General features: G+C 43.2%; 2 protein-coding genes across 5 annotated transcripts; one reads left to right on the top strand and one right to left on the bottom strand.

Moving 5' to 3' along the window:
* Positions 1 to 16,272: 16,272 nt before the first annotated feature.
* On the top strand, positions 16,273 to 16,959 carry LOC118933201 (cytochrome c oxidase subunit 6A2, mitochondrial). The gene is made up of 3 exons (XM_036927231.2): positions 16,273 to 16,431; positions 16,596 to 16,732; positions 16,831 to 16,959. Exons 1-3 carry the CDS (start codon positions 16,359 to 16,361, stop codon positions 16,912 to 16,914), a joined length of 294 nt encoding a protein of 97 aa, XP_036783126.1. The 5' UTR covers positions 16,273 to 16,358; the 3' UTR covers positions 16,915 to 16,959.
* A 133-nt stretch (positions 16,960 to 17,092) lies between these two features.
* Positions 17,093 to 48,261, bottom strand: ITGAD (integrin subunit alpha D). 4 transcript variants are annotated; one of them, XM_036927224.2, is made up of 30 exons: positions 47,657 to 48,261; positions 40,363 to 40,468; positions 38,004 to 38,107; positions 37,803 to 37,873; positions 37,570 to 37,684; positions 34,138 to 34,268; positions 33,318 to 33,463; positions 30,752 to 30,905; positions 30,504 to 30,654; positions 30,246 to 30,319; positions 28,839 to 28,968; positions 28,587 to 28,729; positions 28,276 to 28,416; positions 27,968 to 28,177; positions 27,171 to 27,301; positions 26,898 to 27,055; positions 25,810 to 25,964; positions 25,433 to 25,564; positions 24,530 to 24,603; positions 24,152 to 24,293; positions 22,650 to 22,763; positions 22,459 to 22,538; positions 22,267 to 22,350; positions 20,009 to 20,087; positions 19,738 to 19,845; positions 19,550 to 19,627; positions 19,246 to 19,359; positions 19,007 to 19,108; positions 18,649 to 18,759; positions 17,093 to 18,167 (listed from the first exon to the last, which is right to left on the bottom strand). In XM_036927224.2, exons 1-30 carry the CDS (start codon positions 47,700 to 47,702, stop codon positions 18,087 to 18,089), a joined length of 3,465 nt encoding a protein of 1,154 aa, XP_036783119.2. In that variant the 5' UTR covers positions 47,703 to 48,261; the 3' UTR covers positions 17,093 to 18,086. The 4 variants fall into 4 exon arrangements, with proteins under 4 accessions (XP_036783119.2, XP_057343149.1, XP_057343151.1 ...); XM_057487166.1 differs by lacking the exons at positions 40,363 to 40,468; positions 47,657 to 48,261 and adding an exon at positions 47,451 to 47,608; XM_057487168.1 differs by lacking the exons at positions 37,570 to 37,684; positions 37,803 to 37,873; positions 40,363 to 40,468; positions 47,657 to 48,261 and adding an exon at positions 47,451 to 47,608.
* Between the last annotated feature and the right edge of the window lie 23,393 nt (positions 48,262 to 71,654).

Below are 71,654 nucleotides of genomic sequence, written 5' to 3'. Positions count from 1 at the left end.
AGCTGTCTGAGTGAGAAGCAGGACCTAAGATAGCAGAGAGTGATAAGCTCTTCTCAGGGGTTTTTGTGAGAACTGAGGACTTCATTGCATAGTCATGATTAACTAAATCATTGGTCATTGATTGATTCAGCCTCCAGCCCCCTTTTCTTGGGTGGGGCCCAAAAGTCTCTCATTAACATGACAAAATGAACAAATACATATCTTACTTTTGGAGAGCTGAAATCTTTTGCTTGGAGTAGCTTCTTCTTGTTCAGTATCTAAACTATGATTATAAAGTAGTTATAATATTTAGGCATTTTGGCAAAGCCTGTAAAAACATACAAACATGAAAAAAATTTTTAGAGGAGGTAGAATTATTGAGGAAAAGGGGTTTCTTTTTCAAAATTGTCCTAATGAGAAGTATTGTAGCATAGAAATTAGGAGGAAGCTCTCTCAAGCCAGACTGTTTGGGTGCGCTGGTTCTGCCATTTCAGATGACCTATGGATGCCATAGGGATGAATTTTGGCAAAGACTTTTTAGTGCCTCAGTTTCTTCATCTGTAAAGTGGGGTAATAATCCTTATTCTAGAGAGTTGTTATGAGGTTTAATCAATATGTGGAAACTCTTAGCAATATTACCAACAGTTCCTGGCACATAGTAAGTACTCTCTAAGTGTCTGTTTAAACTGTTCTTTTATTCATTTACAATTTAATAAAATCTTTTAAAAATAACTGCCCAATCATCACTGATACTCTTGTGCACCTTCTACATCTCAGAAAAAGCTTAGCATATCTGTGCAGTTTCATTGAAGTTAGATAATAAAGTGCACCCATTTTAAGTGTACAGTCTTAAGATTTTTGATAAATGTATACACTAGTGTAATCGCTATCAAAACCAAGATATAGAATTTCCATCACCGCTCAAAATTCTTTCATGCCCCTTTGCAGTCGGCTGCTCCCTACCTCACCCAGCCCCAGACAACCACTGATCTGCTTTCCGTCCCTGTCAATTAGTTCTGCCTGTTGTAGAATTTCATACAAATTCAGTCATACAATATGTACTCTTTTATGTCTGGCTTCTCTGGTCTAACATAATTTTGAGATTCTTCAGTTTGTTGCATGTAACAATAGTTGTTCCTTATTCTTGCTGAGTAGTATGCCATTATATAGGTATCCCACAATTTTTTTTATCCCTTTACCCATTGATGGACACTGGATTGTTTCCAGCTTCTGCCTATTATGAATAAAGTTGCTATGCAGATTTGTAAAAAAGTCCTTGCATGGACATGTTTTCATTTTTCTTGGGTAAATACCTAAATACAGAATTGTTGGGTCCTTTGGTGAGTGTACATGTAATTTACTGTTAACAAATTGTCAAACTGTTTTCCAAAGTGGCTGGACCATTTTGCATTTCACCACCAATGCAACTTTGGCAATACTTCATGTCAGTCTGTTTAATTTTAGCCATTCAAGTGGAAGTGTAGTGGTACTCATCATGGTTTTAAATTGCATTTCCCTGGTAACTGATGAGAGGACATCACTTTTAAATGGTAGCCCATTCCTGGGGAACAGAAGAGAGACATGGGCCAAAAGAAGTTCTACCATTTCAAGCTTAGATATCCAAGAGAATGAAAACTACTGTCACTGACAAAGAAGAGTGAAATTGGGAGTCAGTGATTATTTGGCATAGGGATTTATATTTGAAGTTATGGCAGGCATTAAGGGGGAAATCTGCATGAGTTACAGGTTTGGAGCCCATGTGAGAGGTCAGAGTCAGGTATCAGTAGAGCTGTGAGGTGAAGCATAAGCAGAGGCAGCCTAGAGAGTGAGCTGAGGGCCAACAATTGAGTATTGGGGTTCAGAGGAAGGGCCAGTATTAAGAGAACATCAAGAGGTAGTCCCAAGAATAATGTCATCTACTTCTGGACTCAAAGAGTCTCAAGAAATACCTTCAGAAGACATTGTCCTTAATCTTAAATTAGTAAAATCTGAGGACTGGGAGGTGGGTACAATTCCTAGGCTGTGAGCTCATTGACCGCAGGACATCTGTGCTTGGTGAGGGATCCTACAGCTGCACTGACTGTGGCAAGAGCTTCTGGCATAGTTACTCTCTGCCATCATCTTTGAAGTCATGCTGGTGAGAAGCCCTACTCCTGTCCTGACTACAGAAAATGTTTCAGCCAGAGTTCCAATCTACTTCAGCACCATGAGGTTCACCAGGGAGATAAGCTCTGTAAGTGTGGGGGCCTGTGGGAAAGGTTTGCTCAGAGGGCATCCCTCAACTAGCTCAGAAAGGTCCATACTTGCCACAGTCCTTACATAGGGAAAATGGATCTATTTGCCCATTGTGCACATGCAATGCTCACAGGCGCATGCTTGCATGCCTGTTGGCGGTGAGCCACAGCTGTCTTTATTGCTAAAGCACAGGGAGCTCCACCCAGTGCTTTCCCCTGGGGTTGTGCAGAGGCAGAGAAGTCCAGAGGCAGAGCTGAGACCAGAGGGGTAGCAAATCACCAGAAGCAGACGTGATTCTAGTACTCAACCTGCCATCACAAGAATAAAGCTTGGTATAAACCCTTTTACCCCCAACATTTCCATTATTGTTATTCGTTTCGGTCTCAGGAAATCCAGAGTGAATTTGCCCAGGGTTGAAATTCCCCTCAGGCTAGACACCCTATCATTGTGTCTGTGGAAGCTCCAGCCTCATTAAGCACAAGAGGACTCATAATGCAGACCAGTTCTACAAATGTGGCCAGCATGGGCATGGCTTTGGAAAGAGCACCAAATTCCTTTGCCATCATCAATCATTCACTGGAGAGAAGCCCTACCAGTATCTCCAGTGTGGGAAAGCTTTTAGCCAGAGGTCTAACCTTGCCAGACACCAAAGAAACAATGTGATGCAGCCCAACTGTGCCCTGTAGTAGCCTTGCAGGAAGACCTGGGGATCAGTGACACATTTCTTCCCCTCTACCTGTACTATCTTATGAAGAAGGCAGAGGGTTTTGCTTTTGTTTTATTTTGTTTTTTGCTGAATCCCACTCCTCTCTCATTTCCATCAAACCTCACAGCTTACAGGATTTAAGGAAGTAGTAGGCAGAGGTATGTTACTGAACTATGGATATTCTTGATATAAGGATAATATTAAGTGATATCTTAGTATCAGTGATTAATAAATTATTTCTCTTATTCTTTTTAAAAATTATTTGGTGTTTTTCACAGCAGTATGTTATTAGAGTGGGAAAAAAACGAGTTACACTATGAAAATTCAAACTGCACAGAAGTCTTCAGCAGCACCACCCATCCAGTTTCCAAGCTTGCTGCCCCAGTCCTTGATCCCTTTTCCTCCCACAGCACTGCACCTCCAACTCAAGTCCCATCAGGCACCACATACTATTCTACTTCAGGAGGTTTTCTCAACTCTGTCTTCTCCTTTCTGCTGCCAGTGATACTGCCTTAAGTGCAAATCCTTGCCGTTATTTGCCTGGATTATTGCAAAAGACTCCTACTAATCAGTGTGTCCATCTTCCAATGTCTGCACTCAGTTCATCACCCATACACTTCACCAGGTACATTCAGCCCTTTCTCCCCACCACCAGCCTGGCCTACAGCATTGAGCACAGCATGGCCTACGTGGCTTCTCAGTTTGGCTTTGCCCTACATCTTAGCTTACTGACCACAGCCTCTCGTACTTTTGTGCCTTGCACTTGTTTTATTTTCCTCAATTGCCCAGAATGCCCTTCTTTTCTGTCACCTAAACTTGTCCTACTTACCATTGGAGCCCCAATGCCATTGAAAACTTTCCCAAACTCATTATCACACTTGGTGTGAAAACTGCTGCAGTGGCATTGTGAACCTTCATGAATGTTTGGTCACATGTCTCTCTCTTCCAGCAGATTGAGCTCATGAAAGCAGAAACTGGCACAGTGCCTGACCCACAGCAGGCACTCAGTAAATATTAATTGAAACAGGGAACCAATTCCAGTTGCTCAAGTTTTTTATCTAAGACTGGGGTCTCTTTTATCCTTGTTGTCCTCCCAAGACACAATATGGACACACTTGGAAAGTTAACAAAAGTGACTGCACCCAGTCTATGGCCTCCTGGTCCCTTTGCCTGCCATTCAATGGTTTCATGGTTATTTCTATAGTGGTATCAGAGAAGAGTGCCCGGAAACAATGGTGTTTGCTTGGGTTCAGGGCATTTCATCTGCACATTTGTAATAATGAGGTTACCACAAATTGCAAATACTTTACATTTGATGATGGTCTCATCAAATTTTCAGCAGCATCAGTTACAGTATAGAAAGGTCTTCAAGTGTATCTTCAATAATCAGCATTTATGGTCATAAAATACCTGATATTAATAAGTCACCATTTTAGGGCCTCTTTACATACCAACTGGCCTAGAGAGCACAGCATATAGGACATTAGGTGACAGAAAAGAAGGGCATTCTGGGCAATTGAGGGAAATAAAACAAGTGCAAGGCACAAAAGTACGAGAGGCTGTGGTCAGTAAGCTAAGATGTAGGGCAAAGCCAAACTGAGAAGCCACGTAGGCCATGCTGTGCTCAATGCTGTAGGCCAGGCTGGTGGTGGGGAGAAAGGGCTGAATGTACCTGGTGAAGTGTATGGGTGATGAACTGAGTGCAGACATTGGAAGATGGACACACTGATTAGTAGGAGTCTTTTGCAATAATCCAGGCAAATAATGGCAATGAAGGTCCCATGTGGGAGCAGCAACTTCTGGCCCATGATATAACTGCAGTCTGGGCTTGAGTTATATCAGTCATAAGGCTAACTGAACACGAATGTGCCTGGCTAAGCTAAAACCCTCATGTCCCCAGCATTAGATAGATTTCAGAGAAATCAGGTCAGAGGTCTAGATTTAGTTTGATGTATGACATTACACTGTTATGAAATGTAAGAAAATATAAGTACAAAGTCTCAACCATTAAACCTAGCCAGACTACATCTCAATGTATAATTTATGTGACTACATTTTAACCAATATTAGACCCCATCAAGCACTCATTAAGTTGAATTCATTAAAGCCATACATACTTCAGAATGTTTATTAAGAACATTTATATCTATCTTCTACAAAAGAAGGAAAAAATTTTCAATGAAACATGTATCATAGTATAGGGGAACAGAAATCAGAAATTCACTGGTAGAAGTTTGAAGATATACTGTAGTTTCACAGAAAACATTTAGCAATTAGTGAAGACTTACAACACCATCTTTTTGTTATTTCATACAACTGAAAAGTGTCTTAAGGGTACAGATCTTTCTCAATTCTGGCACATCTTGATCCACGGGTTCAAAAAATATTAATGAGGCTAGCTCACTCCCCATCTTTCAAGTTTGCTCCAAAGAATGGCTTCAATATTGGCTTCAGTCTAAGGCTCCAGCCTGAGGCTCCTGCAACTCCAAGTCCAGTTGAACTACTGTGTCTTAATAGTTCAAGAAAAAAGTCCCAAAATTGAGACTCATAGACATTTATCCAAGCCAAATTAATCACTATAGCTAAGAGAACAGAATAATCTGATGGGCTATGTCGGGATCATTTGGACCCCCTTGGAGCTGGAATCAACACCACCTGAACTGTTAACTGAAAAAAGGTTGGGGGTGGGTGTTTCACAAAGAAAACGCAGATTGTTATCAGAAGAAGAAGGCATGGGTATGTTGGGCAGACCACAAAACAATAGATGTCCACTATGATAAGCTTCTAGCCCTTTCCAAGGGCAGAGGGGTCAAAAAGCCCCTTTTCAGGTGCTACTATCCTATGGTCATTAGCCTATTTTACTCCAACTTCCTTTACCGTTCACCTTAGCAAACCCATGTCCTGCATCATCATTGTATCGTCTTTTGGGGGCAACCCCAATTTCAAACTTCTGTCCTACACACCCCCATAAACACATTTATAGTAATGGATCACATGTTGGATTAATCTTTGCTTTGGAAAATATGGTCATGGTGTGTAACATACCAGGAAAGAGGAATAAGAGAAATTGACACAGAGTTGTCCAGCACAGCCTTCACCACCAACAGCTGAGGAATGTCTGAAAAGTGGCTGGGATGCTGCCCCCTGGGGTTTACTTAACAGCTGGTAAGTTTGTTCTTCCCTTTGCCTAAGGAACAGAAAAACCTAACCCTCTACAAACTGGAAGGTTTGGTGGCAGTGCACTTAATTGATTGTGTGAGAGAGAACTTGTGCAGCAGTGTGTATATGAAGACACCAGGAACTGGCTCTCCACTTCCTCTGCACATAGGCAGCAAAGACAAAACGGTGATCAGCCTAGAAAAGTGCCAGCTACCTAGATAGAAGTCTGAATAGAAGTGCACCACACAAGAGCAACAGCAACAGAGGGTGGTGGCAGCCTCAGGGCACTCAACTACCAGAAAGAAGAGCTCTTCTCTTCATGGGAACTTCCAAACTGAGATAAAGGGATGGAAATCCCCAGGCAATTGTTCGGCAATGACCAGCAATATCTGAGTGGAGAGAGGAGAGCTGGAATCTTTTCAAGTAGAAACACCCTCTTTGTTTTTTCCAAGAGTCATTTCCAAGTGAGTAGGGAGGGGCTTGTGTGGAGAGAAATGCCAAGTAACTTTAACTGGAATAAGGCCCCCTTGTCTTAGCAGCAATTTCAAAGTCCAACTGAGAAAAAACAACTGTAGGAAAAATTCCCTTATAACTCAGTGAGGGCTCAGGAATAAATAAGCAACATTACATAACATTTGTTCATCTGTAGAACCTGAAGAATTAAAAGTTAGCATAAGCACAGCTATCTTAAAGGCTTAAACACTATTTTCTAACTTAGAAAGAGAAAAATTACTTGAACTTTGAAAAACAAGTTAGTCAGCTAGTGTTAATTGTAGTGACTTTTCGTTAGCTAACTTTAATCAGTTAAGCTTATCTTGCTAGAACTACTCTAAACATACTGAAAGTGATTTTATCTAACCAGACCCCCAGGATGTGGCCTCAGCCGAAAATTTATGTGTCTATGGAAAAACACTGTATTGTGACTGTAGAAAATACTGCCCCTTTGAAAATGCTATAAAAACTTCTGGCTTTGTGTGTTCGGGGTCCTTGTTGAGACCCGCTGCGTCGGGCTAACACATGGACCCCAGCTAGCTGGCTTCTGAATAAATTCCTCTTGCTTGTTGCATCAAGAGACGCCTTCCGTGAGTGATTTGGGGCGGCGTCCTCCTCTGGGAGAATCCAACATTTGGGGGCTCGTCCGGGATCGTGTGCTCACCCCGCTTCACTCCCGAAGCCGTTCTTGGAGGAAGAGGTAAGATTAGTGGCGCCTTGAGTTGTCTGTGTTCTGTGTTCTGCTTTTCAGTGAGACCGGTCGGAGTTCTGAAAAGGGTACCCTCTGTCTGGCAGCCGTCCCGGTCCCGTAAGGGGTAGCGACTGCGGTCGGTAGACGTACTTGGAGCACCGCAGGCTGCAACCCTGGGGGACGCCCCGGGGAGTTTGGAGGGCCAGGGACGCCTGGTGGCCTCCCACCTGTTTTTCCGAAAAAGTGAACCGGATGAGATAGGGTTGGTTTTTGGGCGCCGAGAGTATCAGCCCACTGATTCCTTCCGGTTCTTGGTCAGAAATCTGAGGAAGACAAAAAGCGGCCGCTGTCTGTCTAATCTCTGTGTGTCTTTGTTTTTTGTGTCCTTTACGTGTCTAATAATTGTTATACTGGCAATGGGACAGACAGTGACGACCCCCCTTAGCCTGACGTTAGGTCATTGGACAGAAGTGAGAGCAAGGGCGCATGACTTGTCGGTAGAAGTTAAAAAAGGGCTGTGGCAGACTTTCTGTACCTCCAAGTGGCCCACTTTTAACGTTGGATGGCCCCCGGAGGGGACTTTTGACCTCTCCACTCTGCTTGCAGTAAAAGCTGTTGTTTTCCAGAATTCAACTCAGGGACATCCGGATCAGCAGCCCTACATTGTGGTCTGGCAAGAATTGGTGGAAAATCCACCGCCCTGGGTAAAGCCCTGGGTGCGAAAGAAAGTGAACTCTCGAGTCTTATTAGCTCAGGCTCAACCTCGGGGAAAAGGGAAAGAGAACACCAAAATACACCCTGACACTCAAGACTTGCTCATGGTTGATGATCCCCCTCCTTACACTCCTGCCTCTGCCCCGGCGCCCGAGGCCCCGGCGGCCGAAGCCCCAGTGCCTCCGGCCCCGGCACCTCCGATGCCTCTAGCCTCTGGTACCGAGGCATCAGGGCCAGCCCCGGAACAGGCCCAGGGAACTCGGTGGTGCCGAGGGGCCGCATTGGACCCATCAGGTATTTTTCCCCTCAGGTCTTATGGGGCCCCCATTCTCGGGGAGGAAGGAGACCCGCCTTTCCAACCTCTGCAATACTGGCCATTCTCCTCTGCCGATTTATATAATTAGAAAGCTAACCACCCTCCTTTTTCAGAGGAACCGCAGAGACTAATGGGACTGATAGAGTCCCTGATGTTCTCTCACCAGCCCACTTGGGATGATTGTCAGCAGCTCTTACAGGTACTCTTCACCACAGAAGAAAGAGAAAGGATCCTCCTGGAAGCGCGAAAGAACGTGCCTGGAGCTGACGGACGACCGTCGCAACTCCCTCACGATATAGAAAGGGGGTTCCCACTGACCAGACCCAACTGGGACTTTAATTCTCCAGAAGGTAGGGAGCGACTAACCATCTATTGCCAGGCTCTGGTGGCAGGTCTTCGCGGGGCTGCAAGGCGCCCCACCAATTTGGCCAAGGTAAGAGAGGTTAGTCAGGGAGCCGCTGAGGCACCCGCAGTGTTCTTAGAATGCCTGATGGAAGCCTTCAGGCGGTATACTCCTTTTGACCCCACTTCTGAGGAACACAGTGCTTCAGTGGCTCTTGCCTTTATTGGGCAATCAGCGCCTGATATTAGAAAGAAGCTTCAGAGACTAGAAGGCTTACAAGATTTGTCATTGAGAGATTTGGTGAAAGAAGCTGAGAAAGTTTATCATAAGAGAGAGACTGAGGAGGAGAAGGAATTAAAGAAAGAAAAGGAAAGAGAAAGTAAAGAGGAAAAGAGGGATAGGAAGCATGAGAGAAATTTAACAAAAATCTTGGCCGCAGTAGTAGAAGATAAGGGACGCCCGCCCTCTAGTGGTAGAACTAGTAAGGCAGGGCACCTCGGCAACCGGCCTCCTTTAGATAAAGATCAATGTGCATACTGCAAAGAGAAAGGACATTGGGTGAAAAAATGCCCTAAAAAGCCACTGCAGAAGCCTCCAAAAAAGGTGTTGTCTCTGCTGGAAGACGAAGATTAGGGAGGACGGGGCTCAGAACCCCTCCCCGAGCCCAGGGTAACTCTGAAAGTGGAGGGGCAACCCGTTGAGTTCCTAGTAGACACCGGTGCTCAACATTCTGTATTAACTAAAGACAAGGGCCCTCTCTCTGGCAAAAAGTCTTGGGTGATTGGAGCTACAGGCCAGAAACAATATGCATGGACCACCCGAAGGGCAGTAGACTTAGGAGTAGGACGAGTAAGTCACTCGTTCCTCATTATACCAGAATGCCCTACGCCCCTGTTAGGAAGGGACATCTTAACCAAAGTAGGAGCCCAAATATCTTTTCAAGCTGAGAAACCTCTGGTGACTAATCAGGAAAATAAGCCTTTGGACTTGAGTATTCTGACCATAAGATTGGAAGACGAATACTGTCTTTTTATAGAACCAGAACCCTCCCGAATTAGTCAGGAGTGGCTCGACCGATTCCCAGGAGCCTGGGCGGAGACGGCGGGCATGGGGCTCGCCAAGAACCAGCCCCCTGTAATCATAGAACTAAAAGCTTCAGCCTTGCCAGTGACTGTGAGGCAATATCCAATGAGTAAAGAAGCCAGGGATCGAATTAGGCCACATATCCAGAAGCTTATGGAACAGGGAATATTAGTAAAATGTCAATCCCCATGGAACACCCCCTTGCTGCCTGTAAAAAAGGCAGGAACGGGAGATTACCGACCAGTACAAGATTTCAGAGAAGTTAACAAAAAGACACAAGACATTCACCCCACCGTGCCAAATCCCTATAACCTACTAAGCTCCCTGGCCCCAAAAAACATCTGGTATTCAGTTTTAGATCTAAAAGATGCTTTCTTTTGTCTGCGCTTGCACCAGAACAGCCAACCGCTGTTTGCCTTTGAGTGGAAAGATCCCACCACAGGAACTACTGGGCAATTGACCTGGACTCGTTTGCCACAAGGATTCAAGAACTCGCCCACCCTCTTCGATGAGGCTTTACATCAGGACTTGGCTTTCTACCGAGCTTCAAACCCACAGGTAACTTTGCTGCAATATGTTGATGACTTATTGATAGCCACTCCCACCCGGGAGACCTGCCAAGAGGCCACTGAAGCCCTTTTGACTGAACTTGCCAAATTAAGGTATAGAGCATCTGCTAAGAAGGCACAGATCTGCCAACAACAAGTGATTTATTTGGGATATTCCCTGTGAAAAGGGAAAAGGTGGCTTACTGAAGCCCGGAAGCAGACTGTGACGCAGATTCCGGTCCCCACTACAGCACGCCAGGTTCGCAAGTTTCTGGGGACAGCAGGGTTTTGTAGATTGTGGATACCCGGATATGCTTCCTTGGCCGCCCCTCTGTACCCCCTTACCAAGGTTACAGCCCCATTTGTTTGGGGATCTGAGCAACAACAGGCCTTTGATGATATCAAGAAAGCCCTCCTCTCAGCACCCGCTCTAGCATTGCCAGACGTAACTAAGCCATTTGTCCTTTTCGTGGACGAACGTAGCGGAGTAGCTCGAGGAGTGTTGACCCAACAATGGGGACCTTGGAAGAGACCTGTCGCCTATCTGTCAAAAAAATTAGACCCCGTGAGTAGTGGGTGGCCTGTCTGCCTGAGAGTAGTAGCAGCTGTGGCCCTCCTAGTTAAAGATTCTGACAAACTAACAGTGGGACAAAAACTCACTGTGGTTGCTTCACATGCGTTGGAGAGCATAATCCGGCAACCACCCGAAAGATAGATGTCAAATGCCAGAATGACTCACTATCAGACCTTACTCCTGAATTGTGATCGTGTGAAATTTTCCCCACCCGCCATCCTAAACCCAGTTACTCTGCTCCCCGATTTGAGAAAAGAAGTACTTCATACCTGCCAGGAAATCCTGGCTGAGGAGACGGGGACCCACCAGGACTTACAAGATCAGCCTTTAGAAGGACCAGGACTCCTGACTTGGTATACAGACGGGAGCAGTTACATTATAGATAGTAAGAGAATGGCGGGAGCTGCAGTAGTGGATGATAACCGAATCGTGTGGGCCAGTGGACTTCCAACGGGCACTTCTGCACAGCGAGCAGAGCTCGTCGCTCTGACTCAGGCTCTAAAGATGGTAGAAGGTAAGAGACTTAACGTCTATACCGACAGCCGATACGCTTTTGCCACCGCTCACATACACGGGGCTATTTATAGACAGAGAGAGTTATTGACTTCTGCCGGGAGAGATGTTAAAAACAAACAAGAAATTTTAAATTTGTTAGAAGCCATCCATAGACCTAGAGAAGTGGCAATAATACATTGCCCTGGGCATCAAAAAAGCGACTCTCTAATAGCTCAAGGAAACAGAAGGGCGGACCAAGCTGCAAAATAAGCAGCCCAAAGAATGAATATCTTACCCCTCCAAGTGTACCCGGAGGCCACTTGTATTAAGAGCTTCCAGTATACACCCGAAGACCTCGCTTGTATAAACAAATTGAGGTTTAAAAATTCCTCACCCCATGAGATATACAAGTCTGAAAAAGGGAGAGTTGTCCTGCCCCAGAGAGAGGCAGAAGAATACTTAAGGCAATTGCATCAATTGACACATTTAAGAGCAAAAAACCTAAAGACCTTGTTTCAAGACTCCCCTTATCATGTTATTAGATTAAGAAAACTGGCTGACGAGGTTGTAAGAAATTGTGTTCCTTGCCAATTAGTAAATGTGAGTAAAAATCCAGTAACATCCGGGAAAAGACTTCGAGGAGATCGCCCAGGAGCTTACTGGGAAGTTGACTTCACTGAGATCAAGCCTGCTAAGTATAGATATAAGTACCTTCTAGTTTTCCTAGACACATTTTCAGGATAGACAGAGGCGTTCCCCACCAAAACTGAGACAGCTCAGACGGTGTCTAAAAAGATCCTTGAAGAAATATTTCCCAGGTTTGGAATCCCAAAAGTAATCGGCTCCGACAATGGCCCTGCCTTTGTTGCCCAGGTTACGGGCTCTAAAAGTTGTGCAGAAAGAAGTGTGGGCCTCTATCCAAGAAGCCTATCGGCCAGAGGACATTTCAGTACCTCACCCGTTCCAAGTGGGAGACTCTGTCTACGTAAGGCGACATCGAACGGAAAATCTTGAGCCTCGGTAGAAAAGACCCTTCATCATCCTTTTGACCACACCTACAGCTGTGAAAGTAGATAGCATCTCTTCCTAGATACACGCTTCACATCTGAAGAAAGCGCCTCAACCAGACCCGGACTGGCGAGTAATTCGAACTGATAACCCACTTAGGCTTCGCTTGTGTAGAAAGAACCATGCTATTAGTGATTCTGATGCTCTTGCTTCTTCCAACCCTCCAGAACCCCAGCCCCCATGAACCCAGGTTGCTGACATGGCAGGTTTTCTCTCAGACAGGAGAGGCAGTGTGGTCTGTTTCTAAGACTGCCCCCCTTAAGACCTGGTGGCCGTCCCTGCACCCTGATGTTTGCGCCCTAGTTGCTAGATTAGATACCTGAGACATACCTAATATACCTTGGAGACAGGCCCACCTAATTCGACCACCAGACCACGATTATTCTGCAGCCCAGAGCCAGGTTTCCTATGGAGACAGCAGGTGTAGTTATCCCCAAGCACACAATAGGGTAAAAACCACTACCTTCTATGTCTGCCCCCGTGACGGACGAACCCACCAACAAGCCCGACAGTGTGGGGGCTTAGAATCCTTTTATTGTAGCTCTTGGGGCTGTGAAACTACGGGTAATGTTTATTAGAACCCCGTGTCCAGTTGAGACCTCCTTAAAGTAGTCCTGAACCACACATCCCCCAACTGTGAGCAGACAGGGCTATGCAACCCCTTAAATATCACGTTCAGTGATAAGGGGCGCCAGTATGATAGATAAGTCACTGGACGACAGTGAGGGCTCAGATACTATAAATCTAGATATGATAAAAGCCTCATATTTACTATCAGGCTCAAAGTTGAGACCCTTCCAGCTGCCCCAGTAGGACCCAATGCTGTCTTGTGGGATCAACCGTGTCTCCCAGCCCCAGCCCCAAAACAGGCCCTAGCCCCACCTATGGACTCTGCCACCACTCCCTCCACCTCCACTCTTGGCCGAGTCACCTCCTTTCCTAGCACCGGACAACGCCTTCTCAACCTCCTTGAAGGGGCTTTTCAAGTCTTAAATACCACCAACCCTAACACTACTGAATCCTGCTGGTTGTGTTTCTCTTCTGGGCCGCCTTATTATGAAAGATTGAGATTGTTAGGCAGTTTTAACAGGACAACCCGTCATGAGATCTGTAGCTGGAGAAGCCACAAGAAGCTAACTCTGACTGAAGTAACTAGAAGAGGAAAATGTTTAAGTTCAGTCCCCCCCCACCCATAAAGCTTTGTGTAATGAAACCATAGCTGTGACCTCCTCAGGTGAAAATGAGTATCTGGTCCCTCCTCCCGAAGGGTGGTGGGCTTGTAACACTGGAGTGACCCCATGTGTCTCTACTTCTGCCTTCAACTCCTCCCGCGATTTCTGTATCACAGTTCAGCTGGTGCCAAGGTTGATGTATCATGATGACCTCTCATTCATAGCTGAATTTGAACCTAGGCATAGATATAGGAGGGAGCCGGTCTCGCTGACCTTAGCTGTGTTGTTAAAGATAAGAGTCGCAGCCGGAGTAAGAACAGGGACAGCCGCTATTATCCAAGGGAACCAACATTATGAGGGACTAAGGACAGCTATTGATGAAGACCTAAAAACCATAGAGCAATCCACTACTAAACTTGAAGAATCTCTGACTTCCCTCTCTGAAGTAGTCTTGCAGAACAGATGAGGGCTGGATCTGCTGTTTCTAAAAGAAGGAGGATTGTGTGCTGCTTTAAAAGAAGAATGCTGCTTTTATGCAGACCATTCCGGAATAGTAAGAGATTCAATGTCAAAGCTTAGGGAAAGGCTAGACCAGAGAAAGAGAGAACGAGAAGCCGGCCAAGGGCTATTTGAATCTTGGTTCACTAGGTCCCCATAGTTTACGACCTTGATATCCACTCTGGCTGGGCCCTTACTCATCTTTGTGTTGCTCCTCACTTTGAGACCCTGCATATTAAATCGGCTGATAACTTTTGTTAGAGAAAGAGTGAGTGCCGTTCATGTACTAATGTTGCAGCAACAATATCATTCACTCACCCAACAGGAAGATACAAACATTCCATGATTAGAATGCCCTTAAAGAGAAGTGGGGAAATGTAGAACCTGAAGAATCAAAAGTTAGCATAAGCACAGCCATCTTAAAGGCTCAAACACCATTTTCTAACCTAGAAAGAGAAAAATTACTAGAACTTTGAAAAACAAGTTAGTCAGCCAGTGTTAATTGTAGTGACCTTTAGTTAGCTAACCTCAATCAGTTAAGCTTTTCTTGCTAGAACCACCCTAAACATACCGAAAGTGATTTTATCTAACCAGACCCCCAGGATGTGGCGTCAGCCGAAAATTTATGTGTCTATGGAAAAACACTGTATTGTGACTGTAGAAAATACTGCCCCTTTGAAAATGCTATAAAAACTTCTGGCTTTGTGTGTTCGGGGTCCTTGTTGAGACCCGCTGCGTCAGGCTAACACATAGACCCCAGCTAGCTGGCCTCTGAATAAATTCCTCTTGCTTGTTGCATCAAAAGACGCCTTCCGTGAGTGATTTGGGGCGGCGTCCTCCTCTGAGAGAATCCAACACATCAGGGTACTGAAAAAAAAGCTTCAGAAATTTCAGCAGAAGCTAGTATTCAGTTTAGAACCAAGAGAAAGAAGAGTTATGGAGCCTCTTCTTGAAAAGTACCTTTTCCATTTTTCTTTTATATATTCAGATGAGGTACATAAAGTTAATTTTCCTTTTATATATTAAATTCATATAGATTAGGTACATCACCCCTTGGTCAAAGCTGAAGACATCCTGTTGGATTATAGTTCTGAAAAGGCTAATCATAGGGCTAGTCAATTAATATGGTTCAAGCAATCATTAAATATATATTTTTAGAAGACCTGCTTCACTCCAGGTTCTGTGCTAGTGCTGAGGACAGAATGGTGAACAAGGCAGACCTCACCTCGTCTTGTCTGCAGCTTTCTAACCACCTGCTTTGATACAGAGTTTACACAGGCCTGCATAGACTTCTTCTCGGTCCTCCAAGTAGTCAGATATTTCAGACCTGAATTTTAGCAGTAACACTTGTCAAGTTTGTGGCCACCAGGCATCTTTTGAATACTCTTCCTATATTTGGGAATTTTCTCCAAAATACAATTCTTGCCTCCTTAAGGCAGAAGCCAGAATTCAATTTCCCAGCCTTTCAATAAGCTAGAACACAGGCAATGAATGACCTAGGTCATTTGAGCCCATATGATTCTCTGATTCAGAAAACAACAACTCAAGGATGCAATTGTCAAAAAGAATCCATTTTCAGGAGGGGGTGAGAGTGGAACAATCTGGCTTTCCAGGGCAGCAACAATGAAGTTTTCAGCATCCAGTGTCCAGCAGTGTGAACTGTGGTGATGTCTCACTCCACCTGGCCCACAGAATGTTTTATTTCTGGCTGTGCAGATAGATCATAGGCCTCCTTGGCTGTACCAGTGCTACTGTGAGCTACCTAAAGTTTTCAATTGCTTACCTTTTTAAAACTAGTTAGAGTGAATTCTGGTTTTTTGCACAAAACTGTGGCTAATAAATATACTGAGCTACTGCTACGTGCCAGACTCCAAGCTGGCATATTCCTATGTTACTTTACTTAAACTTCAAAAACATCATAAAAGGTACAAATTTTAACACATTTTATAGAAAAAAACACCTGACATTCAAGAGGACACTTAATTAAAGGCCTATTGTGTGCCAGCCACTGGTAATAGAGTATTGAACAAAAGAGTTCCTGAGACTATAAAAAGACTGGCATATTATATTTTAAATGTCCTCTTACCAAAATGAGAGGCACAGTACAGCAGCTGTCTGGAGAGAAGAACCTCATGACAGGCAGGCTTCATTTTAAATATAGAAAACGCCTAAAAATAACCACCCATGTTACAGACTCAACAGGTCATTGGCCCAAGAAGAGGGGAGGGGCCTCAGTGAAGGAGAGGGAAAGGACAGTGCTGTTGTTCCTAGCTTTTCTCATCGCAATGGCTCTGCCCCTGAAGTCCTTCAGTCGGGGCTTGGCGAGCGCAGCCAAGGGAGACCACGGAGGGGTGGGAGGTGAGTGGGGCTGGGGCTTGACCCTGGGCTTCCTGACCTTTAACACCCGCACCCCTCTCCGGCCTCTGGGGCCTTCCAGGGTCCTGGTAACAACCCCTACCGGCTAACCCTGCCCCACAGAGGCCCTCCCCGCCTCTATCTCACCCGGCCTTTCCCTGCTGCAGCCCGCACCTGGCGCCTCCTGACCTTCGTGCTGGCGCTCCCGAGCGTGGCCCTCTGCACCCTCAACTCCTGGCTCCACGCGGGCCACCACAAGCGCCCCGAGTTCATCCCCTACCACCACCTCCGCATCCGCACCAAGGTACACCAGCCCGAGGCCTTGGCACTGGGGCGGATGGGCGGGCAAGGGGTGCAGGGGGCCCGGGCTGCGCTGACAACTCGCTCTCCCTCTCTCCGCAGCCCTACTCCTGGGGAGACGGCAACCACACTCTTTTCCACAATCCCCGCGTTAACCCTCTGCCCACGGGCTATGAACAGCATTGAGGCCCGGGCGGACGCCCCCCAGGCTCAATAAAGTTGTGGAAGCTGCGTGTGGCCGGCTCTGGGGACCCGCGCCGCGCAGGGCGGGGCGGGACGGAGCAGAGCTCCGGGGTAGAGGCGCACAGTGCCGGGGGCGCTCCACGCGCTCTGGCCAAGGCCGGGGTTGGGGACAACGTCCTTGAGGAAGGAACAGGCAGTAGATCCCTGCCTCTCTCTCACCTATTAATAATAAGGGTTCTAGCTGTAAGGGGCTTTCACATCCACTGAATGCTCACAGTAATTCTGGGAGCAAGATATAATTTTGGTTCTTCTGTCCCTAAAGAGAAATTTGAGATTCTGAGAGATTGAATGACTTAAATTCAGACAACTCATCAGGAGTCCTGTGGGAACTCGGGTTGCAGACCTTTCACCTGACACATTGATGGCATCTGTAAATTCTGGCTATTTGAAACAATTCAAGCTTCAAACAGAATCTACAGCCCTATGTGTGAAGCTTCATGACTTAATTCTGGATTTGGAATATTTCTGTCATTCTCTGTGAACACCTTTAATGGGTGTTCTATACTAGTTTGAGAAATCAGATGCTCTTTTCTGGAAGCCTGGCTCTCCTAGCTTCTAGGGACCCCGTCCAAAGTAGACATTGGTTCAAACAAGCTCTGGACATTTCATTCACTTCCTAGGACAGTCTGCCTACTTGCCTTACCAAGCAATGGTAATTGCTTGAAGCCTATGCTGAAACCTATGAACAACACATACATAGAGAGCTTCCTTTGGCTCTCTCCGACATGATAGCACCATTAAGAAAAGATTGTATCAGGCCCCAGTCACCTGAGAAAGTGAGAGGATATTTTCTATGCCCACAAGTAGGTTCCCCCAACTCTTCCTAAAATAGCACTCAGAGCCCTCTTTCACACAAAGAAAATATGTTATAAACATTCTAATTTAATGTGACAGTTCTTATACATATGAAAATTCATGCCGGCATCAGTATAAAAATCTTTCAACCACTTGGGAAGGTAGCTTAACACCTGGTAAATTGCTCAAGCCATTCCAGATTTGTGCAGAAGTTATTCCCACAGAAGTACATTTGAGTGCTAAGGCAAGACCAGCCCATGGGGTAGAGATGAACAGAAAGATGGATATTAGGATAAAGGCAAATTTGGGGTCCCACAGCTTTAATCCTCCCCACTGAATGTGGTAGTGTCTTCAGGCTTGTTATCCATAATCTCTTTGTACTGATGTTTGAAGAAGCCAAGCTGTGAGGGGAAATAAATCAGAAAAGCTGGATAAGAGATCCGGGAAGAAAGCTGAGGAAAGGAAAAAGCTGAGAGAGAAGAGAGGAGAACTCAGCTGACTTGTATTTGTGTGCCAGAACATTTATGTGAACAACAGCTATCATGTACTGAGTATGTACTATGTGCCAAACACAGTAGTTATACACAAAGCTATAGCAGAAAAGTACAGATGCTATAGTCAGGCAGGCCTCTGCACATACCCTGGCCTCATTTCTGTCTCTCTTCAGCCACTTTATGATATAGGGATTCTAATCATTTCAGAAAAGAGGAAACAGGCTCAGAGAGGTTGAGCAACTTGCCTGAAATTAAATAGTAAGACAGAGCCAAAATTGGCACACAGGCCTGCCTGACTTTGTTGTCTGAGTTCTTCCCATAGTTCACCCATCTGTGGGAGGGCTTGGTTGGATATCAGTGGTGTCAAGAGTGGGATGAAAACACTCACCTTGTACAGTGTAGCTGTGATGAGAGCCAGTAACAGCAGTCCTCCCACAGAGCTGCCCGCAACGAGGGCGGTAGGATCATAGACCTCATACTCCTCTAGCATCATCTCCATCTGATTTGGGGATCAGAAAGTATCAGGTGTCTTGCTGTCCCAGACTCTTCACAGGTTCCCCAACCTTTAACTCCCCAGGCCCTGATCCAAGGGGTGAGATACAGAAGCATTCACGGACTTAGTTGCAACCTTACTGCCCAGGGACCTATATTCTTCCTCCAGACTGCAAACCTCCCACCCAGCATCACAGATTTAGTATCAGGAACTCTCTGACCAGCCTGGCCACTGCCCACTGCACAGTCACTACCTGGGCTCTCAAAAATACTTCCTGTCCTGGAAGCTGGGAATACACGGATCTGTTGAATGTGATTTCAGCCACACTCACGACCAATACCTTCTTCTGCAACATCTGCAAAAGAGAAGGGAAGAGCTGGGGAACCAGCTCTGGGGAAGGCTCAGAGTTTGAGAAGTATCCTGTCCTAGGATGGGCATAGACACAGTAGTATCACCTGAACCTGGGAGAGGGACTGTGCTCTTGGGCCATACCTGGCTGACCCAGCCAAAGCTGAGGTTGCCCTTCAGGATGAAGTCAAGTTCCCCCTGGATGCTGAAGAAGGGGATGTCACAGCGGAACCTCAGGCAGTCAGCAATGGAGCAGTCCTAAGGGATAGGAAAGGAATGAAGTTGAGGAAAGTCTCAACTTAAGGAAGAATCACAAATGAAAATAAAGTCTGTCAGATTTGGGGTGGGGAACAGATGTACAGGCATATATATATAGCTCTGCAAGCCATCTCCCTGTATCCCCTAATGTGCAGCTGGTCCTGCAGTGGGAGTCCAGAGTGTTTCTCACCAGGATGAGATTCCTTGGAATCTGGGTCAGGAAGTCAGAATACCGGGGAGGTTCCCTCTCTGACACACAGGGGAGACTCTAGTGAGAGAGAAAAAAACCACAAAATGATCAAAATTTCACTGGCAGGAGGGTGTGAGGCACAGTGGGATCAGACCCCAGAGAACAAGGAAAGGCAGGCAGGCAGGCACCTGTGAAGGGGCCACCACAGCTACATCCCACACAGCCACACCATTCAGCAGGATGGGAACCCAGAAATCAATGCTGATAGCCAGCTCTCGTTGACTCAGGTTATTCACCTGCAGAAAATTGAGACCAAACATTACTGTAATCCCTGGAGTACCCCAATTCTACTGTTTTCCTGGCTCCAGCCCTCAGCTCATCTCATCTTTCCCCACCAGCTTCCAACATCAGCATCATCATGGGGGGTCGGACTTGGGTGGATACTCCCTGGCCTCTTACATGGTATCGGTGCTCAGCTGCTTTCCTGCTCTTCTCACCGGAAGATGAAAAGTTAAAGTACTTGGTGGATTCTTCCTGTCTGGAAAGAGAGGGCTTGTTGGTAAAACAACAACCCTGGCACTGTCCCCAGTTGTGCCCCCTGCCTACTGATGAAGGGTTTGTTGGGCCCAGCAGATGACCCAGGGAAATAATGATGGTCCCCACATGCCTCTGCAGCCTCAGCTTCAGCTCCTCTCGTGTCCTTTACACTGGTCACCCAGAAATGTGAGCTTATTCCTGATACCCCAGTTCTTTCATATCCCCATTACTTTGCTCAAGCTCTTTCTTCTGCTTGGACTGTCCTTATCCACTCCCTTTTTGGAAATTTTCACTTTAAGACCCAACTTAAATATCACCTCTTAAAACATTCAAACATGTTCCCACTAGGAAAAGGCACTGCTTTCTCTAGTAGCTGCATGCTTGGCCTAAACTAATGCTTACAGAGGCTGCTGCCAGAACAAAGGAGCATAAGGGTACTCGAGGGAACAATGGCTGAAGCACATAATAAAGAAAATAGATGTTGCTATCCTGGGGCAGTTAAGTAATGTGTGGAAAGCTAGTGCATGAACATAAGCCCATAGAGTGGACATAAATGTTCTAGGCTGCACGTGGCGTCCCATCCATCCATCTATTCATGGGCTCCTTCAGTAAATATTTACCATGTCCTAGGCTGTGTGCTTGGCCCTGGAGATACAATAGTTAACAAGCCATAATCTCTCCCTTCCTAGAGTTTAACAGCTAATCTCGGAAGTCAGGTGGACAAGCAGAGGGCCTGCACATTTCACCAGTGACTCATATACAGAAGCCAAGCCAGCCATATGGAAACTCTGTGGACCCAACAGATATTACTGTCAACTTGATGAGTAAGAACATAGGCTCTGAAGCCAGACCACCTGGGTTCACATCTCTTCCTACCCAAGTACCTTAAGGTAAATTACTTAACCTCTCTGGAGCCCTGTAGTTTTTCCTCTTCCAAATAGGGATGCTAAAATATCGTGCTTATAATAGAGTTGTGATGAGGTTTGTAGTAGTGCCATAAGTATTAGAATTCATCTTTATCCCTTAGTATATTGGCCTTCCTCTCTGCTCCTCCCACCCCCAACCCTTTCTCTCTCATCATTCAGTTTTCTTCCAATTCTAAACCTCTTTTCAAATTTGAGAAAACCTTTCAGTTTCCCCAATCCTTGGAGAGGTATGTAGTACATTGCTGTGGGCACAAGCCCTGGAGCCAGACCATCTGGGCTTGATTCCTGGTTCTGCCACTTCCCAGCTAAATGACAGGAGCAAGATATTTAAATCTATTTTGGTAAAAAGGGGGATAGCAATAACTATATAATACACTTATTAGAAGGATTAAATGAATTTCAATACATGTAAAGTACTTAAAACAATGCCTGGCACATCATAAGTATATACAACTATATGCTCTCATCATAAGTTTTCCCATGTATAGAAGGGGAGATTCACACATGGAGTCTGGAAGGGCAGTGACACTGCATCACCTGCCTCTATAATTCCCCTAAAAGTCCATGTCAGCAGTGGGAGCACCAGCAGTGAACTCCACCCCATGCACTACCGTGGGCTTCCTGCCAACTCTCAAAGCCCCTGGAAGTTAGCCAGGTATTTGGGGCTCTTTGCCCCACTTCAGCCTGGCCTACCCCAGCTCCTCCACCCACCTTCAAAACCCAGAGCAACAGCTCTGTGTGCCTCCCCTGTGGCCTGCCTCGGCCTTGGGCTCTTAGAGACTTTCCAGCAGTTTCTCACATCTCTGCTCTCCTCTGAGTTTTGTGAAAGTCTGACCTTTTCTTTCCTCTATGAGGTGACAAACCATATCCTGTTGGGCCCAAGCTCCTCACTTCAGAGCACTCAGAAAAGCCTTTATCTTAATCTAGTTAATTTTGCTTTTGCACAGTGGTATTCAGCACAAAGGATGGGGTTGGGTTTATGTTAAATGTAGCCTGCATCTTGAAGAGAGGAGTGAGTGCACAGTGGTCATGAGGTATATGTGTCCCACCAGCAGCCTAATTCATCAGAGAAGAAGCAAGAATTATGGTACATGATGTGGTATAAATATATCACTGGTCACAAGTATTCTCATTTGAGGAATCAGGGGAAGTGAATTAGATACCCATCCTCGAAAGAGCAGGCTGCGCTGCAGGGAGAGGTACTAGTTTTGGAGGAAGGTCAGAGGTCCAAGGATAGAGTCAAGGTTTAAGTACCTGCTGATCACCATGTAGACAGCATATTTCACTGGGATCTCCAGCTGGAAGGTAGTTTTGCTGGTTGCAGGCTTATTATTCTCACTGGAGAAAGAGAGGGGAGCCCATTGGGGAAGGAATCCAGGAGAGGAGTCTCTGGCTGGGGCATGACATGGGAGAGGCAGGGATACACCATACCTAGGCTGGGCTCACCTGCTTGCATTAGCCCTCAAAAGCAATTTTTCTCCCAGGGTGGCCTTGTAGGATACATCAAATGTGACTATGAAGGTGCCCTGAAGGAAGAAGAAAGAAGAAATGGGGATAGGGAAGGTCCAAGGGGAACGAGGGAAGGAAATGAGTCAGGATGAGGGAGAAGAGTGATGAGGGTCTGGGGGAGAACTGACCTTAGCACTCTCTCGGAAGATGGGGTGGTTGACGCTACAGCTGCTGCTCCTCAGGCCCTCATTCCCAGTGGGCACCGCCTCACATGCCAGGAGCAGTGGGGGCTGATGAGGTTGCTTTCAGAGGAGAAGAATGAATTTTAAAAAGTTACCCACATGCATATATGGGATCCATATACAGCAGTGGTGGCATTGCAAAGCAAAGAGAAGAAAGGACAGACTTTTCAATAAATGGTCCTGGGAGAATTGGCCCATATTAAAAGAAAAACAAACCCTAAAAACCACTGGATCTCTACCTCACTCTGTACTTCAAAATAAATTCCAACTGGATTTAATACTTAAGTGTGAAAGGCAAAATTACAAAGCTTGCTGAAGATAATATAAGCAAATATCTCCATAACCTTAGAGTAGAGAAGTTTTTCTTAAGATCTGCACACAAAAACTCTAAATACAAAAGAAAAGATTGATAAAAATCAACCACAATCAAATTAAGACACTATGTTTATTAAATGATACTACAAAGAGCCTGAAAACAGCAGGATTGGAAAAGATAATAGAACACATATAACTGGAAAAGGAATAACCAGAATATGTAAAGGACTCTTACAACTTAGTAAAAAAAAGATGGACAACTCAATGAAAAAGACTTGGACAGGTACTCCTAAAAGAAGAAATCCAAATGACCAGGAAATATATAAAAAGTTCCTCAACCTCATTACAGAAATGAAAATTAAAACTGCAAGGAGATATCATTACTTGCCCACCAGATAGACAAAAAGTTTAAAGTTAGACAATGCCAAATGTTGGAGTGGATGGAAATCCACAGAAACTTTAATACAGTGCTGTTGGAAGTGTAAATAGGTGAAAATGGTGTGGCTGTACTTATTATAACTGAAGATACACATAGCCAATGACCCAGCAATTCCACATGTGGAATTCCAAATATTATGATAGGGGTACCAGGATGCATGCTCAAGAATGTCATGGCCAAGATCAGGAAACAACTCAAATGACCTTGATTGTAGAATGGATAAAGAAATTGTGATATAGTCATACAAAGGGATTCTATATAGTAATGAAAATGTACAGCCACAAGCAATAACATGGGTGAATCTCACAAATATAATAATATTGGAGAAAAGAAGATAGACACAAAAGAATATATGTTGTCATTCACATAAAGTTCAAGTATTAGCAAAACTGAACATTATTATCTAGGGATGTATCATGGGTAGTGAAACTATAAAGAAATACAAGAAACTGACACAAAGTCAGAATAGTAGTTACCCTTGGGCAGAGGGAAAGGGCTTCTAGGAGTACTTGCAGTGTTTTATTTCTTGACCTGAATGTTAATTGCATAGACATTTGTTTAATATTATTCATTACACTATACATATGATTTATGCACTTTTCTGTTTGTGTGTTTATATTTCACCATAGAAGAATTAAAAGGAACCTATGGCATGGAGAGGTCCCTGCCACTAGAGCCCAAGGGAGATGTTTACCTGGGTTCCTAACACTCGTTGATAGGACAGCCCTGCTGGGTAGTAGAAGTTGATCACGGTTCCATAGGAATCCTCACCCTCATTCGACACAGTAACTGTCACGTTGAGCTCCAGCAAGCTCCCCACCACCAGGGTCTGCAGGCTGAAGGAGGAAGGACAAGACTGGGAGAGAGACTCCATTGGAAATTGGTTGGAATTAGCTCAAGGCAGGGATAGGACTGTGGGAATTCATGAGCCATAGCTCATGCTAACATTCTGGTCAAAGTCACTTCTAGGATAGAAAGTGAGCCAAAGGGAAACACAAGCACTTCTCATCCTATGAGGATGGAAGATGCAAAAGCTTTAGTGTGTCTGGATATGAAAGGAAATAGAGCTCACCCTGATAAGCTGAGGTTGACACTCAGGTCCCCTTCACAGAGGTGATCTTGCCCACAGTTCTTCTCAAAGGGGAACTGCAGCAAAAAAGTACATTCTCTTCCCATCCATGTCATAATCCTTCTCCCACCCCTTCATTAGGGGTACTCATCAGCACTGAGAGTTACCAAGCACCCACCCTGCACCCAGTGCCATGTCTGACACTGGCCAGGAGTTGGGGGGTTGGGGGTGCGTTAGAATATAAATGAAAAATTAGGCAAAGTCCTTGGCTTCAAGGAACATAGAGTTTAGTTGAGGAGTAAAATCCAGCTCACACTGGAACAACTATTCAACAAACATTATTAAATGTAAGTAACGGGAAAGGTTCTGGGTTGGGTAGGGGGTTAGGAAAGTAGAAACTACAGGTGGATTAGACATGGTTCTTGCACTCAAGGAACCTGCAATTCTGAGAGAGACAAAGAGGTGGATAAAGATTGCTATAGTCATGTGATAATGTCATGGTATCACCACAACATATTAGGAAGCCAGAGAAGAAGTGACAGATTCTGTGTGTGGTTTTCAAAAGAGAGGAAGATAAGACTGGGGCTTTGGGAAACTAGAGGAGATCTTTGAGGTGGAAAGAAGGAAATGTCCAAACAAGAAATACATGGACAAAGGCTCAGAGGCAGGAATGAGAAAAATTGAGAAGGATCTGCAGAATGAGAACCAGAGATTTTATGTTGGGGTAAAGTGGATAACCAGCTGGTATATGTGTAGGGGTCCAACTAGGCAGGGCCTTGCTAAGTGGGCAGAGGCATTATGGACTTGGTGTGGCTGGTGGACAAATTGGGAACCACTGTAGGTTCTTAAGGACATGGAGACACAGTGAAAGTCAGCACATTATTGGGACTTCATTGAAAAACTCACAGAAGCAGTGAAGAGGTCCTGTGAGCCCACAGCCAGCACAGGGTAGAGGTTCTGATATGAGAGGATGGGTTCTCCCACCAGGGAGAAGTTGAGGCGCAGTGTGATGGGGTTCACTATATCCTCCACACAGCCCTGATGGGAAGTAGGCTGTCAAGAATCCACTACTTTCCACTGCTGGGCTTCTGTTACACTGCTGTTCCCTCTTGCCTAGATAGCACCCCACCCCAGCTGTGGAGCCAGGTTCTCTGGCCCCCAGCTTTCCTCTCTCTAGCCCCAGTCTCCCCGTCCTTCCCCCCTCACTCAGCAGGGGGAAAAGACGCCAGAGGCTAGCCTTGAGCTCCTCTTCCCTCTCCCCTGCCCACAACCGAAGTCCTCACGGGTAAAAGCAGTTTCACAGTTTCACAGTGAACTCCCAGCCCCAGGGTTTTTCTTCGAGTCAAAGTCCAGTTCTTGGTCTCATCAAAAATGGCACGAGAAATCAGACGGCCTGGGTCCAATGCCAGATCATACCTGACAGAGCTTTGGACATCACCTGAAATGAAACGGGGAGTTTTTAGGTGGAAAATCAAAGAAAACATTGAATGTTCTGCTTTCACTTTTTCATGTGATAAATATGTGCTGAGCACTTTCTATGGGCCATGAACTATATCAGGTGCTGGGGATACATGTGAAGAAGAAGACAGAGAAATATGAAGCCTGGCTAGGTGAAGCTTGCATTTTGGAAAGGAGACAAGCACATAGGACATATCGGAGTGTGATCAGTGCAAGGGCAGGATCCTCAGTGGTACTGAGGAAGGTTTGCTAACTTGGACCCAGGGCTTACAGATGCCTTCCTGGATGTGCCTTGTCTGAGCTTTGACCTGGAGGATGATCAGAAGTTGGGTGAAGAGGGGTGGAGAAAGTCCAGGTATAGGAACAGCAACTAAGATCATATGAAAGAGGGAGGCTGGCTCGTTTGTAAAATGTGTACTGAGTGAGGGGAGAGGGATGAGAAGAGGGATGAGCAGAGTGGCAGGGAGGGGCAAATTAGTGAGGGCATTGTAGGGAAGGACTTCGGTCTTTATAAATGCAAGAAGGGGGCAGTTTAAGGGGGTTAAGCAGGGAAGTAAAGAGACCAGATTTGTATTTGGGGACAAATCCGTTTAGTTCCTCTGTGGAGAATGGTGAGAAGCCACAAGAACAGATGTGGGAACTACTCAGTGAGTAGGTAGGAAAGAGAAGCAGTGGCCTGCAGAAAGGCAGTGGCTGGGGCTGCTGCAGGGAAGTGTGCAGACCCCAAGTGTATCCTGGAGAGAGAACTTACAGGCCTGCATGTGGGAGGACAGGGAGAGAAGAGAACCAGGTTTCTGACACTGACAGCTGAGTGGACGTGGAGGTGACATTTGGATTCCTGGTCTCATTCTCTCCTAAGGATAGGGCTAGGGGCTTCTGGGGGTGAGGGACTGGGTCTACTGGGAGGATTCACCTAGCTGATCCAGTGAGCTTTTATGGATAGTGAGACAGACTGTGGCCTCCCCAGCTTCCAGAGTGGCAGGCACCTCTTCCCAGCACTGGTACACAACCTTTGCCACCTCCGAAGGTGTGAATCTCATGGCCACCTCCATGTTCAGCACTGGCAGGCTCCTAGGGGTGATATAGGGACTGAGGACAGTACTCTGGCCTCGGAGAAGAGAACAGGAAGCGGGCAGCTTGGTGAATCAGACATAATAGGCAAAGGTTAGGGATGGGGAGTTGTGACCTGATCAGGAGCACATGTCCCCGGGCCCCCACAGCCAGGTCCACCAGTCCATCCTTGGTGAGGTCCTGACCCCCGCTCAGTGACTGCCCGAAATACTGGAGGCTGGGGGAGAGCTGGGAGCCTGCAATCCACTGCCCAGAGAGAAAAATGAGAAGTGGAAGTCAAGGGGAGGCGATTGGAAATGTTTGAGAAGAAAGCTTTGGAAAGGAGACTGCAGCAAAAGTGGATCTGCATGGAGAAATTGAAAAGGAGAGTTGAGGGGGTAAAAATGGAAAGCAGGCAAAGTGAGGACCTCAGGGACCCCAGACAAGGAGAGGGGAGCTCTTTTGGTCCAACTCTTCATAAAGTTGTAGGTTAACAACAAAAAACAGCATAACAATAGGAATATAATAGATTCATTTACTCCTCTGTTATGTTCATTCACAAATATTTGATGGAATGCTTAATGCTCCCATTGAGTTATCTTAACGAGAAGCCTGTAGAGTTTATCATTTCATGTCTCATAGAAGGAAATAAGACTCACTAAATTAGTCACTTGCCTAAGTTAACAAGGCTGACCAGGCATTTGACCTGGGACCTGCAATTTCTTACCCACTAGGCTGCCCACAACAGATTGAAGTCTGTTTGGAGCCAAAGGAGAAAAGAGGTCATTCGCACTTAGTTAGGCCTGTTGAAATTCAGGGAAATAAACTGTTAAAAGAAGGAGAATGGCTACTGCAAAGGCCAGTGATGAGAGACAGCTTCAGGAAAATCTAAGACATGGGAAAGAAGATGGAGCTGTAAGACAGGTGCCTCACCTGGCTGTGGGAGGGGCCAATGCCCAATTCTGTAGTTCCATGAAATACGTAGACAGCACCCCTGTTCTCCTGCTCTCCTGGGGCCCCAATGGCCACGTCCGTCAGCTTGTCCCCATTCACATCCCCCAGCACTGTCAGGGCTGCCCCAAAGCGGCCCCAGGGCTGGCCCTGCACCCCATGGAGAACAGCCTCACACTGCCACCTAGCCCTCTGCAGAACAAAACCAGTGTCAGGCCCTAACCTGGCCAACCCCCACCCCACACCCAACCCCCACCCGATACCCAGTCCAGGCCCCATCAGCCACTCACCCCCTGGGGCAAGGGGCACACAGACACCTCACCCCCTTGGGTCGGCTGGTAGTAATAAGGAGCCCCGATGAGGACCAGGTCAGAGCTGCCGTCTCCATCCACATCCACAGAGCAGAGGGAGGCCCCGAAGTAGGAGCCAACCTGAAGGCAGAGCCTGAAGCCATCCTGCCTGCCCCTTCTGAGCCAGGGCCTGCCTCTCTCCACCACTCAGACCTCTCCACATGGGCGCCAAACCCCCCTCTTCTCCTCCCTGTCCACCCCTGGAGCCCCTGCCACCCTCACGTTCCACACTGGCTTCCTCCACACCCAACCTGGGTCCCTGTGACTTCAGCCTTCGGCCTCCATTGCCCGGACACCTGGGTGAAGATGACAACCTTCCCGGTGTGCTGGTGGCGGGGGGCACCCAGGACCAGGCTCTGCACACCCTTCCAAAGGACCAGCTCGGTGGAGTAACCTGAGGGGGCCGGGCCTCAGCACAAAGGCTCCCCTCCCAGTCCCAGGGTCCCTGCCCTTCCCAGGCAGCCCACCTCCCACCTGTCCTCCCAGCCGCAGCTTTTTCTCACCCAGATAAGAGTCCCTCATGTCCACATTCTCCTGAGACATGTTGATGAAAGTAGGCCTCATATTTGGGGGGTACAAGAAGGCACCTCCAGACCAGCTGAAGCTCCCCACAGCCCCCAAAACTGGTCCATCCTAGGGGGAAAGGATTCCAGGGCTCAGCAGACTGGAGCAAGAAGACAGGCTATTCCACAGCAATGCCACCAACTCCACTCACCATTTGGAATTCCACTTTCCTTCTTCCCCAGCCCTCACCAGTAGCCTGTGTCCCTGCCTCCTAACATCTCTCAGTCCAGCTCCCCCCTGCCACTGTCCTGGTCAGCCCTGTCATCTCTCACCCAGCCCTTTCTGCCTCCTGTCTTGCTCTCTTCTGTCCATCTTCTACTGCCCCAGAGCTATGTTTTCTCAAACTTAAATGTGCAGCCACCTGTCTGCTGGCAAACCAAGATAAATCTCTGTCATTAAGCCCAAGGATGGCATCTAGGATCCTTCCCAATCAAACCTGTGGTATTACTCTGTCCCAAGCCCATCAAGTCTTTGGCCTGGACACCCTTCTCTCTTCTCTTTTTGGGACTCAATTCCTTTTTCTAGAAGACTCAGCCTCAAAGTTACCTTCCCTGTGATAGGAGCTTCTTTCTCTTCATACTTTGTTTATTGCCTTTTTAAACTTTAGATTATAGATAATTTAGAACATATATAAAAGTCGAAAGAAATCTATACAGAGCCCCTAAGTACCCATGGCCCAGCTTTATCGGTCAATTCATGACCAAACTTATTTCATTTCCACATCCCCCTGACTCATGGCCAAAATTATTTTGAAGCAAATTCCTCTGGATAATTTGAACACACATCTACTTTTAGACAAGTCATGCCGTATTGTCATTTCTTTGGTCTGAATAGTCTGGCCTTTCCCATTTCTCTGGCTGTCTCCTTTCATGCTGACTCTAGCTCACTCTAACTCCAGTTATGCTGGCCCTTCTGTCTCTCTAGTGCAGTAAACTTGTTTCTGCCCCAGATCTTTGGGCTTGCTTTTTCCTCTACCTGAAGCAATCTCTCCACAGATTTTTTCGGAGCTGGCCCTTTCTCATCATTTGGCCTCAGTTGTCACTCCTCAGGCCTCCCCTGACCACCTCTCTTTCCCTATCCCAATGCTTTAGAACAATTTTAAAGTCTTTGTTTATTGTTTGTCATCTCCCACTAGATATGCACTCCCTGAGGGCAAGAACCTTGGCTGTCCTGTTCTCTGCTATGCTCCTGGTACCTGCATACACTTTTATAGGCCTCTTCCACTAGATGGTGAGCTTGAGGACAGGGTCTGCCTTCTTGTTTACATCTAGGCTCCAGCTTCCAGCCCAGGGCTGGCCCAAGGGTTGGTACCTGAGACCTGTTTTTCAAGTACATACTCCACCCACCATTGTAAATACAGAACTGAAGCCTTCTTGTGACATCTCATGCTGGAAGGAGCTACTTATCCTCCACTGGGTTCCTGTGAGGTAAAAAAGTCATTTAAGTTGTAGAGGCCATGAGACCATGAGAACTCAGAACAGAAGCAGGAGCATGTGGTCTGGGGCTTGGGTTCTGGGAAACAGTTTTGGGTGAGTTATGAATAGGGATGAACTCTCAGGACTCTGGGGGACAACCCTTTCAATTCCAAGCTCACTCTCCTTTACCCTCGACTGCAAAGATCTTCTCTTGCAGTAGCTTCTGGATGCTGCTGAGGGCTGCAAAGTTGTCCACCTTGAACACGTGCTCCTTTGAGGGTGCTGAGCCTATGGTGCTCAACTCTTGCCTGGCAGTGAGTTCCTGAAAAGCAGCTCCCACCTGCAGCAGAGAGGCAGCTGAGGAGAGGAGCCTACCAGCCTTTTTGCCTGGGTGAGGTGCAAGTGAGTCTGAAGGAACCACGAAGAAGAGGACACACCCCAATGGCATAGCGGATGACACCGGCTCTCTCTGCCTGGGGGATGACATCACTGTATTCCAGGGGGTCTTTGTATTTCTGCCCATCTGTGATGACAATGAGGATCTTCTTGGCACTTTTGCGGGCCCCACTCTTACTATGAAATAATTCTTTCCTGTCAGGGACGAAAGGGAGGTGGCTCTACTGAGGTGCAATTGATTCTGGAAAGAAATCATTTGCAACATGAAGCTCATCTGGAGAGACTGGGGAGTCCTGGTACTCTCAGACTCTGTCAGTCATGATAAGAAATCGATTCAACCCTTTTTGAAAGGCATACTGACAATAATTAGTAAAATCAATAATAAAGGTTCCCATATTCCTTGTTCCTAAAATTCCATCCACTAAAGAACCTCATTCCCAGGAGGCAGTATGATTCAGAGTAGGAGCCTTGGAATCAGACTCACTTGGGCAAGTTACTTTATCTCTCTCAGCCTCTACTTCTCTCCTTGCAAAATGAGAATAACTGTACTATAGCTGGTCTCCGAAGATGGCCCCCAATGAGCCACTTGTCTCCCTTCCCACATTGCACCTGGCCTGTGACTTACTTTAATCAGTAGCATGAAGTGGAATTGACACATGGCAGTTAAGGGCTTACAAAGCCTTGGTAGCTTTTGCACTCCTGGGAGCCCTGAGCCATCATGAAAGAAGTTTATATAGCCAGAGACATCTATAGCTACTGTAGCTTTGCAGAGAGAGGCCCAACCATCCCAGCTCAGCCCAGCCTCCTGGCCAATCCTGCCAAGGCAGCAGCCATGTGAATGAAGCTTTTACATTCCAGCCTTATATGCCACCTGACCACAGCCACATAAGAGACCCACAGCTGAGCCCCAGTATCATGAAAAATAATAATAAAAGAGTTATTTAAGCTCTAAATTTGAGGATGGTTTTTAGACAACAATACATAACTAAGACAAATAGTGTCAGGTTATTCTGGGGATCAGATGGGATCAAGCTTTTCCAACTGAATAGCCTATAGGTAGCTGTTACAAATGATTAAAATGTAACTATATGCTCCTATAGTTCTACAAATTCAAAGTAAGACACATGTGCCAAATACAATACTGAAAACAACCTGAATTTCCAACATTAGGGAAGGAGTTTAGCCAATCATGATCCAGCCTCTTGGTGGAAAATTACACAGCCATTTCAGAAGAAAACAGTAAAAGGTGTTGAGAAACATGGAACAGGTTTGTGTAACAGTGGAAAAAAAGGCAGGATGAAAATAGTTTCTGCTCTGATTGTGACAATATGAAATACATCTGAATATAGAGAATCATGGAAATGACACTGTGCTTTGTGGGTGGGATTTGTTTATTCATTTGTACTTATCCTTTATGGTTGCTTGAATATTGTGAGGTGGCTGGCTAGTGGGACTGTAGGCAATACTTAATTTTTTCAAAATTTCTTTAATGTTATTGCCATTCTGTCTTTTTCATAATTAAACTTCTAAAAAAAGAAAGAAAAGAAAACCCAGTCAGTGTCAGGGAGGGGCTGAGTCTAGCTCTGAGATGGGTTTGGCTCTGGGGAGCAGGGTGGCTGGCTGCTCTTCCAGGCAATGGGGAGCAAGGATGATGCCAAGAGCCACACCAATGCCCACCACTGGGAGGAGCTCCAGGGCCTAGGAAGGGGCGCCAGTCCTATGTGGCTCCCAACTTAAGGAGCAAAGGCTCTCTCCTCCTGGTTGTCCAGTCCTAAGGGGTCAGTGGTCAAGACAGAAAAACCATCTAGAAGTAAAGAGGGTTCTTTTGGTGGGAGCTTCCCTTGTTCAGCATTTCTCCAGTGCCACCCCCAGAGAGGCACCCAGGGGTGTGCAGGAAGTCAAGGACCCAGGCCAGTTCTTTCCCCTGAGAACCACCTCTTCTGTTCTGGCCCCACCACCTAAGCCATTTTCTTCATGGACTACCTAGCACCCAATTCTGGACAGGCACATAATAAGTGCCCAGTTAACACAGAGGGCTCACCTGTTGAAGAATGGGATGGAGGAAGGTGAGTGGGGAGAAAGGCACAAAGAAGACCTTTGGCAACAATTCCTGAGTCCCTGCCAGGAAGGTGGAGAGGGGCTGCACTGTTCTCTGGATAAAATCTCAACCATATACCCAGCACTTCTTGTGCAGAAACACCTCACACATGTTATCTTATTTATCCTTGCAACCAACTTGTGAGATTATCTTCATTTAACAGTTTTACGGAGACTTAGAAAGACTCAATAACTCTCAGTGTTGCCCAGGTAGCAATCAGGGGGCCAGGATAGGAACCCAGATGTGTTTGTACCCAAGCCCGTGCCTCTGGCTACCCCAGGTGGGCTCAGAGTCCAGCCAATCAGAAGCCAGGCAAAGAGGAAACGCTGCACAGCAGTCCACTCTAGTATCCAGGAGAAGACTCCAGGGAGGACTCTGCCTGCAGCGCTTCCTTTCCCTTTGGAGCCTCTTTCCCCAGAGCCTCCCTCAGCTTCAGAGTAGGGCTATGCAGATCCCGCACAAGGATGTCGTGTGACAGCTACCCACAGGAAGCAGGAGGGGGAGCTTACACCACTGTCAGGATGCCCGTGGCTGTGAACGTCAGGCCCCTATGTTGGACAATCTGATCCGCCAGGCTCTGAGGGTTCGAGCTGCTCTGGAACTGTGTGAAGGTGAAGTGAGTCTCCAGGAGGTTTGAGAACTGCATCAGCGAGAACTGCAAAAGCCAAGAGGAAGAGTCTGGAACTCAGGTGTTGTTTTCAATAAACTTTTTACTTTGGAATAATGCTGGATTTACAAACCATTTCCATGTGCTTTTGAGGCACTACTAACAATATATTGAAACCCAGAAAATAAAATTTGGCCCAAAAATAAAACTGAAAATCAAAACCAAATAATGCTTCTTCTATAGTTTACCAAGAATAACTTTGTCCACTGCAATATTTATTAACCTTAGATAATTTTAAATTTTATAACACATGTGACACAATGTAATCTTAGGACTCTGTGCATATGTGTATATAATTATTGGGAAATAAAATAAAAAGCTTAATAAATCATGAGTTATGTGGAAATTTAATAAAGAAATCATCAATTATTTGGCCAAGCAAATTTCAGTCCAATATCACAAAAAAATTATTTTGCAATCCCTTCAATGTTTTAAACATCAAAAACATTGTACTTCCTATAGCATGTTGGAATACATTAAGAACCATGGGGGAACTCCCTCAGGTTAGGACTCACATTGGCCCTGTACTTCCACCCTAGCCTCATTGTGGTGCAGGTCCGCTGCACCAACCTCAGGCCACCTCCCAGGCTGGCCTTCCCCAGAGGCCAACCTTCCCCCTCCCCACTTCCCAGGCCTTGGGCCTTTGGAGGCCCAGTCTTCACCAGGGTGTTGGTGCCCTCAAACTGGCCCATCACGGCTCTGACAAAGGCCTTCATCTGCTTAAAGTCACTTTGGTCAATGCTGCCAGAGCCATCGATCAGGAAGACAATATCCATCTCTTGATTTGGGCACTCTGCAGAGAAGGAGGGAGGAAGTCAGAAATGCATGGATGATAAGAAGAAAACAAATCCTACCATTTGCAACAACATGGATGGAGCTGGAGGGTATTATGCTCAGTGAAATAAGCCAGGCAGAGAAAGACAAGTACCAAATGATTTCACTCATATATGGAGTGTAAGAACAAAGGAAAACTGAAGGAACAAAACAGCAGCAGAATCACAGAACCCAAGAATGGACTAACAGTTACCAAAGGGAAAGAGACTGGGGAGGATGGGTGGGAAGGGAGGCATAAGGGTGGGGAAAAAGAAAGGGGGCATTATGATGAGCATGTATAGTGTTGTGGGCGGGTACGGGGAGGGCTGTACAACACAGAGAAGACAGGTGGTGATTATACAGCATCTTGCTATGCTGATGGACAGTGACTGTAGTGGGGTGTGGTGGGGGGACTTGGTGAGGGGGGGAGCCTGATAAACATTAAAAAAAAAAAAAAAGAAATGCATGCATGGGTCTCAGCCATTCCACAGGGTCTATAAACCCTTCCTGCTCCATGGAGTCAGGGGGCCATTCTTGGCAAAGGGATCAGTTCCCACCTGGTTTCCAACACCCTCCACAGAGAAGACCCAAATCTGTTGTCCCTTCTCCCCGCAGAGAAGTCCCTGTTTGCTCTCCTACTCCCACAAGGCAGACAGGGGAGGAGGAAGTGGAGGATGGGGGCTGGGTGGACTCCTCATTCAATTAGTCAACAAATATTTATTGAATATACACTCTAGAGATATCATAGAGCATAGGGGAAGGCAATTAGCATAGTGATTCAAAGTATACTCTGAAGCCAGTGCACGTTGTCTCAAATCCCAACTCTGACTTCTAATAGGGGCAAATTCAGGCAAGTTATGTAATTTCCCTGGGCTTCAGTTTCCCCCATCTACAAAAATGAGGGAAATAATAGTGCCTACCACAAGGAATTATTATAAGAACAAAAAGAATTAATATGCACATAAGTGCTTAAGACAGGGCCCCACCATTAGCTGCTATCACCGTCACCACCACGTGCCATTCTTCTAGGTCCAAGGACACACGTGCTGGTTTGTACTACCAAGACCTGCCCCTCATCAGGGTGCTCATCCTGAGGTGCTCATCTTCAGCACTGGGACTCGGCTTCCAGCTGAGTCCCTCCCCAGACACCACCCTAGTCCAAAAAGAGCTGCTTTGCCAAGGCTACACCTCCTGCTCCTGGGGGCACTCCATATCCAGCCATGTACCAAGCTCCCTGGGGGTGGGTTGAGGCCTCTACTCTAATTGCATCGCAGCCCACTGTCTTCCTCTATACAGGCCTTCTTTCCTCATGCTCCAGAGGCATTGTTCCCAAGAACATTCCCAAATGAGCTTCAAAGTCTGTTTCCAGGAAAATCTGATCTAAGATCATAGCTTTAGAAAAAAATGCCATCCCTGCCTTCGTGGAGTTCACTGTAATGAAAAGACACACCAACACACACATGAGCAAATAGAACTTTTCAGATTGTCCCCAGACTCATGTGGCGGATTGTGGCTTGTGTGTAGGGCCCAGTCAGTGCCTCCAGCAGTGTCCCACATCCTGCCTTGCTCCCAGTGTGGTGGGGGATTGGGCCACCACAGCACTGAGGTGTGATGCTGAGCAGCCCTGCTTCCCACCACCGAAGCAAAAATGCTTTACCCCCTCTCCCCACTCCTCCCCCATCCTCCCTTCTCAACTAGCTGACACTTCACAGGAGCCAAAAAGAAATAGAAGATCATTTCTCTATGTCCTTGACAACTAGCAAAACCAGCCACACACAAAGCAGGCTGAGAAGCCTCAACCATCACCACATCTGACTCATGCCCACTTTTTCAACTGTCTCACAAAGCCACCCCCACCCCCATTCTCAGGCCAGGCCAGTGGCAAACTCCCTCACAATGTCATTTCTGTTTCTTGTCCCTTTTATTATGTCCACTGGGCTTGCAACAGCAGACAGGTGGCTGTAGCTGAGTGCCTTCTGAGAAAGGACTGAGCCAGTCAGGCAAGACTGGCTCAAGCTCTGGGCTCTGCCACTACCTAACAGTGGGAACTCACCTCTCAGTTTTATTATCTGTACAATGGGGATTTCCCTGATCACCACCCAGAATCTTGTGAGGATGCAATAAGGTGATAGACACCAGGCACCCAGCACTGCCTGGCACACAATCCCTTCCACCTCTGCTTGCACCTGCTTTGCCTGCACCAGATGTAACACCTGTGTCCCATTTTCAACAGGCATCTCCCCCTCCTGAGCCCTGGAGATGTCTAAGAGAAGACATTTACCTCCTGGTGTTTAAATGCCACATCCTTTACCCCAGATGCTCAGCCATCCCAGGCAGGGTCCAGCACCCTCAGGAGTCCTGGGCACTTCCCCTCAAACAGTTCAGGGATATTTCTGCTGCAGCCTCACCTTTGGCAAAAAAGCCACCACCACTGGTATCATGACTTCTCTGTTAGCACCATGTATGGCCCCAGTCCTCACTTGGAGCCTGTTGTCCCCTCTGACGCCTCAGAGGAGGCAGTTTACCTATATCTTCTTTGTAGTCCATGTGTTTGGGCTACAGTTTCCAAATACATGGTCAGCTAGAAAACCATTCATAATGGCTCTTACATATCATTTGCCAGGCAGGGTTCTGAGCACTTTATATACATTAAATCCTTTAATCCTCATAACCACCTCAATTATCAAGTTCCGTTTTACCAAAGAGAAAACCAAGGCCTAGGGATAAAGCCATTTTCCCAATGGCACAGAAGACAAACCTATGCGACTGACTCAGAGACATGCCATGCAGTGTCCCCAGCACCCTTCTCTGTGGAAAATGTGGGTGCTGGCAAAATTGTGCATCACACTTCCCATGGCCCCATTATTTGCTCCCCTTCAGAGGGGAAGTTAGTCTCGTGAGTCCTGGCAACTCAGCAGTGAACAATTCGGAACTGTGACCCTCTTGGATCTCTGGATGTATTATTCTCACCATGTCTGCATCATCCCTTTCCCTGAAAGCCTGAGGCACGTCCCTGTACCTGTTGGCAACCCCAAGACCCTCAAGCCTCCTGCAGTCAGCACACCAGGGCTTCCTACTGCCCCATTGGAACCTTCACCCTTCAACCAGCTTAGGGCTCCTGCTGTGAGCCACCCTCCCTGCCAGGCCAGCCCATTGTGGGTTTGCTGAGGCCTCTGGGAAGGGGCCATGAGTGAGGGGGCCAAGAACAGGGTCTTGTACTCTGCCCACCCCTCTAGGCCAGCATAGGCTCCACACAGAATCACTGTCTCTGGGGGACCTACCTGCCAAGGCAGCGGGGACAGTCTGGATGGCCTGCAGGTGGGTGCCCAGCAGGAGGCAGGAGCCTTCTGCAAACATGTTCTTCCCACAGGCTCTGTGCAGTGTCGGGCCGCAGGCCTGGGGAAAGAGGCCTGTGTGGGCAAGGGGGCCCCAGAACACCGCCTCCTCTACTCCCTCAGTCTCCTCTGGCCCTTGCTCTCTCCTCATGACCTCCCTGCTACCCAGGAAAACTCACCAGTAACCAGGAGTGGTTGGTGGTGGTCGCTAGAGACAGTCCCAGGGACATGTTCACAGCCTCTGGGGGAGCTGAGAGGACAGACACACAGTCATACTCATGGGCACACCACCTGTCGGGAAAGGCTGGGCTGGAGGCTGAGGAGGGGGCGCTCCTGTGTAGAAGAGTTGAGGGCCCCGATTTCTGGTTGGAGTCACTCACTGTGCAGCAGGATGGGCTGACATAGGCCAGTGGCAGCCGCACAGTCATACAGGCGTCCTGTTTGGTTAACTGCTACCGCCTCCAGTGGGGCCCCCACTACAAGTCTAGAAGCACAGTCATAACATACAGTTACAGGACAGCTGAGGCACAGGAAAGTTCAGTGAGGATGTATCACCGCAGGACAGGAAAGCAAGACTTTGTGAGGGAAGCTCTTGGCATTTGCCACTTGTGAGGCTTTTCAGAAACCAGGGCCTGAGTTTAACACACATCCCAAAGAATCACACTGGACCTTTTTGTTTATTTGTATGTGTGAGTGTATTTATGTATACAAATGGTTTGGGTTTTTGTTTTTTTTTAACATTCACCAAAAATAAAACTAGTTAAAACAAAAAACAGCATTTCCCAACCATGGGTAAGTTAAGTACATATTGTTTCTGGGGTGCTGTCTTTCTGAGCCACCCAAGAAATAGATCACCTCAAGTTAGATGGAAAAATTTCCTGTAGCCATAGCTTTTAAAACAAATAGATGATTCTGTAATTAATTGGACAGTTTAAATATAACATGAACAATTTAAATTGGGCAATTTAAAGCAGCTGTATCAGAATCTTTATCTGAACTATAGTTATATAAATTCAATAGTTTATTTATAAAACTCCCCTAAATTAGAACATTTTTTAATTTTTGAAAAATGTTATCATTACCAACAATTTTCCCACTCAGATGAGACAATGAGAGAAATACTGGTGTATTTTAATTAATTAGGCAAGCAAGTCTTATTAAATTGGTTCCTTGTAGAGAGCCATTCCCTTAGGGAAAGCTGAAATCTCTGAGTGTCTATGACTTCCTGTAAAAACCCAACAGATGGCTAGAGATACAGCAGTGTGGGACCTGCTGGCATAAATGGATAAACAAACTTTTAGCCTTATACTATTAATTTGCATGCTTTTCTTTACCCCAACCCATTCCTTACATGTAGGCTCAATCTTTTCAGTATTGGAGCTACAATTCAGCAGAAACCAGGGAAAACAGTAACTTTGTAGCAATCAGAATTCATTCAATTCTTTATGATAAATACTTGTGAACAGTGGTCAATCAGTAGTTTTCTATTCATTTTTTAAAAAACAGGGCCTGAACACAAATTGATAAGGAGTGGAGGGGGACAGTGACTATCTTTGGATTTGTTGGGTGTTGGGTGATCAGAAAGGCCCCAAGGTCAGAGGCACTGAGGGTGTTCTAACACCTTGATCTAACTGGTGGTTACCTAGGTACACACACAAGAAAAATTCATTGCAGATTTATGCACTTCCAAATATGTATTATATTTCAAAACAAACAAACAAACACAACTCTGGCACCTGGCATTTGCTTCCATGTCCCAGCCTGCTAGCTGGGTGAGTAAGAGGGACTGATGTGCATTTGAAACTCAGTGACCTCAGTATGCTACTCCTTAATCAACTGGAACGTCTTCTGGTCTCAGGCTCATTGCCAATGTCACCTCTTCTGTGAAGCCTTCCCGGAATTCCCTTCTGAGTCATACTTCCATTGCCTCCCAGACCTTGGTTATACTGACATAACATTGTGACTTTTAACTCCTTGTGTTGTTGTCTCTGGGACCTGAGGATGTGAACTGGAATCAGAGCCAGGAATAATTTGCCAGTCCCAGTGTGAAGCAAAAGTGTGGAAATGTGGGGGACCTCATATTCTTGGAAGGAAATTTTTCCTTTTCTCTGCAGTCTCACCCTCTCTCTCGGTTCTGGTATTTCCTATTTGGTGTGTCACCCACCCTCAGGCAAGGGATACTCATAGGGCCAGTGCAGACCATCAAAGGACTGAGCAGGCTGGGCACAGCCAACCCTGACTTTGCCTTGCTCATGCAAGAGGCCGAGGGCAGCAGCCCTCACTGGATGGGGGTGGGGAAGCAGGCAGCTGAGAACCCTTCCCTGGGAGGCTGTGGGAGGCTGGATTGTGCATGAGCTGAGGCTCCAAGCTCCCAGCACATCTCCACTGTCCTGTCAATCTTTTCTTACAAAACTAAATTATTAATAATTTCAAAAGGGAGACTACTGAACACTACTCCAAGTGAAGGGGCCCAAGTGCAGGAGTGACTGCATAAGCTGCATGCCCTGGAGGGCAGATTCAAGGCCCCCCTCTCAAGGCACTATCTTACCCAGAGTTTGTGGCCCTTCCTGGGATTGTAAATAATTGGTTGTGGTGTCAGGGCCTCAGAGGATTCATGAACAGGTTTTTCACCCATGCTGCCCTTCTTCCAGGACATGTGAATGTGCCATGTGCAGCCTTGGCCTCCAGGCTGGGGAGATAAAGGCTGGGAGTGTGGACAGGCCTTACTTATTTACCTACCGAGATCTGCCAAACTGGGCCACACTGTGCCCAAAGCCAGCTCCATCCTCTTGGAAGACGATGGGTTCCTCCACATCCAAGTTGAAACCATGATAAGAAGCCAGAACTGAGGAATACGAGGAGGTGGAGGTTGGTGGGACAGAGAGGCCTCATCTCCTCTGGATCTTTGGGGTCTTTATGCCCACCTCAGTCCAGCCTTGGTTCCCTATGTATGTGGGTCCCATCTTTCTACCTTCCTCAAAAGTAAAAACCACAATACAAAGGCAACAATCTTGAGAAATGCTCCCTCAAGGACACTTCAAAGGACATCTGCAATAGGAAATTAGGCCACTTACTTGCTGATATGTTAAATTACTAGTGTCCCTTAAAAATAAAGTGACCATATAATTTATTGTCTAAATCAGGACCTTCCCAGAGCCCAGAAAGTCCCATTAATAATTACACCAGGCAGGCCTTCCTCAGGAAAGAAACAATCCCAAATGAACAGTTTAAACTCACAATTAATGAAACTAGAAAAGGAAGAACAAATGAGGCCCAAAGTCAGTAGAAGGAGAGACATAAAGATTAGAGAAGAATAAAACAATAGAAAGAACCAATGAAAGCAGGAGCTGGTTTTTCAAGAAAATAAACAAAATAGATAAACCCATAGCCAGACTTATCAAGAAAAAAAGAGAGTCTACACACATATACAGAATCAGAACTCAAAAAGGAAAAATCACTACAGACACCAGAGAAATACAAAGAATTATGAGAATATACTATGGAAAATTATATGGCAACAAACTGGATAACCTAGAAGAAATGGACAATTTTCTAGAAAAATACAACCTTCCAAGGCTGACCCAGGAAGAAACAGAAACTCTGATTAGATCAATTACCAGCAAGGAAATTGAATGGGTAATCAAAAAACTACCTAATAACAAAGCCTTTGGACCAGGTGGTTCACTGCAGAATTTTATCAAACATTTAGTGAAGACCTAATACCCAACCTCTTTAAAGTTGTCCAAAAAGTAGAAGAGGTGGGAAATACTCCCAAACTCATTCTATGAGGCCAACATCACTCTAATACCAAAACCAGGCAGAGACACCATAAAAAAAGAAAATTACAGGTCAACAACTCTGATGAGCATAGATGCAAAAATACTCAACAAAATATTAGCAAACCAAATTCAAAAATACATCAAAAAGATAATCCATAATGATTAAGTGGGATTCATCCCAGGGTTGCAAGGATGGTACAACATCTGAAAATCCATCAACATCATCCACCATATCAACAAAAAGGACAAAAAACACATGATCATTTCCATAGATGCTGAAATAGCATTTGACAAAATTCAACATTGATTCATGATAAAAACTCTCAACAAAATGAGTACAAAGGGCAAGTACCTCAACACAATAAGGGCCATATATAACAAACCCACAGCCAACATTATACTTAACAGCGAGAAGCTGAAAGCTTTTCCTTTAAGATCATTAACAAGACAAGAATGTCCACTCGCCCCACTTATACTCAACATAGTTCTGGAGGTCCTAGCCACAACAATCAGACAACACAAAGAAATAAAAGCATCCAGATTGGAAAGGAAGAAGTCAAAAATCCCTGTTTGCCAGAATCACAGAACTCAAGAATGGACGAACAGGTACCAAAGGGAAAGGGACTGGGGAGGATGGGTGGGTAGGGAGGGATAAGGGGGGGGAGAAGTAGGGGGGTATTAAGATTAACATGCATGGGGGGGTAGGAGAAAAGGGAGGGCTGTACAACACAGAGAAGACAAGTAGTGATTCTACAACATTTTGCTATGCTGATGGACAGTGACTGTAAAGGGGTTTATAGGGGAGACCTGGTATAGGGGAGAGCCTAGTAAACATAATATTCGTCATGTAAGTGTAGATTAGTGATACCAAAAACAAAACAAAACAAAACAAAAAAAGGGCAGTTCCTGTGTGGTAACCTCCAATGAGTTCTACACAAGGGTATAAAGGGCATATAAAAGTGTAGGCAAAGGGTCTGTTTGCATTTATACAGAAGATCAAAGCCTAATTGGGCTACCCCGAAAATGAACTAAGATATGGTATGAAAAAGAACTTCCAACATCAGCACTCTCTGGAAGACTCATGCCAGAAGATGATCATCAAAAAACCCCAACAAAGATCCACGCACTGCTACAGCTGTAGATGCACTCATCCCACCAGCTCCTGGACTTGCCATGGGAATGAAGGAGATATCTAAGCTGGCCTGTGCATACAGTAAAACAACAAATTTGACTGGATCTATACTGTTGGAACTCAACCAAGAATTAGGAGAAGTGCAAATTGTAGTGCTCCAAAATATTACAACTACAGACTATTTACTGTTAAAAGAACATAAGGGATGTGAACATTCCCCAGGAATGGGTTGTTTTAATTTGTCTGATTTCTCTCAGACTGTTCAAGTTCAGTTGGACAATATCCACCATATCATAGATAAGTTTTCACAAATGCCTAAGGTGCCTAACTGGTTTTCTTGGTTTCACTGGAGATGGCTGGTAATTACAGATATGCTTTGGTTATGTAACTATACTCCTATTATGTTAATGTGTGTGCGCAATTTAATTAGTAGTTTAAAACCTATACATGCTGAAGTTACTCTACAAGAAGATATGTCAAAGAAATAATCAATCTTCCCATGTTTTCTGCCGCCTGCTACTTCTATAGCTTTTCTTCTTCCTTCCTAATTACAACCCTTAAATAGAATTCGTGCCTCATATCAAATTTACCGAGTATCATAATTCTTCCAAGTGGTAAAGATACCTCAAGACAAATGCTGGGCATAGAAGCTACAGGCCATAAATATGCAAAGAAATAAAAAGCTAACCATTTCAAACAATAAGGCTTCTCTCTCACTTACCAACTTTACATTTCCCTGTATGGCCCCGGAAGATGACTGGTTAGCCAGAGACGGGTAAGATTCCTCAAGGGAGGAACAACCTAAGACAGGCACAGTCGCAGGGGGGTCATCAGGTGAGAAATTGGGGATCAACAGAGGTGAGGCTTAGAACCTCACCCCCCCGTTCTGAGAGAAATCTTCTGCATACGTGGATGTTTTATTGCCCTTGTCTAGCTTGGATTAACACATAGTCTACAGGCACACACCTGATCATCTACATTTGCTCTCTTACAACACTAAACTATGTTTTCTACCTTTATCTTGTATCTACCTACCACTTCAACTTCAGCATTTTATTAAAAGTAATAATAATAAAGAGAGGAATGTGGTATCCACATATAAATCAAGTATAAAAACCAAATGAGTATTCATATTTGAACTGACTGTTTATAGTTCATAATGCATGAGCAAAACCAAAAGTTTCTGTGATGACTGCCCTTGTACTGTTCACTATGTAACTTATTCATTATGTAAGAATTTGTTCTCCATGTAAGAACTTGTTTGTTATGCCTCAGAAGATTGGAGACTGATGAAAATTAGGCTTGGGGTGGATTAATGATTGTGCATTGAGCATTGACTCCCCTATACAGAATTTTATTGTTGTTAACAACCATTTGATCAATAAATATGAGAGATGCCCTCACCAAAAAAAAAAAAAAGGACAGACTTCCAATGGTAAAATAAATAAGTAACTGGGATATAATGTATAGCATAAGGAATATAGTCAAGATATTGTAACAGCTTGGTAGGGTGATAGCTGGAACCTAGAATTATGTATATAAATGTTTTATCACTGTGTTGTACACTTGAAACTAATGTAATGTAATACTGTGCGTCAACTAACCTTCAATAAAAAATAATTATCTAAAAAAAAAAAAGCCCTGTTTGCAGATGACATGATATTGTACATAAGAAACCCTAAATAATCCACTCCAAAACTATTAGATCTAATATGTGAATTCAGCAAAGTTGTGGGATACAAAATTAATACACAGAAATCTGTTGCATTCCTATACACTAATGATGAACTAGCAGAAAGAGAAATCAGGAAAACAATTCCATTCACAATTGCATCAAAAAGAATAAAATACCTAGGATTAAACCTAACCAAGGAAGTGAAAGACCTATACCCTGAAAGCTACAGGACACTCATGAGAGAAATTAAAGAAGATACCAATAAATGGAAACACATCCTGTGCTCATGGATAGGAAGAATTAATATTGTCAAAATGGCCACCCTGCTTAAAGCAATCTACAGATTCAATGCAATCCCTATCAAAATACCAAGAGCATTCTTCAATGAATTAAAGCAAATAGTTCTAAAATTCATATGGAACCACAAAAGACCCCAAATAGCCAAAACAATCCTGAGAAGGAAGAATAAAGTGGGGGGAATTACACTCCCTGACTTCAAGCTCTACTACAAAGCCACAGTAATTCAGACAATTTGGTACTGGCACAAGAATAGACCCATAGACCAATGGAACAGACTAGAGAGCCTAGATATAAACCCAACCACATATGGTCAATTAATATATGATAAAGGAGCCATGGACATACAATGGGGAAATGACAGCCTCTTCAACAGCTGATGTTGGCAAAACTGGACAGCTACATGGAAGAGAATGAAACTGGATCACTGTCTAACCCCATACACAAAAGTAAACTCAAAATGTATCAAAGACCTGAATGTAAGTCATGAAACCATAAAACTCTTAGAAAAAAACATAGGCAAAAATCTCTTGGACATAAACATGAACAACTTCTTCATGAACATATCTCCCTGGGCAAGGGAAACAAAAGCAAAAATGAACAAATGGATCTGTATCAAACTAAAAAGCTTCTGTACAGCAAAGGGCACCATCAGTAGAACAAAAAGACATCCTACAGTATGGGAGAACATATTCATAAATTACATCTCCGATAAGGGGTTGACATCCAAATTACATAAAGAGCTCATGCACCTCAACAAACAAAAAGCAAACAAGTCAGTTAAAAAATGGGCAGAGGAGCTGAACAGACACTTCTCCAAAGAAGAAATTCAGATGCCTAACAGGCACATGAAAAGATGCTCAACATCGTAATCATCAGAGAAATGCAAATTAAAACCACAATGAGATATCACCTCACACCAGTTAGGATGGCCACCATCCAAAAGACAAACAACAACAAATGTTGGTGAGGATGTGGAGAAAGGGTAACCCTCCTACACTGCTGGTGGGAATGTATATTAGTTCAACCACTGTGGAAAGCAGTATGACATTTCCTCAAAAAACTTAAAATAGAAATACCATTTGATCCAGGAATTCCATTCATAGGATTTTACCCTAAGAATGCAGCAGCCCAGTTTGAAAAAGACAGATGCACCCCTATGTTTATTGTAGCACTATTTACAATAGCCAAGAAATGGAGGCAACCTAAGTGTCCATCAGTAGATGAATGGATAAAGAAGATGTGGTGCATATACACAATGGAATATTATTCAGCCATAAGAAGAAAACAAATCCTACCATTTGCAACAACATGGATGAAGCTAGAGGGTATTATGGTCAGTGAAATAAGCCAGGCAGAGAAAGACAAGTATCAGATTATTTCACTCATCTGTGGAGTGTAAGAACAAAGCAAAAACTGAAGGCACAAAACAGCAGCAGACTCACAGAACCCAAGAATGGACTAACAGTTACCAAAGGGAAAGGGACTGGGGAGGATGGGTGGGAAGGGAGGGAGAAGGGGGAAAAGGGGCATTTTGATTAGCACACATAATGTTTGGGGGGGCATGGGGAAGGCAGTATAGCTCAGAGAAGACAAATAGTGATTCTATAGCACCTTACTACGTTGATGGACAGTGACTGTAATGGGGTATGTGGTGGGGACTTGATAATAGGGGGAGTCTAGTAACCATAATATTGCTCATGTAAATGTACATTAATACAAAAATAAATAAATAAATACTTACACCAGGGACACTGGGACTGACCCTGCAAGCCAGAGCACATAGTTGCCCTTCTTAAGGACTGTTCTGTTATATCTTCTCATTATAGAGAGACCCTAAGGTCCAGGTTGGGGAACACACTTAGAAATTTGTGATTAATTATTTGTAATTATGTGTTTCCCACATCCCTTCCCTTGGCGCCAGACCGTAAGAAGGCAAGGACTGCACTGTCTTGCCTGGGTGCGTGGCACAGTGCCTGGCCCGCAGCTGGTGACTAATTACTATTTGTTGACTGACCCAGAACTGCACAGCAAGTCACTGGCACAGCCAGGAGTCCAATGCGCTCTCTTGATCCTTGACCAGCCTCAGTGAAAGACTCCCTACATTTCAAGGACTTTTCTAGATTCCTCCACTCCCAAGTGGCCACCTCCCCCCACCCCATTCCTCCTGGAATTCCCAGCTATCTCTGGATTGAGGAGTCGACCCCATCCCCAAGAATAGGGAAGCTTTAAGGATTGAAGCATCAGGCCGCACAGTGCCAGGGAGGGTCCACACACCTGAACCCCAGGGTTCTGGGAAGAGACCAGATGTTTAGGGTGCTGGGACACTACTACAGCCACGTGCAAGGAGGCCTTTTGTCTTACATCTTCTTCTCAAAGAATAGTTCTGTTTCTGAGTCTGAAAGCAGCTCCTATCATCTGACAAGTAGCAGGATTCCAAGGGTCTCAGACTTAAGTGCCTTGGGGCCAATAGGTGACATCAGTGTGTGAAGTGAGTGGGTGTAAGAATCAGGGAACAACAGGAACTTAGATCTTGTGACCCTTCTAAAGGGGGAAGCCATTACTAGGCTCTAGTCCCCAGAGCTACCAAACCTTCCTATTTCTCAAGAGAAGCTGAAAATCTGGATTTTTGTATGAAATTTGATTTTTAACCGACAACAGATTTTTAAATAACACACAAATATCATGATACAGTTTTCAACTTCTGAACTATTCTCTTTGCAGCAGTGGGACAGCCTACCTGAGATCAAGACTTGGGGAAAATGCTGGAACAAGGAGATCATTCCCAACATTTTTCCTCCCTTGTGCCTTCTGTGGCCCCTGGAGTGCTGGGGAAGACTCCTCTTATCTACACCATACCCACACCAGGGCCCCCATGGGTGAAAGGGGAAAGCCTTGGGGAGTGTGGGGAGGCAGCATAACCCAAAAGCCCATCTTCACTCACCTTTGCTCAGGTGATGTCCCCCCCCCCCCGCCCAGATTCCAAGCCATTCTTCCTTCCACACCAGTCTCAGAACACTAGATCCCTGCCCTGCCTTCAGCTCCTCCTGGGAGCCCTACGAACTGAGCACCAGTCCCAACCTGCCCTACAGGACAGAGACACCACCTACCCCTGCAAGGCTTCTCCCGGCCTTGAGGGCCCTTACTCACCACCCAGGAGGAGCGAAACTCCAAAGGCCATCACTGTGTAGCGCATTGAAGAAGTGGAAAGCTGGGTGAAAAACACTGTAGGGCTCTCAGTGTCTTGTGGGGGAGAGTTAAAATAATGACTCACAGCCTTGAAGTGGCAGAAGGAAGGGTACAATGAGGAAGTCCTTGGTTAATCAGAAAACAGAGGCAGGAGCAAGAGGTCAAAGATACTCTTAGGGAAAATCCCCCAAACTCTCCCACCACCTCTAGAGGTCTGTCTTCCTCTCCAGGATCTGGTGTCATAGAAGACCACCTTCCCCAAGACCTTGAGACCCAGTTGACACCCTGGGTCCTCAGAAACAGGCTGCATATGAATGGAAGGCTCAGAAGATGGCTACAGAGCAGATGTCCCTGCTACATGGATGTGAGCCTGGAGAGAGGCAGACCACCACCTCAGAGAGCAGTGGGGCAGGGGGTGCATGTGTGAGGGTGTTAAAAAAGCAGACCTCATCAAGAGGAGAATAGAAAACCAAACTGACAAGTGCTTAGTAGTCAGCAATAAAGCAGAACAGATGACAGATACATGTAACAGCATGAGTGAATCTCTGGTGTCATAAAGAAAGAAACCCGACACCAGATTGCATAGTGTATGAGTCCTTTCATATGAACAGGTGAAACCAATTTATGAATATTAGGGATCACCTGAGAAGAGGGATTGCCTCTGGTGGGGTGGGGAGGGAACTTCCAACATTTGTTAAATTTAAATTTAACATTCAACACTTGATATTTTAACATTTGTTAAATCGGAAAGGGGTAGATAAAGGAGCGGTTGTTATTTATTTTCTGTAATTTTCTGTGTGTTTTCATTATTCCACAGTTGTGCATAAATTAATGTTTCTCAAAAACATGAAAAAAGTCCAATGGACCAAAGCCCAGGAATAGACTTAGAAGGTTAAAATATGTGACAAAACCCCTAACTGTGATATATTAAGTATGTATATGGTAGTTATTTAAAACACTTAAAATGTAGGTTAAATGGCTAATATAGGCAATATCAAATCTTTGTTTAAACAAAAATTTTAGCTCAATTTATGAAAACAGAAGAAAGGAATTAGAGCATGAATGGTGCCCTTGCAAGGAATGGGGCAAAGCTTATGATTGCTGGCCTTGAGGTTGACTTACCTACTTTTTACAAAGACTGTCAAGGCCAAGTTGAGCAATAGCTTTCTCCCTCTTGTGTTAAGGGTCTGTAGCAAACAACACTCTGTCATCAGTTCTGTGGATCTGTGAATTTCTCTGTGTTTAAAACTACAAAATAATTTTTTGATGATCCCCCTTCATCCCAAAATTTAAAGATCTCTTCACTTCCTCTATCTTCAGCATGCCCCATCTTTTAGGATCTTAAATGGTATAACATTTTGTACATAATCTTTAATTTTGGATTTCATAAGTAAGCAAGGCTTGAGGCTAACATTGCTGATTCTGGTTGCTGATTTCAGCAACTATAAAGATTTCTAACTTTGCCTCAGTTGTATTATCACTTGTTTCAGCAAAAGTTTTTTGTTTTCCATTCATTTTTACAGAACAATAAGGACAAACAGCAAAAACATATTCAAATACTTGCAAAAATCACACTGCCATGAAAAGTGTCTTTCTCTCAGGCCCAGTACTGAAGGTGCCAAGAGTCTGACTCCTCCAGCAGTTGCTGTAGGCAATGCTTCTCCTCTCTGGGTATTCTCGGGCACTTAATGGGGCTCCACACTTAGGAGAACCACTCTCAGTAGATTTTCAAAGCTTGAGATTTATAATAAATATATATTTGGTCTTCAACCCATTTCTGGCACAGAGCTCCTAAAATCTCTTGAAATTTCCTAAGTGATGAGAGCAATAAAAGTCTCCTGCTACATTAATGAGGTGGCTTTTGGAAAGTACCTAAGGACGGGGATCGGTTACTAGCAGAGCCAACCATATGATTAGAGGGTTGGAACTTTCAGTCCCACCCCCCACTTCCTGGGAGGGGAGAGTGGCTGGAGATTGAGTTCTATCACCAATGGCCAATGATATAATCAAGCATGCCTCCATAAAAACCCAAAAGGATGGAGTTCAGAGAGTTTCCAGGTTGGTGAACACATGGAGATTTGAGAAGAATGGTACACTTGAAGATGGCATGGAAGCTCTAGGCCCTTTCCCCACACCTTGCCCTATGCATCTCTTCTAGCTGGCTGCTCCTGAGTTATATCCTTTTATAGTGAATTGGTAATCTAGTAAGTAAAATGTTTCTCTGAGGTCTGTGAGCTGCTCTAGCAAATGAAACCCAAGAAGGGTGGGTCATTGAAACCTCCTATCTATAGCTGGTAGATCAGAAGCACAGGTGTTATGCATTGGCTTTAATATGATTTCAAATCCACTCACCTTTGACAAAGACCAACAAAGGTGTTGTTGTTAGAAGTTAAGTTGTTTTGATATAAGAATGAAGGATGTGGCAGGATAGCATCTTCTCATCTATTCTCACTGATTAGAACTCAGTTGCTCAGGTGCTGAGAGGCCCTGAGGGGGGCCTTGCAAGTAAAATCAAATGAAAAAGCAACTATGGCATGGGGACATTTAGACAGTAAATACCAAGAGTTTGTGAGGATTAAGAGTGTTCAGTCTGGACAAGGCTACATTTTGTTGCTCTAAATAGGTCTCCAAAGACATTGGGACATTAGCTTCTGCCACAGTAAAGGCAACTCTTTACCAGTGGTGATGAAAGCCAGGCAGTGGCCTCAGTGAAGATCCTCTTGCCTGTCAACACTGGCACCACAGTTCCCTAGCAATATGCTCTAGCAAAAGCAGCTTTTACTTTTGCACTGGCAACTGGATGTCTGCTGTTGGTTAGCTAAGCCGTCTCTCCTCTGAGCACCAGCTGGTAAAAAGGTACACTTCAGCTAAACTTGAGCTTTATTCCTTTCACCTCCCCTTGCCTGGAAAAATAGTGTGATTAATCTATCATTGGTTTGGAGTATGTTATTTCTTTATTGGTTTATTAAGAAATATTAGCCTGTGTGCTATTGGCTTATAAAATTCCCATAGCAAACCTGTGTTAAATGAGTTAACGACAAAGACAAACTCAGTCTCTGAGCATTAATTTGTCCCAAAACAAAACAATTGGCTTAGTTGGCAACCTGACCCAAAGTAATAATAATTCAAAGTGATTGGTGTTGTGGCATATGTTATATTCCATGCCAAATTTGAAATGCAGGTTGATAAATTATGTTAAATTTGTAATTGACCCAAACCTGGCAAAGTGCATTACTGGGTTGACAAACTTTAAATTTAATACATTATTTACCATCTGTGGCATCCTACTGAAATTATAAACAGCCTGCGAATAGACAAAACTGACAGAGCTGTTATAGTTTGTATGTTAACACTGGCCACAATAATTGTTTTAATACAGCTTTACCATATTATAAATGACTTGGGGAATTGGATTAAAGATGGCAGCGTGAGAGGAGAGACAGAGACTTCCTCCTAAAACTGTATACAATTAGAAAATATAGTTGGTGCAACTAATCCTGAGAGAGCAACAGAAAAGAGGACAGTGCGAGACTGCATACACCTGGAGAAAAGAGCAGACCTCACAGAACAGGGTAATGTACCAAAGCTGTGGCCCAGTGGGACCCAAGCCCTTCCCCCACCCCAGCTCACTGGTAGGAGGAAGAGAAACAGAGCAGGGAGAGAGTGGAAGGCCTGGGACTGCTGAATGCCTAGCTCCGTAGATCTGCTCTGGGAGCAGAAACCTACATTTCATGGTGCTTTCATGATACTCACGTGATTATGGGGTTGGAAAGCTAATACAGGCAGAATTCCTGGAGAGACTGAGATTCCAGCCGCTTGTGGAAAGCAGGGATCCATATCCGGCTGCTCTGGGACAAAAGCTTATACCTGTGTGCTCAGCCCACTGGTTAAGGCAGTGGAGACAGACACAGCAGCCGGAAAGCGGGGAACAGCTCTTTCCTCCCCCAGGCACCAATACCGCTCCCCTGTGACCCCCGACATTGCTTCAGGGGCTGAGCAGCTCCAGAGTAGAGCTTCTGGACACTAGAGGGCGCCATACACAAATATGAAACACCAAAGGAACCTGGTCCAGAGTAAAAGTAATATAACTCCGGAGAAAGATTTAAATGATATGGACCTTACAACTCTTCCTGAAAGGGAGTTCAAAATAAAAATCATCAACATGCTAATGGAGGTATGGAAAGATATCCAAGAACTCAGGAATGAATTCAGGTTGGAGATCCAATTGCTGAAGAGCACGATGAAGGGAATTAAAAGCAGGTTGGATATGGGGGAGGAGACGATAAATGAAATAGAAACTAGAGAAGAGGAATACAAAGAAGCAGAGGCACAGAGAGAAAAAAGGATCTCTAAGAATGAAAGAATATTGAGAGAACTGTGTGACCAATCCAAATGGAACAATATTCCCATTATAGGGGTACCAGTAAAAGAAGAGAAAGAGAAAGGGATAGAAAGTGTATTTGAAGAGGTAGTTGCTGAAACTTCTCCAGTCTGGGGAAGGAGATAGTCTCTCAGGCCATGGAGATCCACAGATCTCCCAACACAAGGGACCCAAGGAAGACAACTCCAAAACATATAGTAATTAAATTGGCAGATTGAGGATAAGGACAGACTATTAAAAGCAGCCAGAGAGAGAAATAAGATCACATACAAAGGAAAACCCATCAGGCTAACATCAGACTTCTCAGCAGAAACCTTACAGGCCAAAAGGGAGTGGCATGATGTGTTTAATGCAATGAAGCAGAAGGGCCTGGAACCAAGATTATGTTATCCGGCAAGATTATCATTTAAATTTGAAGGAGGGATTAAACAATATCCAGATAAGCAAAAGCTAAGAGAATTTACCTCCCACAAACCATTTCTGCAGTCTATTTTGGAGGGACTGCTATAGATGGAAGTGTTCCTAAGGTTTAATAGCTGTCACCAGAGGAAATAAAACCACAGTAAAGAAAGTAGAACAGCTAATTACTAAGCAAATGCAAAATTAAATTAACTATCCCCAAAGTCAATCAAGGGATAGACAAAGAACACAGAATGTGATATTTAATATATAAAGAATGGAGGAGGAAGAAAAAGGAGGAGAAACAGAAAAAAAAACTTTAGATTGTTTGTAACAGCATCTTAAAGTGTATATCAATCATACCTTAATAAAAGAATTTTAAATAAATAAATAAATGACTTGGAATGCTCTATTAAGCATTTCTATAATAAAACATAATTTGAACACTGTTGTGAAAGGCAGGTAGACAATAGTCAACATGCTTCGTTCACTAACCCTACCAAAATTAGTCAAGAGGTGGTTTAGGGGTTTTATATTAATTTCCAAGGACCCCTGGAGACATGTTTAGATTTAGTCTGGACAAAACTTAAAATTAAGGAAACTTCTGATGTTGGTCTGATCACACAACCCAGTGAGTTATATCTTATATTAAAAAAATCAAATAAGGAAGAAATTCCAGAGCTCTTATAAGAAGCGTTAAATGACTCTGTGGCATCTTACTAAAGACGGTGACTGTATGGGTGGGGACTTGATAATATGGGTAAATGTAGTAACCACATTGTTTTTTCATGTGAAACCTTCATAAGAGTGTACATCAGTAATACCTTAACAAAAATTTTTTTTAAAAAAAGAAGAAGCATTAAGTAATATAGATGCTGATAGGCAGAAAGGAAAAGTACTAACACAAAAAATGGTCTCCAGAGTAAAAAAGAAACTCAGGCCATTTTGCTCCTCAGGGCACCAGTCCTCATCCTGAGGATGATGATTATTTTAATCTCTTGGTCCTGGTAACTTTAACTTCTTAGAAGCTAGGTCCATGAAAATAGACAAACTACAACAAATGATATGGAACCAATCAGAATCACTGAGGAGAGGGCTTATACTAGACAAGAAATGACAAAAATTAGAATGGAATTACAACAAACTGATTTGGTCACAGAAACTCAGTGGATATTAAATTTACAGTCCAAAGGAGGTCATTAGCTGATCCTCACAAGGAGCAGAGGTTGTGCAGCTCAGACCCATTACCACTGATGCTAAATTTAATCAACATTTGAGTGCATTTGGAGAAAGTAATACTGATTTACAAAGATCTTTGTTTGACGGAGTAGCAAAAGCCCAGAGATTAAGATGACCTATACTTAACATATTACCCCTTAAAATATCTCAATGGAAAACTGCAGGAGAGGCTAATAATTTAATAGAAAAATTAGGATTACTGACCATGGTTTATGATAAGGGACAGACACACTCACTGCTACATGAGAAAGCAACAGAACAAATTTAAAAGCTCATCCTAAAAGCTGCACTCCCACAGGACATAACAGCACTATATACAGTATTTGCAGGCCTCAGAAACACAGGAGAGCTGACTTGGCAAGAACACCTGTGGAACTAAGTCAAGATAAAATCTATAGCTTTAACACTAATGTATATAAACAAAACAGGCCTACCATCAAAACAGACCATATAGATCTAAACCTACAAGGCCCTTTTGGCCACCTAAACCATTTAACCATCACACTTTAATCAAAATGATAAAAATAGAAACCCCAGAAACTACTTACAGTGTCAGAGAAAAGCAACCAGCTTTTTAGAGAAAATAGACCTACATGTAGAACCACTAACACATTTACTGTAAATATTAACCCCTTTGCAAAGTCCAATTAATAGACAAGCCACTGACAGGTAAGGTAGAGAAGGCCCTAAAAGTAGAGAAAGCCCTCCCCCCCATAGAGATTTGGCAGTGTTTGTCTACTGGCCCAAGCCAGAAATAATTGCCCATTGTTAAGAGTATTACAAATTAATACCAACAGTGGCCAAATCAATAGAAACCCCTTTTATAAATAAAAATACTACATATACTACTACTATGTTGCTAGATACATGGTCCCAAGTAACAACGTATAATGATAACCTACTAATCTAGAAAACTTTAACAATAAAAAAGGACTAATTGAAGGATTAGGAGGAAAATTAACCCCAGGGACATAGATTCCTAATGGTTGATGATAAACTACCCATTAAGGCTAAATGCCTTATAGGTTCCAATTCTTGGAATGGATGTAGTATATAACAAATGAAGATGTAACAATTCTAAAATTGAATTGGCTATGACAAAATGGATCAGAATTAAACTGCCTGTCACACCAGCCAATGTAATAGCTATCTGGTCAGGAACATGGTAGGAAAATGCCTGGAAAATAGGAAATAAGGACAGGACATGTAGGATAAGAATATAGCAGAATATAGCATTGGTTTGACATCTCCATATTCACCACACATGTCTCTGTACATCAGAGTTATCCTGAGGTAAGTCATTTTAATAACCTGGTAGACAAAATCACTAGAAAAACTAATGAAGTAAGTCAATTTAATAACCTGGTAGACAAAATCACTAGAAAAACTAATGAAGTGAAGTTTTTAAAATTTATTTTTTAAAAAAACAAGAATTCATGACTAAGGAAGAAACCAATTCAAAACATAACTATATATAAATGAGAAGAACAATGGAACATAAAACCTGAACAAGTACACCAATTGATAGGATCATTGCCATATTACCAAGCAGGTCACACTGGTCTATAGAGGGAACTAGAAACATGGTCTGAGTAAATAAACAGGTTTATACCTACCAAATATTTTCCATTTCAAATTAAGAAATGTGAGAACTGCTGAAAGTTTACACCTTGAAGGTCATTAATGAATAATCCAGATAAGATCAAAGTTGACAAGCCCTTCTGAATTATACAAAGTGATAGATAGGACCCTTGCCTATCAGAGAATAAATGATATACATGCCCATTAGATGGAGTGTCAGAAGTAGCTCCTGCAAGCTAGCTATGTGGAAGGAGGGCAAGAAAAAATGATGCCTATCAGAACCTCTTCCCCCAGGAGAAAGCTTCTACAGACTCCCACCCAACCCACACACTCTGTCAGGTGTCCTCCAGAACTGAATAAGAACCAAGGCCTGAGTGAACACTGTCTATACAATGAGGGATAGGAAGACCCCATGAAGGATGGCTGGAGACATAGAGACACAATAATGGTGGGAATTCCACCCCAGCACAGCAACCTGCAGTGGGGAGGGATATTGCTGAGAGACCCAGGTACAGATTCCTGGTGCTGGGGCACAGGAAAAAAGCCATGCAGCTTAAAGTACTTCTAGACCATAAATGAAAGAACCTGATTTTCAGAAATAAAGGAACCACCAGTTGGTAGGGGATCTGCCAGAACACTCTCTGGGATTGGAGGTACTGGTGAATGCCATTGTTTGCCTTCCTTCTGCACATCTTAGTGCTCAAGGATCAGGGTCCAGGTGCACACACCAATTCCAGACTTGGTCTATGTGGCCTCCTACCCTCATCCATACCCAAATGCCTCTCACAGAAATCTAGTGCTCCTGTGGGGCAGCACCAGCTCTGGCACTTGCCCAGGTTCTCCCCTCCCATTCCCAGCCATCATCTGGGCCCATCAAGAGGATTTCCAAGAGCATGTCACCTCATTGCTCACTGCTGTCTGCTGGCACAGCCTTAAACAGAGTGACCCAGGAGTTCTCTGACCTGCTGGGTACTGAGCATAGAATGCAGCCTCCTGATCAACTCATGCCCTCTGGCAGCGACCCCAGAATCCCCCAGAGTTCCCCAGAGCATCCCAGAGTGTATGCTAGGCTGTGGGTAAGTGCACACAGGACCTGCTGCCACCCACTAGTGGAGACACTACTAGCACCAATCTGGGAGTTTCCTGGAGCATACTTCTAACCACTGCTGCCACATAGCACCCCCCATCCAGTGTATACCTTACCAGTGTCCGTCTAAGGGCCCACCCAACTGGGCCTCCCAGACCACACCCCTGGGAGCATACCCTAGGAGCCCTGGCACTGGGACAAGCCCACTGCACACTCATTCAGCTTCCAGCCAACCCAAAACAGACACATTCCCAGGAAACTTCCTACACAAGGCCAGTCCTTCAAGACTGGGAAAGGAGCTCTTTCACCCAACCCACAGAAATAAAAAACAGTAAGTCAAACATGATGATGAGACAAGAGGAATATGCTTGAAATAAAAGAATACTACAAAACTTCAGAAAAAGAACTAAATGAAACAAAGCTAATCAATATACCTGATAAAGATTTAAACTAATGGCTGTAAGGATGCCCACCAGACTTGAGATAAGAATGGATGGACTCAGGAACAACTCCACAAAGAGGTAGAAAAACTAAAATAGAACCAATCAGAGGTGAAGAAAACTGTAAATGAAATGGAAAATACACTAGAGGCAATCAAAAGCAGATTAGAAGATGCACAGGAAAGGACCAGTGACTTGGAAGACAAAGCAATGGAAAGCACGCAAGCTGAACAGCAGAAAGAAAAAATAATAAAGAGAAATAAAGGCAAGTTAAAGGGTGTCTGAGACAACATCAAATATCCTAACATTCACATTATAGGAGTATGAGAAGAAGAGAGAGGAAAGGGGTGGGAAATTATTTGAAAATAAGTTTTGAAGATGTTTCTAACCTGGAAAAGGAAACATGCATTGAGGCCCAGGAGGCACAGGATATGAACCCAAGGAGGTCCACACCAAGACACATAACAATTAAAATGTCAAAGATCAAAGATAAGGAGAGAATCTTAAAAGCAGCAAGATAAAAGCAATGAGTTATGTACAATGGAAATCCCATAAGGCTGTCAGCTGATTTTTTCAGCAGAAACACTGCAGGCCAGAAGGGAATTGCATGATATAGTCAAAGGGCTGAAAGGAAAATATCTACAACCAAGTATACTCTATCCAGCAAGGATATCATTCAGAAATAAAGGAAAGATAAGGAGCTTCTCAGATAAACACATGTTAAAAGAGTTCAACACTATTAAACTGGCCTTACAAGAAATGTTAAAGGAAAGGGGACAAGACCCTAACTGGAAGCAAGAAAATTATGAAAGAAAAAAATTTCACTGGTAATAGCAAATAAAAAAAAGTTTACCAGAGGTAGTATGTATAGCTTAAAAGCTATTATGAAGGTAAAAACCAAAAAAGTTGTAAAATCAATTGCATCTAAAACTTAGTTAAGGGACTCACTAAGTAAAAAAAGACACCATTAAAATGTGGAGAGGGTAGTAAAAAATGTAGTGCTGATGGAATGCATGTGAACTTAAATGACCTTTAAGGTACATTAAAGGATCAGAAAAGAATGACAAAAACAACTAGAAAACATTTAACAAAAGGGCAGTAAGTACATACCCATCAAAGGTTACTTCAAATGTAACTGGACTAAATGTGCAATCAAAGACATAGGTGTCTGAATGGATAAAAATATAAGACCCATTATTTGCTGCCTACAAGAGACTCATGTCAGACCTAAAGACAAATACAGACTGAAATTGAAGCAGTGGAAAAAGATATTGCATGCAAATAGGAATTTTAAGAAGCTGGAGTAGCAGTACTTATGTCAGATAAAATAGACTTTAAAACAAAAGTAACAAAAAACAAAAAGGACATTATATGATGATATAGGGATCAATCCAGCAAGAAGAAATAACAATTGTAAATATCTATGCATCCAACACAGGAACACCTAAACATATAAAGCAAATATTAACAGACATAAAGGGAGAAATTGACAGCAACAAAATAGTAGGGTAATTTACATCTATGTAACTTACATCAATGATCATCCAGACAGAAAACCAATAAGGAAACAATAGCTTTGAATGACACATTAGACCACATGGACTTAACAGATATATACAGATGATTACATCCAAAAACAGCAAAATACACATTCACTTCAAGTGCACAAGGAGAATTCTTCAGAATAGACACACACTGGGACACAAAGTAAGTCTTAATACATTTCAGAAGATTTAAATCATACCAAGCATCTTTTCCAACCATAATGGTATCAAATTGGAAATCAATTATAAGAAAAAAACTGGAAAATATACAAATACTGGAGGCAAACAGCATGTTATTCTACAACCAACTGGTCAATGAATAAATCAAAGAGGAAATTTAAAAAAATACTTGGACAATACTGAAAATAGATACCCAATGATTCAAAACCTTTGAGATGCAGTAAAAGTGGTTGTAAGAGGGAAGTTTATAGTGTTACAGGCCTACCTCTTGAAATTTCAAGTAAGCAGTCTAACCTTACACCTAAAGGAATTATAAAAAGAAGAACAAACAAACCTCAAGTTTTGTAGAAGGAGGGAAATAGTAAAGATCAGAGCATAAATAAATTAAGTCAAGACTAAAAAGACAATAGAGCAATGAAACTAAGAGCTGGTTCTTTGAAAAGATAAATAAATTTGATAAACCTTTAGCTGGACTTCTTAAGAAAAAATGAAAGGATTCAAATAAAGTCAGAAATGAAAGAGAAATTAAAACCAATGCTACAGAAATACAAAAATTATATGCTGATTAATTGGACAACCTAGAAGAAATGGATAAATTCCTAGAAACATGCAATCATGCAATATTCTAAGATGAAACCAGAAAGAGTTAGAAACTCTGAAAAGACTGATAATTAGTAATGAAACTGAAGGGATAAAAAAAACTCCAATAAAACAAAATTCCAGGACCAGATAGCTTCACAGGAGAGTTCTACCAAGCATATGAAGGAGAGTTAATACCTATCCTTGTCAAACTGTTCCAAAAACATTGAAGAGAAGGAAATCTTCCCAACTATTTCTACAAGGCCAGTACCACCTTGATACCAAAACCACTCAAAGACAGTATAAAAAAGAGAATTACAGACTGATGAACACAGATGCAAAATATTCTTAACAAATTATTAGCAAACGGAATTAAAAATAGGTTAAAAGCTTCATTCAACTTGACCAAGTGGGATTTATTCCAGGGATGTAAGGGTGGTTTATCCACAAATCAATCAATGTGGTATACCACATTAACTAAAGGAAGGATAAAAACCAATGATCTCAACAGATGCTGAAAAGGCATTTGACAAAATTCAACATCCATTCATGATAAAAGCTCTCAACAAAATGTGTATAGAGGGAATGTACCTCAGCATAATAAAGGCCATATATGATAAACCCACAGCTAACAGCATACTCAATGACAAAAAGCTGAAAGCTTTTCCTCTAAGATCAGAAACAAGGTTTCCCACTATCACCACTTTTATTAAACATAGTACTAGAAGTCCTAGCCACAGCAATTAGATATGAAAAAGAAATGAAAGGCAACCAAATTGGTAAGGAAGAAGTAAAATTGTCACTACTTGTTGATGACATGATACTACAAAAAACACTACACACTACACTGAAAAACTATTCGTATTAATAAGTGAATAATAAAGTCACAGGATAAAAATTAATGTACAGAAATCAGTTGCATTTCTATATACAAATAATGAATTAGGCGAAAGATAAATTAAGAAAGCAATCCCATTTACAATAGCATCAAAAAGAATAAAATACCCATGAATAAATCTATCCAATGGGATGAAAATCCTGTATTCTGAAGATTTTAAGACATTATGACAGAAATTGAAGATGACACGACTAAAAGGAAATGTATTCCATGCTCACAGATAGGAAAAATATTGTTAAATGTCCATATTGCCTCAGGCAATCTACAGATTTAATGCAATACCTACTAAAATACCAATGACATTTTTCACTGAACTAGAGCAAATAATCCTAAAACTTATATGGAATCACAAAAGACTCCAAATAGCCAAAGGAATCTTAAGAAAGAACAACAAAACTGGAAGTATCATGCTCCTAGGTTTCAAACTACATTACAAAACTACAATAATAAAAACAGTATGGTTTTTGTCTTTTTCTAGGTCTAGCCATGTGGGCACAAATAGCAAGATTTCATTATTTTTTATGGCTGAGTAATATTTCATTATATATATGCCCCACATCTTCTTTATACATTCATCTATTGATGAATGCTTAGGTTGCTTGCATATTTTGGCTATTGTAAATAATGCTGCAATAAACATAGGAGTGCATATTGAATGCACTTTTTGAATTAGTGATTTTGTTTTCTTCAGGTAAATCTCCAAAGGAGGAATTTCTGGGTTATATCGTATTTCTATTTTTAGTTTTTTGAAGAATCTCCATGTTGTTTCCCACAGTGGCTGGACCAATTTACATTGCCATCAACAGTATAAGAGGTTTCCCTTTTTTCCACATCCTCACCAGCACTTATTATTTCTTATCTTTTGGATAGGAGCCATTCTAACTGGTCTAAGGAGATATCTCATTGGGGTTTTGATTTGCATTTCTTTGATGATTAGTGATGTTGGACATCTTTTCATGTGCCTGTTGGCCTTCTGTATGTCTTTGAAAAAACATCTGTTCAAGTCTTATGCCCATTTTTATTCAGATTATTTGAGGTTTCTTTTGTTTTGAGATGTCTGAGTTCTTCATATATTTTGGGTATTAGCTCCTTATCAGATTTATTGTTTGCAAATATATTCTGCCATTCAGTAGGTTGCCTTTTCATTTTGTTAGTGGTTTGCCTTGTTCTGCACAAGCTTTTTAGTTGATGTAGTCTGACTTGTCTATTCTTGTTTTTGTTTTGTTTGGTAGCAGATTGTTAACAAGCACAATAAGATGGCAATAGTCTGGTATGGAGGGGCAAATTTTTGTAGAAGCAGAATGTACTTCATCCACATAGTCTTTATAAATTTATTGTCCATTACTAAAGATCTAATGCAAATTCACTGAAATAGAATTGACAAGAAAATTTATTTTTGTGACATCCAATATTTTAAGGTAATAACTAGAAAATTATTAAAAGGTTTGAAAACGTTTGTTTAAGTAGGATCATAGGTGTTTGTGAAAGAATACTTAATTTTCCATTTAACCAAAGTGATTATTAAGACTGCAGGCAATACACGAAGTTAAAAAGTCTTAGTTTTTTTTAATATTGGAAAGACTCAGTGTTCTTAAGAAATCAAAGACCTGATAAAGACAAGACACAGAATCTGAGTTTTTAGGCAGATTACATTCACTTACAATTCCTTATCAAAAACAGACCAATAATCAAAGAAAAATCTGTCATTTTACAACAGAGAATAAATCAATTTTAATTTTGCACTAGTTTACTTGATATTAAAAATCATTTTTAAATAAATTCATTTTAATCTTAGGCTGATAACATATTAAAATTCCTTTTTAAATATTGTTTTTCCACAAACTCTCTGCAATTTTCTTTTTATGTTTAGATTTTTTCCTAAGTTTTCCCTCTTTAAATAACCTGCCTTTCTTTTACTTTCCTTTTTCTTAACAAAATTGCATTTTCGTTTTTCAGACCTTCTTTTACTGAAAGCACACATCCTACTTTTCTTGTACACAGAGATGTGTCCCTTGTTATTTCTAGTGGCTCTAATGACACCTATTAGGACCTTTAACTTTTAGAACCTTTAATTTCTAGTGAAAACGAAGTGGTAAGAAATTGTGAATGGTCTGTTACACCAGCATTCTTTAGATTGACACATTTATTAATGTATTTAGTATTTCCTAGAATTATATGCCTTTTTCAATTTTTCAGTGCAGCCTTTGAACACATATAAATGTCTTTTAGTTTATCTTTAATAAGAAGCTGTAGGTAAAATTGTAACATTTCCAGAATATCTCACCTGGCTTTAGTACATCTGCATATCAATAGGTGTTTAGAGGTGGAAAGAAGTATAGCTTTAGTGCATCTGCATCATTCTTCAGGGATGGAGAGAAGTTCATCTCCATTTCAGTGGTAATTACCTGGGCAAGGAGGTCTTATCTGCACCCGAGAGGTCAGAGAAGGGCCGGCTTTGCTTCTGCTGGAGCAGGAAAGAGAGAAGGGCCCAGACTGCAGTTTGTAACCAATAAACGGACTTTAAACTTTGTTTCTCCCTTTGACTGATTTCGATTTTAGAGGTATTTTGCCGCTGGATTTCCGCTCCCCAGACTAAAATCTGGCACAGTAGGTAGGATTCCTCTGAACCCGAAATCTGTTATAATGAGTGTGACTTTTGGGAGGGCTGCCCCTAGAAATGACAGTGAGAAGTGGCGCTCACACTGAGGGATGGATGCGTGTCTACACTCGTATGGTCATGGAGGCGCCACTACCACTGCTAGCCGCACCGACCCCAGCCCATGGCCTGAACCTAAGGCTACTGCTTCTGCCATTGCTGTTGCTTCTCCTGCTGGCTGGAACCTGGTCATGACTATGGAAAGGAGCAGAGATCCAGGTCACCTTGATAGAGAAGCAACTGGCTGCTGTGTATCACACCTTGCTGGCTATGAAGCCCATTACTGGAACAGCTCCAACCAAGGGAATAATGAAGCATTTGCCTCGGCCCAGCTGCACGTGATAGAAAGAAAGTCTGCCTCTGATGTGGCCCAATGGCTACATCAGCATTTGTTGCATGTGGAGCAAAATACAATGTGGGCCGTAGCCCATTGGTGGGGCTTGCCATTGACCTTTGAAGAAGTCAGCCGAGCCTGGAAGAAGTGCCCTGCACATTGGGCAGATCAGTAAACTACCAAGAGGGGCCCTAGAGCATCTCTGTGCTGCCTATGGTGGGTCGCCAGTGATTGAGAGTGAGCAAGGCACCCACCTTATTGTACATGCATTGCAAGGATGGGTGCAGCAATTAGGAATAAAATGGACGTTGCCCTACACATTTTGAAACATGGACCGGCGATGGCTGGCCCTTCTGGCACCTTGGGGAAAAGGCATGGAGGCTAGCCCCCTGTGTATTCCTGGAATAACAGCAAAGTGGACCCCACAATCACGGTTGTCTGCTTCTACAGTCCTTGTGTCCTGGATGCGCCCCCTGGCTGCAGCTGCCGCATGATGGCTGGAATGGACAAGTTTTGGACTTAATCTGCATGGGACGTTGAACCTAGCTGAATCCTCTGGCTTGAGAAATATCATTATTGTGTTGCTGTTGTCAAGACAAAAATGCTTAAAGAGAGGCTTGACTTTGTCTAATGTTTGGTAAAAGTTTTATAAGTAATCTAGCATGATTGTTAGGAATGAGTAAACAGGTGTAGCAACATATTTTGTGCTTAGTGAGAGATTCTGCTGTAAAGTAGGTTTACTTTGCATAGGCTGAATCCTTTGGCTTGAGGATTATCAAGATTTTATTGCCATTGCTATTGTATGTTATTAGATTGGTTGTAAGAGGGGGAACAAGTAAATTGTAAGGTGAGATTTCTGGAGGGGTGGTCTGTGGGTAAAACTGTAACATTTCCAGAACATCTTGCCTGGCTTTAGTACATCTGCATATCGATAGGCATTCAGAGGTGGAAAGAAGTATGGTTTTAGTGCATTTGTATCATTTCTCAGAGGTGGAGAGAAGTTCTCCATATAAATGGGTAATCACCTGGGCAAGGAGGGCTTATCTGTACTCAAGAGGGGAGGGGAGGGCCAGTTTTGCTTCTGCTGGAGCAGGAAAGAGAGAAGGGCTCAGACTGCAGTTTGTAACCAATAAATGAATTTTAAACTTTATTTCTCCCTGTGACTGATGTCAGTTTTTAGAGGTATTTTGCCCCAGGATCTCCTCTCCCTGGACTTACAGGAGCCAAAGTAGATAAATGTTTCAGTATTTTGTCTTATTTGGAAATGATTTAGACATTCAATGTATTTAACTTAACTTACCAGAAATTTAAGGTTTCAGGTTACAGAAAAGACTTTGGAATCTATTTTTTTTAATCTGAAACTATCTTTAATTTACTCTTTATTCTTTGTTTTGGTATCATTAATATAAGAATCACATGGGCAACATTGTAGTTACTAGATTCCCCCCATTATCAAGTAACGACCACATACCCCATTACAGTCACTGTCCCTCAGTGTAGTAAGATGCTATAGAGTCACTATTTGTCTTCTCTGTGCTATACTGCCTTCCCCGTGCACCCCCCACCACGTTATGTGTGCTAATCATAATACTCCTTTTTCCCCTTCTCTCTCCCTTCCCACCCACCATCCCCAGTCCCTTTTCCTTTGGGAACTGTTACTCCATTATTGGATTCCGTGAGTCTGCTGCTATTTTGTTCCTTCAGTTTTTGCTTTGTTTTTATGCTCCACAGATGAGTGAAATCATTTGGTGCTTGTCATTCTCTGCCTGGATTATTTCACTGAGCATAATACCCTCTAACTTCATCCATGTTGTTGCAAATGGTAGGATTTGTTTTCTTCTTATGGCTGAATAATATTCCATTGTACCACATCTTCTTTCTCCATTCATCTACTGATGGACACTTAGGTTGCTTCCATAACTTGGCTATTATAAATAGTGCTGTAAGCATAGGGGTGCATAAGTCTTTTTGAAACTGGGATCCCACATTCTTAGAGTAAAATCCTAGGAGTGGAATTCCTGGGTCAAATTGTATTTCTATTTTACATTTTTTGAGGAACCCCATACTACTTTCCATAAGGGTTGAATTAGCTTACATTTCCACCAACAATGCAGGAAGTTTCCCCATTCTCCACATCCTCATCAACATTTGTAGTTCCTAGACTTTCCTATGTTGGCCATCCTAACTGCTGTGAGATGATATCTCATTGTAGTTTTTATTTGCATTTCCCTAATAATTAACGATGCAGAGCATCTTTTCATGTGCCTGTTGACCATCTGAATTTCTTCTTTGGAGAAGTGTCTGTTCATATATTATGCCCATTTTTTAATAGGGCTATTTGTTTTTTGAGTGTTGAGCTGTGTGAGTTCTTTGTATATTTTGGATGTTAACCCATTGTCAGATACATCATTTACAAGTATATTCTCCCATACTGTAGGATGCCTATGTTCTGCTGATGGTGTCCTTTCCTGTACAGAAGCTTTTTAGCAAGATGTAGTCCCATTTGTTCATTTTTTATTTTGTTTCCCTTGTCTGAGGAGATGCATTCAGGAAAAAGTTCCTCGTGTTTATGTCCAAGAGATTTTTTGCCTATGTTTTCTTCTAAGAGTTATATGGTTCCATGACTTACATTTAGGTCTGTGATCCATTTGGAGTTTAAACTTATGTATGGGGTTAGACAATAATCCACTTTCATTCAGTTGTCCAGTTTTGCCAACACCATTTGTTGAAGAGGCTGTCGTTTTCCCATTGTATATCCATGACTCCTTTATCATATGATTAACTAACTATATATGCTTGGGTTTATATCTGGGCTCTCAATTCTGTTCCACTGGTCTATGGGTCTGCTCTTGTGCCAGTACCAAATTGTTTTGATTACTGTGGCTTTGTAGTAGAGCTTGAAGTCATGCAGCGAAATACCCCCAGCTTTATTGTTCCTTCTCAGGATTGCTTTAGCTATTCAGGATCTTTTGTGGTTCCATATGAATTTTAGAACTATGTGCTCTAGTTCAATGAAGAATGCTGTTGGTATTTTAATAGGAATTGCATTGAATCTGCAGATTGCTTTAGGCAGGAAGGCCATTTTAACAATATTAAGTCTTCCTATCCATGAGTACAGTTTGTGTTTCCATTTATTGGTATCTTCTTTAATTTCTCTCATGTGTGTCTTGTAGTTTCCAGAGCATAGGTCTTTCACTTCCTTGGTTAGGTTTATTCCTAGGTACTTTATTCTTTTTGATGCAATTGTGAATGGAATTGTTTTCCTGATATCTCTTTCTGATAGTTCATCATTAGTGTATAGGAATGCAACAGATTTCTGTGTATTAATTTTGCATCTTGCAACTTTGCTGAATTCGGATATTAGATCTAGTAGTTTTGAAGTGGATTCTTTAGGGGTTTTTATGTACAATATCATGTCATCTGCAAACAGGGACAGTTTAACTTCTTCCTTGCCAATCTGGATGCATTTTCTTTGTGTTGTCTGATTGTCATGGCTAGGATCTCCAGAACTATGTTGAATAAACGTAGGGAGAGTGGGCATCCTTGTCTTGTTCCTGATCTTAAAGGAAAAGCTTTCATCTTCTTGATGTTAAGTATAATGTTGACTTTAGGTGTGTCATATATGGCCTTTATTATGTTGTGGTACTTGCTCTTTATACTAATTTTGTTGAGAGTCATGAATGGATGTTGAATTTTGTCAAATGCTTTTTTGGCATCTATGGAGATGATCGTGGTTTTTTGTCCTTCTTGTTGATGTGGTGTATGATGCTGATGGATTTTTTAATGTTCTACCATTCTTGCATCCCTGTGATGAATCCCACTTAATCATGATGGATGATCTTTTTGATGTAGTTTTGAATTTGGTTTGCTAATATTTTGTTGAGTATTTTTGCATCTATGTTCATCAGATATATTGGCCTGTAATTTTCTTTTTTTATGGTGTCTCTGCCTGGTTTTGGTATTAGAGTGATGTTGGCCTTGTAGAATGAGTTTGGGAGTATTTCCTGCCTCTTCCACTTTTTGGACAACTTTAAGGAGGATGGGTATTAGGTCTTCACTAAATGTTTGATAAAATTCACTAGTGAAACCATCTGATCCAGGGGTTTTGTTTTTAGGTAGTTTTTAAATTATGAATTCAATTTCTTCTTGGTAATTGGTCTAGTGAGATTTTCTGTTTCTTCCTGGGTCAGCCTTGGAAGGTTGTATTTTTCTAGAAAGTGTCCATTTCTTCTAGGTTATCCAGTTTGTTGCCATATAATTTTTCATAGTATTCTCTCATAATTCTCTGTATTTCTGTGGTGTCTGTAGTGATTTTTTCCTTTCTCATTTCTGATTCTGTATGTGTGTAGACTCTCCTTTTTTCTTGATAACTCTGGCTAGGGGTTTATCTATTTTATTTTCTCGAAGAACCAGTTCCTGCTTTCACTGATTCTCTCCCTTGTTTTAGTGTTCTCAATTTTATTTATTTCTGCTCTAATCTTTATTCTGTCCATCCTTCTACTGACTTTGGAACTCATTTGTTCTTCTTTTTCTAGTTTTGTTAATTGTGAGTTTAACATCACAATTAACTTTTCCATCCCTTCACTTTCAGTCTATGTATGTCCTTGAGTTTGAAGTGAGTCTCTTTTAGGCAGCATATAGATAGGTCCTGTTTTTTTATCCATTCAGTGACTCTATGTCTTTTGATTGGTGCATTCAGATCATTTACATTTAGGGTGATTATCGATAGGCATGTACTTATTGCCATTGCAGGCTTGAGATTTATGGTTCAAGGTTCAAGGGTAATTCCCTTACTATCTAACAGTCTAATTTAACTCACTTAGTATGCTATTACAAACACAACCTAAAGGTTCTTTTTTCCCTCCTTTTTCTCCTTCCTCCATTCTTTATATATTAGGTATCATATTCTGTACTCTTTGTCCCTTGATTGACTTTGTGGGTAGTTGATTTGATTTTGCATCTGCTTAGTAATTAATTGTTCTACTTTTCTGTGGTTTAATATCTCCTGGTGACAGCTATTTAGCCTGAGGGACACTTCCATCTGTAGCAGTCACTCCAAAATGCACTGTAGAGGTCATTTGTGAGAGGTAAATTCTCTCAGCTTTTCTTATCTGGAAATTGTTTAATGCCACCTTCAAATTTAAATGATAACCTTTGTGGGTAGAATATTCTTGATTTGAGGCCCTTCTGTTTCATTGCATTAAATATATCATGCCCCTCCCTTCTGGCCTGTAAGGTTTCTGTTGAGAAGTCTGATGATAGCCTGATGGGTTTTCTTTGTATGTAATCTTTTTTCTTTCTCTAGCTGCTTTCAAAAATCTGTCCTTATCCTTGATCTTTGCCATTTTGATTATTATATGTCTTGGTGTTGTCTTCCTTGGGTCCCTTGTGCTGGGATATCTGTGCACCTCCATGGCCTGATAGACTATCTCCTTCCCCAAATGGGGAAACTTTTCAGCAATTATCTCCTCAATGATATTTTCTATCCCTAAGAGTTCCAGAGATGAGCTTTGGGGCACCCCTTTTCTCTTCTTCTACTGGTATGCCCATAATGGGAATATTGTTCCATTTGGATTGGTCAAACAGTTCTCTCAATATTCTTTCATTCTTAGAGATCCTTTTTTCTCTGTGCCTCAGCTTCTTTGATTCCTCTTCTCTAATTTTATTCCATTTACCATCTCCTCTACTACATTTAATCTGCTTTCAAATCCCTCCATTGTATGTTTCATTTCAGATATGGAATTTCTTAATGAGTGAATCTCCATCCTAAATTCGCCCCCAAGTTCTTGAATATTTTTCTGTACCTCCATGAGTATGTTTATGATTTTTATTTTGAACTCTCTTTCAGGAAGATTGGTGAGTTCAGTTTCACTTGGCCCGTTTTCTAGGGTTTGTGAGATTTTGGTCTGAACCAGGTTCCTTTGATGTTTCATATTTCTATGTTGCACCCTGTAGTGCCCCGAAGCTCTACTCTCTGGAACTGCTCACCCCTGGAGTGAGGTCAGGGATCACAGGGGAGCAGCACTGGTGCCTGAGGTGAAGAAATGGCTGTTTCCTGCTTCCTGGCTGCAGTGCCTGTCTCCACTGTTAGACCCAGTGGGCAGAACACATAGGTATAAGCCTCTGTGCTTTGGGTCTATAGCTGTCATAGGTAGGGCCTCCCTATGGCTGGCCTGACACCAAGGCAGTGACTGCCGGTTTGTGAGCCAGTGCCAACAGGCCAGGAGGAAGGCTCAGCAGGCTGTGTATCCCAGTGGGGGGACTCAGTGCTGAATAGCCAACCAGGGGGATGGAGCACCTGAAGCTCATGAAAGTTTCCAACCTACTGGGCAGAGCACATCCAGACAACATTGTCCACCTATCCCTTCTCCTGCACACAGCAAGCTCCATACATACCCCGCCCCCCTTCAGCAGCCCTCTTGCTGCTAGGAAGCCTCTCAGACCACCTGCCTTTCCCTTCTCCCAGACAGGCTGGATGTGGATCCCTGTCCTCCACAAAAGACTGGAATCTCAGTCTCTCAAGTATTCTGCCTGTCTTAGCTTTCACCCCTCTAAACTCCAGAGCACCATGCAATGTAGGTTTGTGCTTGCAAAGCAGGTCTCCAGGGCTGGGTGTTCAGCAGTCCTAGGCTTCCACCCCCTTCCTGCTCTGTTTCTCTTCCTCCTGCTGGTGAGCTGGGGTGAGGGAATGGCTTGGGTCCTGTTGAATCAAGGCGTTGGCATGTTACCCTGTTTCGTGAGGTGTCCTGTATTCTCCAGGTATATAGGGTCTGTTGCAGCCTTCTTTCCTGTTGCTCTTTTAGGATTAGTTGTATTAACTATGTTTTCATATTATGTGTGGTTTTTGGAGAAGTTCTCTGTCTCACCTCACACTGCCGTCTTGAATCTTGTGTCTGGAAGCTATTTTTTAAGTAAAGGTTTTATCATTATTGTTGACAAATTTTGTAATAGAGATAACGTGAGCTCATTCTTAGTTAAAGGAAAAGAAGAGACGTGGACTCAACAGTCCAAGCAGGTTTATTGCTAAACCTGAGAGGGACCCCCTTGTTCTGCAGCAGAACAAGAAGGTGTCTCTTTCAGGTTATGAGGCTTTTTATGGCCAGGTTTTTGGCAGGCTTTTTGAGGGGAGGGTTTAGGGAAAAGGTGGGCTTGTGGCTTGCTGATGTGTCCTCTGGAGAATGTTTGTAGCCTCAGTAAGATTAAACCTAGGTTTCTCTGAGATGGTGGGTGGGCATATTCAAAAAGGCCCTCCTGCCAGATTCTATCACTTAGTAAACCAAGGTAGAATAAAAGTATACTTAATGCTAATAACTCTAAAGACATGTCTATTTTTATTAAACCAACAAACTTAGGTGAGGTTTTATTTACCTAGATCTCGTTAACTTTATCCTAGATCACATGAAATTGAAAAACATTTGAGTTAATTTCTATTATATTTCTGAGATTTAGAAATGTTTAATTTATAATCACTTATTTTAAACCAATGGAACTCTTAACAATACCATCCATATGTAGCAAGATATTGCACATCTACACACATATATACACATTCTTGAACATATAGACAGGTCAAAACTGAGACATTATAGTTATTGATATCTGTGGCGAAGATACTTATGATTTATATTTGTCCCTGACAAGCAAATTTTTGGACACTATGAGCTACATTTTGGGCAAAGGTGAATTTTTAAAAAGGCTTTTTATTTTTTCTTCCAGACTTAGGAGTCAGAGATGATCTAGCTAAGAGTTCCCAGAGGGGTTAAAATCCTTTCTAGATAAATAGGGAAGGCTTTAGGTTTGTTGAAAAGAAATGGGTAGAATTTGAACTGTCTTTAGATATGCATTTCTAATTTTGTGAATATTTGCAAGATAAGAATAGTTGCTTTCAATTCCTCAGAGAATTGGGTTGTAACTTAAATGACTTCATAGGTTGATCCACCTATCTAACTACACTATCCTCAATTTGCTTTTTTTTTTTTTTACTCTGGGTATGTAGTCCTAAATTTAACTTATGGGGAAAAAGCCTTTAAAAATTCCTATCAGTTTCTAAATATCACCTTCCAATCTGGCCAACTTTTTGACTACAGAGTGACTTTTAAAAATGCTTCTAAATATTTTGTTAGTTTTCAGCTGGGACAAGCAGTAAATATGTTTGGCAGTATTGAATAAACGCCCTTGGATGCAAGAGGCATGTCCAAAGAAGAAGTAAAGGACATTACCATCCCCAGATCGAGAGTGTGGGTAAAATTGCAATATTTCCAGAATCTCTCACCTGGCTTTAGTTCACCTGCATATCAATAGGTGTTACCAAGTGGTGGAGACAAGTAGTCCATCTATATATAAATAGGTAATTACAAGGGCTTGTGAGGGTTTATCTTGACCAGAGAGGTTGGGTGGAGCTCTCTTTTCTGTTGCATCCTGGTCAAAAGAGAGATGGGACAACTGCCTGTAAGAAATAAATGGGTTTCTTAACTTTATTTTTTCCCTTTGACTGATTTCAGTTTCATAGGTATATTTGCCCCAGGATTTTGCCCCTGGAGTTATTGAGTCACTTCCAAAGGAGCCAAGAGAAAAAAAGTCAATAACCTGCATGTCCAGGCAAGCAGAAAGCCAAGTTCAGTTCCTAGTAGATAAAACAAGG

Source organism: Manis pentadactyla, chromosome 10 (genome assembly GCF_030020395.1).
Source record: "Manis pentadactyla isolate mManPen7 chromosome 10, mManPen7.hap1, whole genome shotgun sequence".
Classification (NCBI taxonomy): Eukaryota; Metazoa; Chordata; class Mammalia; order Pholidota; family Manidae; genus Manis; species Manis pentadactyla.
Note: the sequence above shows the minus strand (reverse complement) of the source record. Positions and strands in the feature narration are given on the sequence as shown.

Excerpts from the sequence above, each read along its gene's own strand:
- ITGAD (XM_036927224.2), bottom strand. The coding sequence starts at position 47,702 with ATGCGCTACACAGTGATGGCCTTTGGAGTTTCGCTCCTCCTGGGTG. Across the intron at positions 28,730-28,838 it reads CATGAGGGACTCTTATCTGG|GTTACTCCACCGAGCTGGTC; the intron begins GTGAGAAAAAGC and ends CGGCCCCCTCAG. Across the intron at positions 28,417-28,586 it reads CTGAAGTCACAGGGACCCAG|GTTGGCTCCTACTTCGGGGC; the intron begins GTTGGGTGTGGA and ends CTCTGCCTTCAG.
- LOC118933201 (XM_036927231.2), top strand. The coding sequence starts at position 16,359 with ATGGCTCTGCCCCTGAAGTCCTTCAGTCGGGGCTTGGCGAGCGCAGCC. Across the intron at positions 16,432-16,595 it reads AGACCACGGAGGGGTGGGAG|CCCGCACCTGGCGCCTCCTG; the intron begins GTGAGTGGGGCT and ends TCCCTGCTGCAG. Across the intron at positions 16,733-16,830 it reads ACCTCCGCATCCGCACCAAG|CCCTACTCCTGGGGAGACGG; the intron begins GTACACCAGCCC and ends CTCTCTCCGCAG.